General features: G+C 38.8%; 1 protein-coding gene across 4 annotated transcripts; it reads left to right on the plus strand.

Moving 5' to 3' along the window:
• Positions 1–1,001: 1,001 nt before the first annotated feature.
• Positions 1,002–40,561, plus strand: RBBP8 (RB binding protein 8, endonuclease). 4 transcript variants are annotated; one of them, XM_027881775.1, is made up of 19 exons: positions 1,002–1,116; positions 9,329–9,548; positions 14,827–14,869; positions 18,041–18,136; positions 18,910–19,022; positions 20,677–20,752; positions 21,672–21,835; positions 23,237–23,338; positions 24,043–24,140; positions 24,791–24,918; positions 25,866–26,748; positions 26,833–26,959; positions 29,879–29,979; positions 30,748–30,862; positions 31,409–31,561; positions 32,268–32,337; positions 33,295–33,391; positions 37,683–37,824; positions 39,725–40,561. In XM_027881775.1, exons 2-19 carry the CDS (start codon positions 9,437–9,439, stop codon positions 39,820–39,822), a joined length of 2,718 nt encoding a protein of 905 aa, XP_027737576.1. In that variant the 5' UTR covers positions 1,002–1,116; positions 9,329–9,436; the 3' UTR covers positions 39,823–40,561. The 4 variants fall into 4 exon arrangements, with proteins under 4 accessions (XP_027737576.1, XP_027737577.1, XP_027737575.1 ...); XM_027881776.1 differs by lacking the exon at positions 1,002–1,116 and adding an exon at positions 2,841–2,888; XM_027881774.1 differs by lacking the exon at positions 1,002–1,116 and adding an exon at positions 6,825–6,942.
• Positions 40,562–57,417: the final 16,856 nt, after the last annotated feature.

Raw genomic sequence — 57,417 nt, forward strand, 5'->3', positions numbered from 1 at the left:
GGGGGGGGGGGGACGGAAGTAGTAAGTTTACACAGATGCAGGCTTCTGTTGGGGCATATCCTGACCTCTGCCTACAGCCTGAATAACTGTGCAATATGCGGGACTGCTGTGCAAGTATTCTTGCCCCGCAGCCATGAACAAGAAGCGGCGCAGCTGCTGTGGCAGCCCATGCGATATTGTAACAGGGCAGCTGCTGTAGTTCCCCACAGTTATGGAAGCATGTCGCATACGCGACATGTTCTCTGACCTGTTTCACCTTGAAATACGCTATGCAATAATTCAGCGTGGGCTTGCACAGACCTAAGTCTCCACCAAAGTCACAAGGTGGATATTCCACATGCAAGCTCCCAGTGTCCCGTCTCTCATGTGGTAACAAAGTTATGCTGAATCCCGGGCATACAATAGGTATATTTATATAAATAAATCTTGGAACATAATTTCAGGGGGTTTTAGCAAGTCTCACTAAAAATTCGGTGTTATTTGCTTATAATAGGTCTATATGGTTAGTGTTATAGAAAAAAGGGTATTTTCTCTCCTGTTTCTCCTTGCACTTATGTTGGGCAAGACCTCTAGCCCAGTGCATCTGCATATAAAATGAAAGAAAATTTATAACAATAAGACCTTGCTACACTTAACAAGGATGTATCACTCCCCCACCCCTCGGTAAATTATTTCGCTGGAGGCTACATCATTCTCTCTGAGTAGTATGTTGGGAGTTGACAGAGGCGTGAATAATTCACCGCTTATGAAGCCTCCCCAGCCCGAGCTGAGCTGCAGCATGTTGGGCCAGCCTTTGATGCAGACTGGTTGGGCAGGTTCCTGGGCGCCCCGGGAACCGGTCTGATGGGTCTGTTATGCCAACAAATTCTGGTATGATTCCATGCTCTCCAGAATGCAGAAACCTGCCCAGCCAGTTAAATGAAAGGCATATTAGGTTATCCATTGCACATTGTATATATCTTAGGTGCAGCAGATCTCCTCTCGGCATTCTCTACTGTGGTCCACAGTGGCTTCCTCATCTTACTTACACTTGAGGTTTGTAGCTGGAGGGGAAGTCAATAGTAAATATTTATCACCCCGATCAAGAACAGAACTTTTCACAATTCAAACAGAAGGGTGAGTTTTGAAAATCTTTCTTTAAAATTAATTTAAGATAACATTAAGCAAAAAATTTCTCTGATGCTTGAAGTGGTATAATGGCTATCTCCTTAATGTGTCTGAGTACTGCCAGTCTCTATGGTGTCTGTTGATGGGATTTTTGTGATTGCAGCTTTTCGACCCTTCTGTGTGCAGCTCAACATCATCACCTCTACAAGAGTATTTACTGGAGAGACAGTTCAATGAACTTAGCATGGGAGTGAGAGATAGAAACTCCACTGCCAATGACTTAGTATTTTGAGCAAGTCATTTCAGTATTGCCTATTGGTCTTCTCTTTTATACAGTGTTTTTATAATCCCTGTCTCATAACAGCACTGTTGTAACAAGGCATAGTGCCATTACAGTAAGATGTGCCATTACTAATCCTTGCCAGACTTTTTCAATTGTTCAATTTTAGAGAGTAAATTAATTAAGCCTTGACTTACATATTCAGAATTAGCTTCATAGTAAGATAGGAAGTGTACATTGTTCCTGCTTTCTTTCTACATAACTATTAGAAATTTACCTGTTTGGAATGAGTAATGGTGGTGGCAGTGGCAATGGTAATAAAAAGCAGTCCTAATCATAAAGAGTAGGCTGACCTGAAAGTTCTATCTGTATCTGTGACTGAATCCATTCACCAGTTCTGTGTCAAATAAGAAAAATTTAACAGTGTGAAAACAAAAGCTGTGGAATCTGGTAACTGATTAACTACTGGAGCACAGAAGTACTTGCTGAGCTGAATAGAAAGGAATGAAGACAGGTTTTGTCATGCCTGTTAGGACAAAATAACTCTTTAACTTAAGTAAATGTGAATCTTCTCACCATTTGTGTAGCTACATTTTTGAAAACCTTCACATAACTACTTCCGTCTCCCAGGAAATCTTAATTTTGGCTATCTTTACATGAAACAATCACCATTCTCTTTGATGATGTGAAAAAAAGAAAAGTCAGAATCAGTGGATATAAACCACTAGATACAAATAAATCTATACAGGATTATGTAAGACTTTATGATAGGCACACAACAGGAAGCTTTAATTATAAAGGTGTTTACTTGCCAGCTGTTTCCAGGCTGATGCTAAAATGAATATTATTCTTTTGTAGAGTGCCAAGAAAAAGGCCTCCTGAGCACTTAAAAAAAAAAATCAGTTAATTGAAATTACCTTCTCATTAGCAGCATTGTACCTGTGTGTAAAAATTTTTCTTCGAGGTGTGGGTAAACAGAAAAAAAACATAGGGAAAATTCTGTATTCTCACAGAAGGTAATAATATTTTTCAGGATAAAAAGTTTAATTTTCCTATCAGCTCTGTTGATTCTGCTATCAAATATGTAAGGAAAAATTATAAGGAATAAACCATTTTCCAGAGAAAAAAATTATAGCTGGTTGAACTGTATGGTTTGCACAGGAACTCTGTAGAGACTACAAAATGCTACAAGAGAGCTTTGATTTCTAAAGCTTTAGGATTTTTACACAGCATATTTTTAAAATTCAAACTAAATAAACAATTTTTTCCTAATACTGCTTGCCACCCTCTCTCTCTCTCTCTCTCTCTCCCTCCTGTTTATATGTTCTGTTTTATTTGGGTTTTCCTCAGCTGCTTTTTTTTTAGGGGTCTGGAAGAGCAGGGGCCATTGTTTGGGGATTTTTTTTTCTCTCACATGGTAAGTAAAATATTATTTCCTATATGTTGCTTCTTTTTTGCTTGTTTTCTGGCCCTGAATTTATGTTGTTCACTACAGTAAAAGGTAGTGTGCACTATTTTGTGCACTGTGCACGATTTTGTGCACAGATCTGTAAACTTTTACTTCAGCTGAGATAAATATGCATAACTACTCAAACTAGTCGTGCTAACCTGAGAAACATCAGTAGGAGCAAAACATTTCCGCATGCAGCTAAGACAAATAGGTGCTGCTGCTTAGAGCCTGAAGACCAGCAACACTGGTTGCTCCTTTTTTTTTCCCCTCTATCAAGACTCTTTAAGAGACCTGAGAGTTTCAGTTGAATAAGCCCTGACTTTTTCTGACTACTGATCAGGAGCAGTGAAAGCACTTCAAAGAAGAGGGTTCCTTAAAGCGAACAGTGTTACTGGCATCAGGGAATTTGATCTTGGCTTAATTTCAAAAGTGGCTACGCAAGCAGCTTGAGAAGAATCAAATTCAGCTAGTGGGGGTGATGGAGTGGCTCCTCCCTATTTTGCCAGAGAAAGCAACTACCTGTGCCAGACAGCAGTGGTGTTCTCTGTGTGCCCTCCCAGCTGTAAGAAATCATGCCGTTCAGAGGACTGCCAGTTCCTACACTCCCGGTTCAAATCCCATTTAGGCAGCAGCTGAACTGTGCCACATGCAGCTTATATGCTGCATCTGAAGTTGGGCTCCTTTGATATCCTCACTAGCAACTGCAACATGAAGTTCATTAAATGAACACGACTAGAGAGTTAAACATTATGTTTATCCCTCAGTTACAAAACTGCAACCTCCTCTAGGAGGTTGTGAACACACTGGCCATGTATGTGCAATCCATTCAATCTCATGCAAATAAATAAGGACCTCACTATTATGTGTATGTACATATATATATATATATATATATATGTATATACACATACAGGTAAAGCGTGAAATAGTTACCATTGTGCTTACAGCATATAAAATATTTAAACTGGACTTCCCATTTTAATTCAAAGCTGGTTTTAATCTTTACATCTAAATTTAAAGTAATAGAAGCAAAAAAAAAAAAAATGGTAAGCCTTCTGCTAACCTCTTTTAGCCCTGCTCTGTATGCATGTGCAGTGAGCTAGGTCACCTGCTGCTACCTGAATGGTTTGAAACACTGACGCAGCCTCTGCACTATCCTCAAAAAGGGGGGTGCATGTGCGTGAATAAAAGGCAATTTTATTTTATCTATCATATGACATTGCACTACTCTTACAATAGAAATTCAGTCATTAGTTGATTTGCTGGTAAATTGTCCAGTCATCAAGAAGAAAGGCATAACCACTAAACCATAACTGTAACTGAAAATCAACAGCTCCACATATCATTATAAGATTAAACATTTCAGACCAGACAGGTCTAAAATGGGCTAGGATAAAATTAGATTCCCTTTTTATCAGAGCTGCTGGTGGATAAGTATTCTGTCACCTAGTTTAATGTGCCATATTAAGGGTTATTTTGAAATCTGGACATGAGCCATGACAACACAGGAAGTTTTGTATCTGTTCAAGCTCAACAACAGTGAAGCATTTTTCCCACAGTTTTATTGTCTAGGTGTGTGTTTACTCTTATGAGGTGAATGAGATGCAGTTCCAGTCAGACAAGTCAGCTTAAGACATCCAGTATAAATGAATGTGGAATATCAGACTTCAGTAATTTTCTAGTACGTTCAATGAGCCAGGGATCTATTCAGTCACCAAGTATGTGATTATGGAATATATAAAATCAAATAAATCTGGAAGGGAGATAAGAGTAAAGTTCAACCGTTAGTCTTAATCCATTATCACTTACTGTTGAGTAGATAAGAATAACACTGTAGAAGTCAGTGGATTTATGTTGCTGTAAAGTTCAACATGAGAGGATATGAGAACAAACTGCTCACACACTTTATTGGGAAATAAAAGGGATGACATAATTATTTTCCAGAGTGCCTCCTATAAATAGAAAGAAAGGTACAGTTTATGGTAAAATATCTCATCAATCAGTAAGAGGGCTATTTTATTGCTACTTATCAGATCTGTGTGTATATTTAAGACATCCATTTCTCTTTAATCTGAGCAAATGAATACTTGCCTACATCGCAAATTTTTAGATTATAGAAGCTTCAAAAGTAGAATGAAAAGCTGCCAACAAGCATTATTTAGGAAGACTGGAGTGTCTATCACGACCTATTATTTTAGTTCTACCATATGTGTATTGATAGGATAATGGATCAAACTTACAATATAAGCAATCTCCTGTTGAGCTCCTGAATACCGCAATTATTTTATCTTAGTTGAAAACCAAGTGGTTAAACAACTGTGAGGAAGAAGCAGAAAAGTTAACTACATGATTTTTTCAAAATACATCTGAATTCATGGTAAGTACTTGATGGGAAACCAACAGTATTTTCAACAAAGGTTAACAACAGATTTGAAGTCTGTTTAATCACAGGTCATCTTGGACTTCTATCTGACAGTATTTCAAAATACTTCAAAAATGTTGAAATGGTATTTCAGATCCAGTCTTATTTGTGCTGTAGTTCCATATTTATGACACTTTCTGGAGATCTGAGTGATATGAATATGTAACAAGAGTAAGATGGAACAGCTGCTAACAATTATTAAATACCTGAAACCATAACTTTTTAGATACTGCTATTAATGATCTAGAAAGTATGTGTTTGCAGTACTGCCCCTTGCAAACTGATCACCACTGTGTCTTCCAGTCATGCCACTAAGCTGTCTCTGGGTTGTCTCTATACACATCCAGTGGAATCATGTCCAGTGGAATCATGTGAAGGCAGAGCGGTAATAGTTAAAAGGTGTATTCTGTTTCTATTTCACCACTAAGAACTACAAACTTAAAATCAAGTGGTATATTATTTTATTACTGCAGACAGCAGGGTTGGTCCCAAGGAATGAAGGAACATTGATCCACAATTTGGGGGAAAAAAAATTAGTTGCAAGAAGTCTCAAAAGTGACACTAAAGTTCAGCTGCCTTATGCCATAATAATTATATGAGCCTATCTCTTTTCATACTCACATAAAACATCAAAATATGCCCTAGGCTGTTCTGCTGTGCGCTAAAATGACAATCCACAGGAACCATTCCAATCAAGAAGGCAGGGGAAGCACTGCAAATACATCTGTGTGCAAACCCCAGTAATCAGCAGATTAAAAATCCTGGCTTGTCCCCTTGGCTTTCTTCTGGCGGCTCTCTGTGGAGACCCCAAGCACTGGGCCAGAGGAGGAAAGGGCTGGGACAATGCCTGATGACCTTGATGGATGAACATGAGCTAGCAGCGTGCCCAAGGTGGCCAGAAAGGCCAATGGCATCCTGGCTTGTACCAAAAATAGTCTGGCCATCTGGACCACCAGGCACTGGTGAGGCTACGCCTCGAGTACTATGTTCAGTTCTGCACCAGGAAGAATACTGAGGTGCTGGAGCATGTCCAGAGAAGGGCAAGAGAGCTGGTGAAGGGTGTGGAGCACAGGTTTTGTGAAGAGTGGCTGAGGGAGCTGGGGTTGTTTAGCCTGGAGAATAAGGGGGCTCAAGGCTTTATGCCTCTCTACAACCTCCTGAAAGAAGGCTGTAGCCAGGTGGGAGTCCTGCTCTTCTACCAAGTAGCAAGTGACAGAATGAGAAGAAATGGCCTCAGGTTGTGCCAGTGGAAGTTTAGGTTAGGACACCATGAGGAATTTCTTCACAGAAACTGTGTTTAGACATTGGAATGGACTGCCCAGGTCCCTGGAAGCATGTAAGGAAAGACTGAACTAGGCACGTAGTGCCATGGGCTAGTTGACATGGTGGTGCTGGGTCATAGGTTGGACTCGATGATCTCCGAGATCTTTTCCAGCCTAACAGATCCCGTGACTCTCTGTCACCGCTGGCACAAGAACGCCGCTCTCGCCGCCGCCGCGGAGGGCGGGGTTGGTGGGAGGAGGACAAGACCCTCACGGTCCCGCTCTCTCGCGAGAGCAGCGCCCAAGCCTCGCGAGAGCTGCCCGCGCCCCGGCTCCCCCTCCTCCGCGGGCAGGGCAGTCGCTCGCTCCAGCTTTTTCTATTTTCCCGCCGTTCGCGCGCGGAGCTGCCGGAGCCAACCAGGTAACGGCGCGCGCGCCGCTCCCGCTCCGCCCGAGGGACGGGCGCTCCCACAGCCCCGCTGGGCCCGGGATCCCGCCGGGCGCGCTGCCGGCACTGCCCCGCCTGCCCCAGGAAGGGGCGTGCGGGACATGCCCGACCCCTCCCCGGCCGTCCCGGCTGCTGGGCGTGACCCGAGCCTGGCGGGAAGCTCCCGTGGCAGGATTTCCCAGAGCATCCCGGCGTGTTTCTCGAGTGAGTTTTCTGCGCGGTGTTCGTGCAGGAGGGAAAGGAGAATAAAGTTCACCGCCGGGAGGTAGAGGAGAGTTGAGTTTGTAGGAGCACCCCGGTGCTCGGGGTTTCTGGAGGGGGCCGGGGCGCCTTGTGCTCCCTAGAATCCCGGAGAGGCGGCGTGTTCCCGACGGAGAGGTGTAAACACGGATCAGCAGCCTCGGCGCGCTGTGGGTGCTGCGGCGTTGCTGGAGGCGATCACTCGTGAAGCCCTGCAGAACCTTACGGTGCCGGAGGGAGATGCTGTGTGCAAGAAGAGGGAAATGGACGTATTTAAGTGGTTCTGTGAGAGCGTCAGTCGGCAGGATATCCGGGAGAGGGGCTGGAGTGGTGCTTCCAGCCCCCCTCAGGCAGCTTCCAGTCCTGTCCGTGCCTGCAAGTGTCTGTACATCCAGCTCAGGTGGTTTGGTTTTGTTTTTTTTTTTTTTTTTTCCCGAAGGACTGGAAAGCCTTTTCTTATGACTGGAGACTAAGGCATCACTTTTACACCTGTGCATCTGCCCAGGCCTGTCAAAGCCTCGACTTAAACAGTTGTTGGGGGCCCTGTATTTTAAGGCAGGTTGAACACCTGTAGGAAGCAATGTATCATTTTGGAATCTTGAAGCAGGTTAAGCTTGGGAAAATGCGTTGCTCTTTTTTTTCTCTGTTTGTATTTAGTCGATTGTACTAATCATTTGCAGAAATTCTGAGCAAGTTTTGTGCATTTTTTTTTCTCAAAGTCATCTTGGGAAAAAAAAACCAAAACATCAAAACTGAAACAAACACTAGGGACAGCATTTACTGTCTAGAGTCAGATGACCTTTCCTGGGAAATGATTCGTCTGACGCACTCAAATCTAAAACAGTAAGTGAAAGCAGGTTTGTGGGTTTCACTGCCCTAGTGCTTGACAGAGGAAAAAGATTGGTTCTGAAATATCTGTTATTGAAGGTGGAAAAACAAGAGTTTAAAAGACATTCCTGATGTCACTAGGCAATGGGTCCCACAAAGCAGCATTGTGAGATGGCTTAATGTGGCTGCACACAAAGTGGAACCTTTCAGCTGCAAAGATGCAAGCAGATTACTGTTTCTTCCGCTGAAGAATTGTAGTCATTGCTAGTTTGAAAAGGTAATTTTATTTTCTATTAAGGACTTCTCTGAAGATAACATTTGCTAGCTTGAAACCAAATACTGAAATAGGCTCTGAATTTTCTATGGACAGTGCATGTTCAAGCATTACTTTAGCACCAAAGTATCCTACTATAGAAAATGTACAGTTCAAGTGTTTCTGTGTTACTGAGAATAATATTTTGTTCCATTATTTTTATTCCACTTTAAAGAAAGACAGACCGAAAGAAAACTGACTTAAGACTGTGCACAGAGATATGAGAAAGGAGAGTGGAACCAAAGCCTCCAGGCCCTACACTGACCACTGGACTGAACATTTTATCGTGGTGAATCTAGGGGACCAGCTGAGCCAGTAGCTATACCCAGATATTCTAAGTTGCTTGAAGGCTCTCAAGGAAGGAAATGCAGCTTCTTGACTAATTGTAGACCTTGTATCTTTTGAACTACATCTGTAACTTATGCCTCAAAAATATGGGAGCAAATTCCTCCTTTTATTTATCTATATAGACATAGTGGTTTGCTTGCTCAGGCTGCTAATTTAGGAAGAGTACAAAATACTTAAGATTTTTTTTTTCTTATTGTATTTTATACTGCAGAGTCATACCACCTAGTAATGACACATTGCCTGCTCAAAAGTATTTGCTTAAAATTGACTGCATAAAAATGGTGAAAACTTAGAATGGCCAGTTTCACACACAGGGAACTGAAGGACAGAAATTATAGGAATATTTCAGTATTGGACATCCAGTGCAGATAGAATTGAATCTTACCTTGGCTCAGATCCAGATCTGAGTACCATGCTTCCCCTGAAGTTTACCTGAGGGCATCATCTGTGCTAAGAAACCCTTCAAGACAAATAGAATCAGCATCATCCACACCTTCAGGGTGACTGTCAGTATAAAAGTATATAAATACATATGATGTAAGGATAGACAGTAAACTTTGTATTTCATCCATGGCTACAAGTTATACTCTGATACATGCAAACATAAGTGTTGTCATTCTGTTGTTACAGGTATACACCTGTCTTCAGAAACAGCTTCTCAACTATGTAATTTAAAATACAAAGTTTGAGAGTGATCCAGTTCTGCAAATAAGGGAGCTGGGAGCAGAAAAAAGCAAGATGAATGCATCTGGAGGAAGCTGTGGGAGCCCTAATTCTGCAGAACCTTCAGGAGATTTCTTCAAGGAACTGTGGTCCAAACTGAAGGAATGTCATGATAAAGAAATACAAGGTAAATCGCTTAAGTTTGGGCTTGTCTTGTCAGGTTAAAGTTTGGGTTTGTCAGCTGCCACCGGAAGACTTTGAACCTAAATACTCCTCATGGAACTAAATAGATTTTTAGTGTCTTAAGTTATGCAGAAAGTTGATTGGATGATTACAAATGATCCTTAAAGATGGTCCACCTAAGCCTGGTATAACAGGTTTAAACTATCAACAAGTATAAATGATTTGCTAGGTCAGTGAAGAAAAAGTAACACAATGTTGCATGGAATTTGTGCTTGCTTAGAAAATATTTAAATGGTACTTTACCTTCAATGGATTATGATTCAAAGTTTTCAGACCCTGTTATTCGATGAATTTTTTTTCTTCTGTCTTTGGCTTTAGTTACTTCAGATTATTAAAACGATTTGCATTGTTTATTTTCCCTAACTTGTGTGAAATACCACTGTAGATTAATGTTACTGAAGTATTCCTTCGCTTTGTAGTGTTCTAAATTTTCTCAGCAAAATTTATAATACTTTTATAAATGCTTATTCTTACATCATGTTTTGTGGTCTGTGATAACAATTTTACTACAGATTGACTGTTAGTGTCTGTTCGTTCTTCAGTAGTTCAGGAAAGATGAATTATTGCACTTTATTGCTATTGCAATATTGTTTTACAGGTAGCATTCATAATTTTTTTTTTGCTAGAAACTTTTCATAAGAAGTTAACGTTTTGTTCTTATAATATAAAGTCACATGATCCATTCTTTTGGATGGAATTAGAACAGTATTTGACAATATCTTCAAATAAGCATATCCTTATCCATGAAGTAGTATTTATATTAGGCTGGAATAAAAGCAGGTGAGTTTTTGTGAATTGAGAGCTTCAGATCTTTACCCAGAGCATTTCAGTGGCCCTGGTTGTTTCTACCAGCCTCAAAACAGTTTTGGGAGTCTGTCCGTTTAGGTCCAGTTATATCATCACTTCTTTATTTCAAAAACTGGGACACTTTTTTATAATGTATAGATGTTACATACCTCCCTCTGAAAGTCTTAATTCAGTAATTTGCAGCACTGGACTGTGATGCTTTCTGCTATTAGTAATTACAAAAAACTAAAAAACTCCAACATCCAACTGAAAAAAACATTTATTATTTTAGCAACTGAAAAGAAAGTTATACCAGAAAGCAGCATTTTGTTACACCAAAGAAAAGTATATGTTAACCATCTGAAATATAATTTTATGTTGTGTTCCAAAACACACCAAAAATTTACTTTTTTTAATTGTTGATGGTTCTTTTCGGAGTGGGTGTGATGTCAACCACAGATAAAGGCGGAAGTACTGACAGAATGGGATCTGGCAATCCGTGGCATGTCTGAACAACAAAAACTGAACAAACAAAAAGCTCCGATGTAGAGAGCTGTTTAAAGTGACCCTTTCTCTAGTTTCTTGGGATGTGCAGCACGTGATTTTAAAGTTTTAGTTTTCTTTATGCAAGCAAGATACTCTTTAGAATGCATGCTGGGTGTGGCCAGGTAATTTTGCCACCAGGCAGTCTTTTTCATGCCTAGCCCTTTGTCAGTATGTCCCACACCGCACTGTGTTAGGTAAAATTAGGTCTTCCATGATAACATCAAAGACATGCCTGAAGGATAGTTAATTTTTTCAGAAGGTGGGGATCCTCTTATAGAAAATGGTACTGGAAGATATTTTAGAAACATCAAACACAGGCTTGCCTGGACTTTGCTTGTTCCTGAAGTCTATAAATAAGAATTAAAATTGACTCATGGGTTTCCAATCTAAATGTCAGCAAAAAATTATTTTAAAGGTGGTGGAAGGTGGATTAAGGGAAAGTCAGTAGCTGGAGAAAAAATCTTTTGGCTTCTACAGTGCACAGCGTACTGAACACTGAAATGGTGGAATTCTTAATTATTTGTTAACTATCCATGACTAGAATTTATGACACATGAACTTGAAATGGTCAGACATATTATATAAGTTATATCTATAGAATGTAAGACTGGAAAATACTTTAAACTCACGCAGTTTGAAATGAATTTTATTAAATTTCGATATTACTATATTGTAAAGGGTGTGTTTTTCCAGTGTTATCTAAAGAAAAATCCAGCTTCTTACTCTTTTAAACTGATGACTTGCAAAAAATTCCAAATGTTGGCCCTCTTCAGACAAAACAGCTATCATTTAGCTCTAGCTCATTATGAGACAATTGGTAGGACACCTGCAACTCAGTTTCCAAAGATGTTGGACGTGGTGGGTGTCTGTTGATTTTTCATAGAGTTCAGAAGTGCTCAGCAGCTCAGAATAACAGTGATTACAACTATATTTGCTTTTATTTCCTATCTGTAGAATGTGTGGGCTACTTGCACAGTGCTCACAAAATTGAAAGGAATTTAATAATGCTTTTTATGAAGTGACTTATTTCTACAGGTCTTAATTCTTACCTCTGGCTTGAAATAATTATGTAGATATTTGGTGCATATGGCTCTTATCAAGATGGTTTCTGAGGATTAATTCAAGTCTAAAGCTCTGTACTAAAACAATATTTTATATATATATATATATCAACATAGAAGTGTGAGCAGAGTTTCATGTACAAGAAATAACCTGTTTTTTTTTCAATTATTCAATTACCTCTGAAAAGCAGAAGATGTCAATAGAGAAAAAACTGTAGTCAGAGATGCAGAGAAATCTATGAGGAAAGCAGTCTTGTTGTTAGATTGCTGTAGGAAAGAAAATAGCTGGAAGTTCCTCAAAAGTAAATAATTATAGAAAATGGAGCTGGAAAGGATTTTAGAAGGTCATCTAGTCCATCTCTATACCCTTAAGGTAGGATTATGTCTGTGTCATTGCTGACAGAAGCTTGTCCAACCTGTTTCAAGAAAACATTAGTGATAAAGATTCTTCAGTTCTCCCAGGCACTGTCAGTTTTAGGAAAATGCATTTAGTGCATTTGAAAATTCACCAGAACAGAAATTGTCATAGCCATTAATGGAAATGTTACAGGTATGTAGTCTAATCAAGTAGCAAGGTTCATAAATTAGTGTTGTGTGTTGAATTAATCTGCCTAATGACAGTTTAAAGAAGGCCTCCATCACTTTAATGGGGATAATGTGTCTTTTACTAATGCTCATAGGAGCTTTAGGCAATGTAGATTTATATAATCTGCAGCTTGTCTATTCCACAGAAATAGTGTGTAAAAGACACAATTGAACTGGGAAGTTACATAGTGCAATTCCACATAGGTTTATATACTCACTAGGGTGTTAAATAAGGAAACCCGAAAAAACAAAGCTTCTGAAATGAGTGTGCATAAAAACTCGCAATGCCCTGGAAAAGCAAAAGGAAGAGATTATACCAGATGTAGTAATTCAATGCTCTTGGATAAATGTAACAGACTGGTTTCCTGCCTTCTCATTGCAGTCATTGAACTAAGAAAAAATGCAACCTTTAAGTAACTAGTTTGGTTCCTCCTGAATTCAGGTGAGAGGGGAGATAGTGTTACCCGTTGCACAGTAGTGGGCCTTTTGAGCCCTGCCTCTTCAATTGGTGGCTCAGGTTGCCAAAGTTACAATCCTAAATACTTGCTGAACAGACTACCTGTTCATACAGGAGATGCATTGTTGTGCAGCTTCATTCCTTCCGATGGGTGTGGAGCAGCATTAAAGCACGCTTTATAGGGGTTCTAATTGCAGATGCCTAATTGACTTGATGAATAGCAACTACTTAAAAAAATAAACCCTCTTTCTGTGCTGATCTGCATGATAGAACATAACATCTCACAGGTGCTGAACACTTGGAGATAAAAGAAATCTTGCTATATTTCATAACTAATTTTTTAAGTAGTCTTTCTGCATTTTTATCTAAGTGTCTCACTAGCACCTTGCAGGAAGCATGGGGTCATGATGTTGTAAGTGGCCTGAGGAGTGAACCTTCTCGAGCTAATAGTTTTCCCCTTTGTTCCCAGTTAAGCATGGTAGGGGAGAAAAAAAAAAGTCTGTTAGCTGCCTTAGCCTACATTTTCTATAGTAAGATGTAGTATCAGCTCTGTGTTTTACCTTAAATTCAGACTTGTTGGAAGTTTTCTTAAAAGTGTTCTGATTTTATAAGTTTATCCTGTTATCCAAAATGCATAATGCTTTTGCAAGAGAACTTACAAGACACCTAATGTTCGACCTGAAGCTGATAACAGCCTTTCATAATTAGAAGAAAATAATGGTGCTAGGAAAAAATTATGTGATTTTCTGATGTCACACAAAAATTTCTGTTGGATTTGTATTTAAGAAAATGTTCTATCATTGTGGTCTGATTATTTGTGACCATTTTTTTGGAATAGGAATGGCCAGCTTGTGTGTGGGTAATCACATACACTGCATCCAGCTTGTTAAGCTGTGCTGTACTTGGAGCACCTTTATCTTCCTGCCCCTGTGCACATACAAATGCATCCAAAACCTTGTGAGCAGATTGGCTGGACAGTGTTCTGTCCCCTGGGCTGTCAGCTGACCAGTCCCGTTGAGAACATCAGCTGTATTTGCAAACCTGTATACTTCTGTGCAGAATACATGTTTAGGAGTGTGGGAGTCTTAGTGGGAGAAAGGCCACAGATGAAATATCATTCCTCACCTTAAGATCTTCCAAAGAAGCTTTGGCTGAGAGAATCTGGTATCTCATCTCCAATGGAGTCTGTCACCCTTTTGTGCTTTAAAGGTTTGGATCACATATTTTTGATGTTTCTTTTATGCATATACACTGTAATGCTTTGCACAGTTCAGTGGTTGGATGCTTCATTTCCAGTGTAGTATTATGCATTTATGTGCACACAGAACATGATTTATGCTACTTAGGTGGGCATAGTCAATGAAAATATATTGATGGTGCTGGCTATTCATGTGTGGGTTTTTTACAGAAGTGTTTTATACCTGTTTAAGTGGGAATTTGAGTGTTTGCGTAAGAAGTCCCTATTTCCTAGAGATAGTAATAACTGTATTTGTTTCCAAGATCCTGTAGAACATACTCGAAAAGTCCAGAATGAACCATTAACTTGGTTAGAGCATGGTGCTAATAATGCCAAGGTTGTGGGTTTGATCCCCATAAGGGCCATTAGCGTACAAGTTGGACTCGATGATCCTTTTGGGTCCCTTCCAACTCAGAATATTCTGTGATTTCTGTGATCTTCTCCCCAGACTAGTGACATTTTTTTTTGTCTCTTTGCAGATGTTTATTGTTTCCCTCATTTTTTACAATCAGAATTCTGTAACATGTATTTTCTTCTTTCTACTTTTCAGGCTTACAGCTGAAAATATCTAAGTTAAAAAAGGAAAGATGCTTGTAAGTACTCATCCCAATGATTTAATTTATTAAAGGACAGTAAGACTGCCATTAATGAGCTGTAATTTTTGTAAGATCAATTGAGGTTTCATGGAATCTTCCTTCAGATATGTACTAAACTCTGCTCACTTCAGTAACTCAGCTGAAGTCATCTGAAGATGTAGGGTGTGTAGCCTGAACACTGCACTTGCCTTCTTTGAACAAGTGACTCCTACAGTTTTCTTATCTATGGTATTTCTAGGATGACAGTCAAGATGTTGGCATTGCTAATACAAAAGATAATTAGGGAGACATTTCAAAATTGAGGTATTGTGCATTAACTCAGCTTTCAGTCATTCAGCAATGATTCTGCTAATAATCTTGCTAATTTTCACTCAATTTTGTATTTTAAGATCTATACAGCTTCTTTTGCAGCCATTATATGCTACTTATTTTTAGTGCTGTTCATTAGAAGCAATTTGGGAAAAATCTGAATTACAAGATTTACATGTACAGTAGAATTATATATTTACAGCATGAAATTAACATTACTTTTCCTGCTGCTGACTACAGCCATATTTAATTAAATGATAACAGTCATGCTTATGTGATTCTTTATTTGAATTTTCACTTCAGATTTGATTGCATTAATATTATGGTTACTATTACATATGATCTATATTATGAGTTGCGCTTTATAAAGTAGCTGTGTAGGAGGAATAGGAATAAATTACTTGATCTTTTTCCACCGTGGAAAACAATATAATTATATTATATATATTAAAGAAATTCAACTCTTCTGAGAAGTAGCAAAAGTACTCCAGATTTGCATTGCCATCTGCAGTCAAAGACATATAATCTTATATTGAAGTAGCACAAGGAATATATTTATGTTAGCACATGATATTATATTAGGTTATTATACAGCTTTCAATTAGCAAATATTTGGTGCTATGTATTATTCTTAGAGACTACACTTCCGCTTCTGGAAAAAAATCAATTTAACATCTTGTTATTTCTTAAGTATAGTTTATAAATTAAGTAGTTATTCATTTTTAATCTAAAAGAATGAAATTCTCTCTTGCTGTTTTTGTTAGCCTGGTGTATCATAAATTGCTTCCATGTTATGAAATCTCAAATGATCAGTTTTCTAAATGGTGAATATTATCAGTGGTGTGACTGAACACATACCAAATGGTTTAATCATTATTTTTTGGAATCTTTCTACAACTCCCACATTGTAGATACAGTACTGTTACATAGGAGGTCTTGTTCTCCTTGGTACATCTAAATACCTGAGGTTTAGTGTTTCAGACTTGGTAATCAACTGACAATGAGTGCCTTATTTTGTATCCCACTCCAACATTGAAGCTAATGACTTATAAACTCTAGGTCAGAGACCAGCCATAATGCAGAGTGTCTTCATAGCCAAAAATGTCTCTGTCACATTTATCAGCTTGAATTTTAAGGGAAAAAAACCAAAAACCAAAAAACAACCAATAACCTAGTTCCTTCTGTCATGTCAGTACCTTCATGGAATATTTTATAGGGTTTAGGTGGAAGGCATGTAGTATTAGTGTATGTTAGTATTGTCTTCTTTATTTGTTAAAAATAACTTAAGCCCATGGAATGACTTAACTAGAGAAAGGATTTTAAATTTTGCCGCTTTAGGCCTCCTGTAAGTTGCATAAATTGAAAAAAAGGAGATTTTTTTTTTTTTTTAATGCCCTAAATACCGGAAAAACACAGATTGCTTTTCTCAATTCAAATTTTGCCATGGCCTGGCTGTACTTCTTTACTGAACTGATATAGCAGAACTTTAATGCATTGTCCTCCCCAAGTGAAAGTACAAGTCTTAAATGGTCCCTCAGGCTGTTTGCATGTAACTGTTTTATAGGTTGAATATGCAATTGAAAAGGCCTAAATTGGTCTCGATGGTAGTACAGAAAGATAAAGCGTCTGTATTTAGAATTCAGGATTAATAAAACGTGTCTGTGATTATACACTGTAGAAGCTTCCAGCAATCCCATTCACTCTGTGACCCATGATTTCTAATTTCTTGTGCCACTGGAATGCCAGCAATATGAAAATGTGTTTGACTAAACATATGTTCAAGAGGTAGTGCCAATACAAAATATGTTTGTGTAAAAAAACTGTATCAACAAGTTAGTAAACATGTTTTCATTTCCTGTTGTATGTGAGCTTTACAGCTTTTCATGAGCCAATTTCATAGCTTCCTCAAATAATCCATCTCAGGCACACTGAAAACAAACAACCGCTTTCATGGATGTGTGCAAAGGATTCCATGGTAAAAAGAAGAGCTGGAAATGAATTCTCAGAAGTTAGTCGTTGTCGTGTTACATGGATTCAGTTGCTTAGCTTTTACTGAATGTTAATTGCCTTGTAAAAAAAAAAATTGTTCTTCTGGCTCGTACATTGCATCTTGAAGAGATGTGGTGATCGTATAATGAAAGTGAAGGGGAGCTAAAACTGGGAAGTTATTGTTATTGCTTTTCCTTTCCTATTTTAAGGAGGAAATACTCTTTGTTAATTAATTAACTCTGGCTTTTAGGGAACATATTTTTCTCAAGATCTTCTATTTCTGAGGGTTTTGGAAAGAGTTCTTTTTGCTGTATTCATATTACAGGAATATATGCTCTATAGACTCTGCAAATTGTTTCTTGAGAAAATAAACCTCTAATGGACCTAAAGACTTTTCAGAGATTTTTAAACCTAATGTGGTTTGCCACACTGCAACAACATTCACTGCCTGCTAAGAAAAGACCAAAATGACCTGATTGTGAAAGCCCCCATTAGATTCCCAACAGCTTCTCAACACAGTAAAGTATAAGAGAAGTGTTTGTGCTTATGTTCTCTGAAATTTGTTGCTTGAATATTATTAGCTTTTATACTTTGACTGTCAACTCTTTTACCTGAGCAAAAATAAGATTTATCAACAGAAGATCAACTGTAATATGAATTAGAAACTAGCTGCATCTTTCCTAACTCAGTAATTTCTAAATTATCATTCATCACAAACACTTGCTTCATTTATCTTCAACTTAATATTTGTGCTGAAGATAATAAGATTTTCCCAAGAAAATGAAAGAAATATCCCAGAGAGAATTCTCTATTGAAAAATTAATAGCTGTAATTTAAAGCTAGAACTAATTTTTCTCTGTTTGATTTCAGGGATGCAGAGAGGCTTGAAGAGTTCTATACCAAGAACCAACAACTCAGAGAACAGCAAAAAGCACTTCATGACACCATCAAGGTTTTAGAAGACAGGTGAAGTGGTGTTTTCTAGCCTTTGAGTTTGTTGTGTTTTGCTCTAACAGAGTAGCTCTGGAAACTTTGCAAGTTGAATTTACTATGTTTTGATGGTTTTGTTATACTGTTATTTTTGAAGTGCTTAGCTTGCTTAGTTCAGTTAAGATACATAGAACAGAGCAGCTGGGGAGGCAAACAGACATTTTAGGGTACATTCTCTTACATCTATTTTTGTAGAGGTAAATGTACATGTGAATCAAGACGTAATACAAGTACAAAACCTAAAGTCTGTAATATATTTTGAAGCTCATTTAATAACTCACTAGGAAATCTTTCAAATTTGTGGGAGTCTCTTTTCCCCATTGTCTGTTCTACCTAAATTTAATTACAAGTCCTGTCCTTTGCTTTCTTTTGGACTTCGTTGTCCTCATTGCCTTTTGATCCATTCTGCCTCTCCCTTATTTGTTCCTGTTTAAGCTGGTGTAGCGAAACAAAACCAATAGACATGAAATTACAGTGCGTTTTTTCATCTTTAGAAGTTATACCTGTTTTGGTAAATTAACATAATACATGCTTTACAGACTCTGCAAATTGTTTCTTGAGGAAGTAAGCCTCTGCTGGACCTAAAGACTTTTCAGAGATTTCTAAACCTAATATGGTTTGGCGGTCTGCACAGCTGTCAGAAATTTTCTGGTTTTTGTTGTTCAAAAGGTCTGTTAACGTGGATATCCGCTTCATATATGGCAATATTTTCTTAACAGAAGGACATTTTTCTCTCAATTTTATTGTAGATTAAGAGCAGGATTATGTGATCGATGTGCTGTAACTGAAGAACACATGAGAAAGAAGCAGCAAGAGTTTGAAAACATCCGGCAGCAGAATCTCAAACTTATTACTGAGCTTAGTGAGTTTTATCCACAAGTCTGAAAACAAAACATACTATTTTGTAGACTAGTTCTTCATTAATTCCTGTAACTTGGTATAATTTATATGTGGTGTGCTTAGTAAGCCCGAAAAGTTCAGTCGGGGGATACTTTAAATCTACAGTCTGAAAATATGTAGCATACCAATTACTAGTCATTTGACCCACCTTCTTAGATTGAAGTGCTGATACTGAAAGTGAACTGACGTGGAAAATCTTACAGTGTAAAGTAGCTACTTTAGATAAAATGTGACTGCTTCTGTTTATTCCTGCAGCTAGAATGACTGATTGCCAGCTTTCCTAAAGAGACCATGACTTCAAAGGAACTGGTGATCGCAAAGTAACGAGTTCAGACTAAGTGCCCTGGGTCCAGCTTGCGTCCTGTAGTTAATTGAACTTGAACTTTAACTGCAATAAACCCATAACTTTCACATAACCCACTGAAACCAAAAAAGAATCTGCACCAGGCAGCTTGTAGACAGCGCAGTTCATAAAGAGAGTTTGGAAAGATTGGTTATATGAAGTGCTAAATAATAGAGGACAGGATTTTAAAATGTTAATTGTATTTTTACCATTAATTATTTTGTATCATTTAGTTGTCTTGCTTGATCAAGAGCAAGACATTCAATGAGCTTTAAGACATGAGAAATTCAAAATAAAAAAAGTAGCTTTTCAATGCTTAATTAAGTTATGGAAATACTATGTTCCGTGCTAATACAAAATACATCAATTTTTTAATGATTTTTATTATTGGACATTTATGTAAAAATATTCTGAATTCTGCATTTAATGATTGGCTGTACCCTGTTTGTTGTTAATCTTTCAATAAAGCTTTGAACCTTAAAAATCAAGGTCTGACCTATTAGGTGCAAACCTTCCAGAACACTGACTGACAGAACAGTAGGGTTCTGTGGATTTGGGTTGAGATCTATATAACAGCCAGTGAAAGGTCAGTCAAAAGTAACCCAGAGGTAAAATAAACAACAACAACAAAACAAGAACAAGAATACTAAAATTAAAGCAAACAGAAAAGTTGGGAGCTAATCACTCTGTTATTTTGAGAGCATGGAAAAAAGGCTGAAGGGTGATGCCTTAAGCTTGTGTGAAGCAACGACAGAATGAACTGGAAATTAAGGAAAGTAAAATCAAAATGTTCTGACTAGTCTCTCTTAATTTCCAAAATATTTGACTGATTTAAAATAAATTCTTGGTGGAGGTTTCTTTTCATTCTGTTCAACTGGCTGGTTGCTTCAGTGGGTAAAACCAAATTCTAGTTGTATTATACTTCATAGGTTATCCTCAGCCTAAGGAAGCAGTTTTGTCTTTGGATTCAAGTGAGCAATTCATTCATATTTACAGCACAGTCTCACTTGTGTGTATGTGGACAAAAGTAATTAATGATTGCATAGAACAAATATTACGATCCAGTAATTGTGACACCTTTCTCTTTCCTAACACATCATTTGCAACTTTTTTAATGATTAGCTTAAAACTTCGTTTTTGTAAACCATATAGAGAGTTTTATATTTTAAAATTTTACATTGCATAATTAGTTACAATTACAACTAAAGGACCTGACAAGATTATGATATTAACATGTGTGCGTTATTTTTCTCTTTTTTTGCATAAACTCTAGTGAATGAAAAAAACAACTTACAGGATGAAAATAAAAAGATAACTGAACAGTTTCAGCAATTACAGAAGGAGCTGGAGTAAGTTTCACGTTGTTTTAGATATTTCCCCCTTTCCCCTATTCCCCAGTAGAAATGTCTGGGAATATAAACATCATCTTTTAAGTGTTTAAAACTTGTTTCCTTGTTTTGATAGACTGTGAAAAGATAGCATGCTACCACTATAGCAACATAAGCCTAGCCTCTTTGTAATGTGCAGATTTTTTGTTTTCTTTTAAATGGGCGTGTCTTTTTTTAAACCAAGAGAGGTAAATTTATCATTGAAATTTTTGTTGACTTCTGGTCACGGTGTAGAGCAAAGCCTTATGTCTCATACTTTTATTCCTCAGTCGACTCTTTATCAGTTCTTTCCTTCTAGGTTAAAACTTCAGAAAAGTAGTTTCTTAGAAAATCCCAGGGTCTTACAAAACATTTTGTAAAATAAACTTACAATAATTTTACGATGTAAAAGAAAAAAGACCATAGTAAATTTTGAAAGAAAACCATGAAAATGGGGAGCTACAAAGGGACTATGAAGTTGTAATCTGATGTAGCAAGAATGTGCTAATGTTGTGGTTAATATGCAGATATGATGCACTGTAAAGTCAGAGGTAGTATTGCATTCTTGTTATGGTTTGACATCATCTGAAACTTATCTCACTTTTGCCAGGGAAGACCAGGGAAAAGGTCCTCCACAGTGCAGTAGTTACATGTTGACTTCAGGTCTGAAGAACTAGGGTTTTATGCTGTTCCTTGGCTTTATGGAGCAATGGTGAATTTGTTTTTAAATGTATCTCAAAACTGGCTTGTAGTATTCCTTTTTGACACTGTGATGCTATTGAGATGGCTGCATTTCCTAATTGCTGCTTTCTTGGACCATATGATTGTCCTGCTTGCTGAAATGAAAACTCTTCATCTTGCTGACTTGGGGTTTTATTTGACCACCTGATTTGGTCTCCAGGGAGCAAAAGCTGCAAGCAGTGGAATTAGAAGAAGGAGTCATTCCAGATTCTCCAGTTATGACCTCTTCATTTTCTATGGCCAATCGTATGAGGAGAAAAAAAGAGAATAGGCATATCCGATACACAGAACATGCACACTCAGATTTGGAACTTAGCAAAAGTGGTAAGAGTATTGTTTTTGGTTTTTTTAATCAACTTAAAAATTATCTTAAGGGCTACGGAGAAAGATGATGTATAAATTTGATTGCAAAGGGCAAAAACTGAAAAAAAAAAATCTTTACCTTTTATGATTTGCCTTTTTCAATTTTGTGCAATAGTATGTAAGCCAGGGAAAAATGTCTTTGGCAGTAACTGTTACGTCAGCAATATGCTCAGAACTTATCTCAGCCTTGTACTTTTCTTCGTCCTCGTGCAAATGTAACAGTTTTTCAACCTGTATTTCTTCTATAAGTACAAGTTAGCTAAAAAAAAAAATCTGTTCAGGTTTGCCTTGTGCATGCACCAATGTCACCACCTAGTGGAGAGGGAAACAAATGTTTTGCCACATTCTGCAATTCTTCTGCAATTAAAGTAATTTTATTGAAACTGGTAGATACCTACGTGATCTTTATTCTTCTAGTACTGATACACCATTTGTGCTTGTGTTCTGTCTTAAGTCCAGGAGTATTGTCCACATTTTATTTCCCGACCTTGTTCTGTAAGTTCTAATGGATTTTAACTATGAGAAATATTTTTGTCAAATAAGGGTCTTTGTGCTTGTATTTTAATGATACACAGGAAATATGATAATCCAGGTGCTCTTATTGTGTTCATTTATCTTTTGGCATAAAAAAAAGGTATTTAAAGTAATATTTGAATGTATTTAAATAGGAGTCTTGACTAAAAGCCTCTTTCAAAGAATAAAAATAGAACAACAGTGGAGTGAAAAGGGTGTGCTGGTTATTCATGCCCCTTATTTTGCATTTGAAATGTTTAGTGCTGTGAATAATTTCTCTTTTCTAAACACACCTGTACCTCTCCATTTTCTGAATAAAAAAAATGGAGCTACTAAATGAATCCAAAGTATAACATGAATGTTATACTGAAATGGTGTAAATACTTGTCACAGTTAATGGCCATGAAAAGCTATCAGCAGAGTTCGTCATAATTCAGATCTCAGATTCTCACCTTTTTACTTTATTATCTTAGCTGATGCAGAGCATTAGACCCTTGGGTGGTTTACTCTTCAATTGTTTTGTTGCCATATTAACAGGTCAAATAGAGCTTGAACACGTATATTCATATGGTCAGTATGGACAATGGTATAATCCTTTGTTAGTGTTGTTTTAGGGCTGACTGGCTGGGGTCATATTTGTGAGGAAAAGGATTAATATGAAATATTTGTGACTTTATTCTGAGGTATCATTATGACAAATTATCAGGTGGGTTTAGATTACTGGATCTACTGACATATCAACACTCATTTTCAAGTGCTTTTAAGATCAGGATCATTGTCTGTATGTATGCAAAATTATCACAACAGGATACCTAATTTCACGAAGTGAAATGTTTCTACATTTCCTAGAGTATGGAAAAATTCCACTCTTTTCCACGCAAGTGAGCAGCAACCACAGAGAAGAGATACTAGTGGCAGACACCTGTGATCCACAACTGTCCCCTATACAAAGTAAGTAGAGTAATAGATTTAGTTCTAATTACATTCAAAATAAGGCAAAAATATTGTAAAACTGAGGGTTCATCTCTTTAACCTCTCTTTAACAAAGAAATGTGAAAAGGTGCAAACCTTTTTAACTCTTTAATGACTGTGAGAATTAGCATGGAATCATTCATGCAGATCAGGGTTGTGGTGGTTGTAGTTCTTGTGCTTTCTAATCTTATTAACTTGCCCCAGCATAATGAACTGAGTAATGTTAAACCCCTCAAAGAAGCAAAACTCATCTATTTGTTTTTCTAATAAAAACATAGGAAAAATAATGGTGACTGTCACCAAGGAAAAATGCAAGAGAAGCATTTTACTGTAAATACATGTCACCACTGTTCTACGTGCTTTTCTCAGACTATTTCTGCCCTGGACTGGAAGACTGAAAAGCAACTTTTACACTGACTGGTCTTTGTATTTTAATTTTGGGAAACTATATTTAAATTGGAAGCATATTTCTCTGTACTGATATAGCAGTTTGCTCTCATCAGAAATTCTTCTTCTGCCCCCCTTCTCCACTTAGCACTTTCAGATATGATTTTTATCTGACAGAGGTCAAACTGTTTCCATAAATGCCAGTTTTAATTTGTGAACTTTTTAGTTCTGTGTTTCTACCATCTGTGTGAGTGGACTAAGAGACTATAATAACTTACTATGATCTTCTCACAAAGATAAACCAACGGTGGGAGGCTATCCTGTTCCAAAGCCATCTCTTAACTTGGCTGCAGTCGTCCCAGAAACAATTGGACTTGGTGTTCAAGAGGAATCTGTAAGTAGTATTCCCAAATTTCTTTCATAACCAGCTTTTTGGGCCAGTTGTTTTCAAAACCAGTGGTTTTTTCTCTTTTGCATTAAGACTCTGCAAAGGTATTCTGCGTTCCAGTAAGCTCACTTTGGATTGCTTTTGCTTACTCATTACTGAATTGCTCTAGCAAGAAGAGATACAACTCAGCTGTCTGGGGGCTGGGGAGAAGGGCAGGGATATGGTTCCAGCTTTGTATGGAACTTGCAAGTGTTATTAATACAGTGATCTAAACCTTTGGGTCTGCCAAACTCCTTCTGTGCAGTAATCAAGTCTAAGACATTGAAATAGAGTATTAAGTGATGAGACTGTTTGGTGATTCTAGGTCAAATTATTTGATGGTTTTGATCAGTAACTACCATAAAAACTATAATATGCAGAGTATTTCTCCGTGTGTTAGCATTTGAATGATGAATTATTTTCAATTTCCATAAGATTTCTTTACAGTTGCTAGTCAAAAGTTCATCTCCTAGCATTTATTATTTTTTAATGAAGTTTTGAGTGTTTCAATTTGAATGGGTCCTCTGAGTATTTATGTGCAAATCTAGCATATTTCTAATTTTTAATTCCAATATCTTCTCACACTTCCTTTCTTTGTTTTCCTTCACCATCTGTAGGAGTCCCAAAGTGTACTGAATCTTCCCCACACAAATACAGTTATGAGCCAGGCCCCAGAGATCATGCAGACTGAAGACTCAAGAAAGCATCCAGCTCCTGAATCAAGAAGTGATGACACCAATTTAGGGTGTGTTTCCACACAGTTATAATAATACTGTTTTAAGCAGGCTTATATGAAGTTCTAGTTTTAGTAGAATTTAAAACCTTAACAGGATTTTGCTTTGAAGACATGGAAATAAGTGTTGTCATATCATAGATGTTTCTTTCAAGTAAATAACATTGGAAGCAAAGAAACTGATAGAATGCAAAACTGTGGACTTTTACTTCATTCACAAACTTCTGATTTGGGCTTTTTGTGTACACAGTCCCTGCCTTCCTTACTTCTCATTATTGCAAGGCATCTTGTGAGGCTCATAACCCTGGTGGATAACGGGCCTAAAGCTGGAATAGGAAAATGATCATTAAACTTTTCTGCTGATTAGGTGTCATACTGATTTAATGTTGCACTTCCCTTCCCACTCTTCTCATGGTGTTGTGGTCTAAACTGAATTTTTTTGGCCCTATTTGTCATCTCGATCGTATGTTTTATTGATGACAGGTAAAAAAAAGAGTACCTGAAAGAAACGTCCACTTTTTTCCTTCACTTACAGAAGCTTTGAGAAAATGTTGTCTTGGTTTTAAGATCTATAAAAGAACCTAGATTGGCTGCAATATCTTTCTGTCTTTCTTCCTTTTCACTGCACTGAAAGGTAGGGAGTCTTTAGATAGAAGAAATTTCAAGGCAGGCTTAGGTCTCTCCTTGGTTTTCAGTTGAGCGTGGTACAAGATTTTCATGCCATACCAGAACGAAGGGCGAGATCTGTGTTTTGTTTGCCTTTACAGCTCTTTGATTGCAACAGTCCTTACTCCTAGAATAAGTTCCCTTTGGTTTTTCTTTCTGTTTCCAGTTAACACTAGCAACTTGTGCAGCTTTGTAGCAAATCAGTGATAAGAAACTTATAATTTCTGTATATCCCTTTCTCTCCTCCCAACCTGTGTACACCAGAAAAATCTCTCATCTCTCATTGTATTCAGTTTTTCAGATCCATCTGAGAACACTCCACCACATGTTGACTGGGATGCTCAGGTAGCCTCTCCTGTTTTTGGAGCTTCTAGCAGTATGAAGAACAACTCAAGTACAGGTCATGCTCCTTGTATTTTAGATTCAGGATTGAAGCCTAATCTCAAAACCAACCTCTTCAACAATCCATCCGGTTCTAGATCTCATAAAAGTAAATCAAAATCTGAAGATGTTGCTTTTGTGGCACCACTGAACCTTGGAACGGAAATCAACTCAGTTATCAACCAGGTGTCTATCAATAGGCAAATAGTTGTGAAAAAGAATACTAGTGAGGCTGTAATCTGTGTTGGAAACACTTGCACAGCTAAAAATGAGGTGATCAAGAGTGATTTCCTTCTCGTACACCAGAAACAGCTGGAAGGCAGGTGTGCTAAGAGAAAGAAAACTGAAGATGATCATGCAGTTGGCTGTGAAAAAACATCTTTTAACAAAGAGAACTCTGTGCCCTTTCGATCAGATGTCCAGCATATTAATGGGGAACATACAGTTGATAAGCCCTTGGATCTGTCTGATCGCTTCTCTGGAGTTCGTTGTCAAGACAAAAAACAAGGAAGTGAGGAGACATGTAAAAATAGACTGAAACAGGTGACTCTGCATGACGTTTTTTCACAAGTAGGGAAGCCCATTCCTGAAGGTTCATCGTCCATTCAAAATGCCAACGAGAGCTGTTTGCTTGTCAGAGATTTACAAGAGGAATCGTACATACAAGAGGCAATGCTGGGAAAAACATTCCCAGATAAGAAAAAACAGATCCAAATGAAAGAAGAAGTTCCTCCGTTCAAATTTGCACCATTGCCAAGTTCTGCAGAGACAGAGGAACTTTTTGGTGATGTACAGGTACACTTTTCTGACTTCTTTTCTGCTTCTTTGAAATATTATATTTAAGTTTTGGGAAATAGTAAAATTGCAATATGTTGTTAGGTTACCACTGGCCATGTACCAAATAGAAAGAAAACAAGGACAGGACACGGAGAGTCTGAACCAGCATCTGTACTTCAACCAAACCCTTGTAGAGTATCAAAAAGTAAAGCACTGCAAGATGAGCAAGGTAACTTGATGAAAATGTTCCTTTTCTTGCCACCCTACCCCCTCAGCCTGTGCTGTGGTTGAACAGAATGTTTTGTATGTTCCTTTCTTCCACTTTAATCACTTTGTTCTTCTTCTAACTCAGACTCATTCTATTCAGGACTTCTTAAGATCACCCCCCACATTTACATCTTGTATCTTCCTGGCATTCTTTTGCCACTGTTTAATAAATATATTGTTGATATTCAGGTGTACGCACAACAGGCTAGGAATCTCGTTCGTTCTTGTTTATTTAGCATTGTTATTGTTCAGCAGTGTAATAATAAAAATCCTAGCAAGTTTGAGTTTAAACTTTTCTCAAATGCTTGAAAGTGTAAGGATAAGCTATTTGTTTAATATTCTTCATTCTTCCTAACAATCTGTTAAAGAAATTTGTACCTTTAGTGATAATAAACACAGGCTACCATATTCTCTTTCTGTATATATACTCTTCCTTGTATCTTCTTTCCTATTAAGTGTTCTCGGTCTGAAAACTAATTTTTTGAACTAAGACTGTAGAATCAAGGCTTCTGTACTCCTTAGCTGAGCTATTACACTGCATACTTTATTTAGAAATACTTGCATTATGAATTTAAAACATATCTGTCACTAGTTGGTGTGGCTGTGTAGGCTGGAATCTAAATATTATCTTCACAGACAAATCAAGAGGCATCTTTGGAACAATGACTGGACATTCTTTTCTTATACCTGACTCATTGCTCTAATGTCAATAGCAAGCCAATTAGGGAAGGCACCCCCTGGACCTGTTGTTTGTGGACAAGTAGTGGGTGAAATGATGGTTGGGGCCATCTTGAGCAGGACAGTCACAAAATAAGAGAGTTTTCAGTTCTCAGAGAAATAAGGAGTGGGGGGTAGCAGAACTGCCACCTTCAACTTTTCTGGAGGAGACTTTGGCCTGTTTAGGATACTGGTTGAGTCGTCCCTTGGGGGGGAGTCCTGAAGGGCAGAGGAGTCCAGGGAGTCTGGACATTCTTCAAGAGGGAAATCTTTAAGGCCCAGGAGCAGGCTGTCCCCCTGTGCTGAAAGATGAGCTGGTGGGAAGGAAAACCATCCTGACTGAACATTGCCTGGTACTCAAGGATTAAAAAAGAGAGTTTATGACCCTTTGGAAGAAGGGGCAGGCAACTCAGGAGGACACAGGAGGGCTACAAGGATGTTGTGAGGTTACACAGGAAGAAAATTAGAATGGCAAAGCCAACTAGAGTTTAATCTGGCAACTGCTGTAAAAGCCAATAAAAAATGTTTATAGAAATCCATCAGTAGCAAAAGGAGGGCTAAGGAGAATCTCCATCCTTTATTGGATGCAAGGGGAAACATAGTGACAAAGGTTGAAGAAAGGTCTGAAGTACTTAATGCTTTCTTTGCCTCTGTCTTTAAGAGTAAGACGACTTGTTCTCAGGGTATCCAGTCCCCTGCACTGGTTGACAAGGACAGGGAGCAGAGTAATGCCCCCATAATCCAAGGAGAAATGGTCAGCAACCTGCTGCATTACTTAGACACACACAAGTCTATGGGGCTGGATGGGATCCACCCAAGGATCCATACCTGCTTAGTGGGTGAGGGAAAGACTGAGGATGTTTACCTGGACTTCAGCAAAGCCTTTGATATTGTTTCCCACAGCATTCTCCTAGAGAAACTTACTGCTAATGGCTTGGACAGGTGTACTCCTAACTGCGTAAAAACTGTCTGGATGGCCAGGCCCAGAGAGTGGTGGCAAATGGAGTTACATCCAGTTGGTGGCCGGTCACCAGTCGTGTTCCCCTGGGCTCAGTGCTGGGGCCAGTCCTGTTTAATGTCTTTATCAATGGCCTGGATGAGGGAATCAAGTGCAACCTGAGTCTGTTTACAGACAGCTCAGGTTGTGTGTGGAAGTGTTGATCTGCTGGAGGGTAGGAAGGATCTACAGAGATCTGGGTGGATGGGCTGAGGTCAGTGGTATAAGCCACATGGTCTATTCAGCCTGGCGAAGAGGAGGCTGAAGGGAGACCTCATTGCAGTTATAACTTCCTCATGAGGGGCAGAGGAGGGGCAGGCACTGATCTCTTCTCTGTGGTGACCAGTGACAGGACCTGAGAGAATGGCCTGAAGATGTGTCATGGGAGGCTTAGGTTGGATATTAGCCTAGAGGGTGGTTGGGCTCCCCAGGAAGTGGTCACAGCACCAAACCTGACAGAGTTCAAGAAGCATTTGGTTGATACTCTGAGGCACATGGTGTGACTCTTGGGGATGGTCCTGTGCAGGGCCAGGAGGTGGACTTTGATGATCCTTGTGGGTCCCTTCCAACTCAGCATATTCTGTGATTTTGTGAAGACCAAGTGCCGAGTTCTCCACTTGGGTCACAAAGCCCCATGCAACATTGCTACAGGCTGGGGGAAGGGTGGCTGAAAAGCTGCCTGGTGAAAATGGACCTGGGGTGCTGGTCAACAGCCAGCTGAACCATCACCATCTCTGGAAGTGTTCAAAAAACTTGTGGATGTGGTACTTAAGGATTTAGTTTAGTGGTGGACTTAGCAGTCCTGGATTAATGATTGGACTCAATGATCTTCAAGGTCTTTTCCAACTTAAACAATTGCATGAGCTTATGAATGTCTTCTATCCATTATCAATGCTACCTGCCAGAGGATTTTATGTATAATATGCCTCATACAAACCCAAAGGTGTAGTGTGCTTCCTGAATATGACAAAAAAACTTAAAAAGATCTATTTCTAACTCTTCAGACAAAATATGATTTACACCAAATGAGCCTGTTAGAGAAAAATAATCCCTAAACCCACAGATGAATTGATAAAAGGGAAGCTGACATAATTTACATACTATAGGGTGCTACTGGCAGAGTTTGATCCTGACTGTGTTTTTTTTCCTCATATTCTCTGCATCCAGACCTGAAAGATAAAACCTCTTTAGAAAACCTCCAGTGGAGCGTAGACCCAGGAGCTGACCTTTCAGAGTACAAAATGGACATTACTGTGATTGATACAAAGGTGAGCTTTTATAACAAGCCTGCATGTTCTGTGATGTTGAAAAAGCCTGAAAAACTCCTATCATGAACGTTGTTCTGGGCAGACCAAAGCCATTTTCTAACAAAATTTTAAATCCATCTCATTCGATATGTGTTTGCACATCTGAAATGTTTGTTTATGCATAGTACACTACAGTTATCCTAAAACATTCCACTCTCTAGTTGATAAACTCAGCAGACATATACTCAGTATGAAACTGATGCTTTTGAAGGTAGTTTTGAGTTTAAGACAAAAAATATTCTAAATCTTATAATTTTTCCTCTGAAAATGTGCAGTGCGATATCTCTGTGATATCTCTTTATGTTAAGTGATAGAAAATATGCCAGTAATGACTATTATCTTTCTCTGAGTTGGGTGCAGCTTGGTTATTAAGATCTCTGAGAATTTTCATGAAATCTACTTGTTTTATCTCTCTCACTTAAAGACTATCTTAAAATCTGTTAATTTGTCCAGTCTTTAATTTCTGTATGTTTCATTGTTACTTTTTATCTTTGGAGAGTTTAACATGAATTTTTTTTAAGGCATTTGTTGCCCATGAAATAAATGCTTCACACTTGAATTTCAGAATGTGTTATTCTTTACATAGATTTTATATCTTTATCATGCAGGCATTACTGCAGGGGGAAAAAAGAAGCCAGTAATTGCTATGAAAGTGTTTCAGAATACACAGAGGTGACACTGACTACACCAGTTGCATCTGAGGGCAATTGTCATTTTTGCTTTTTTTAGGATGATTCTCAGAGCAGAGTCGGAGGGGAAGTTGTTGATATGGATTATACATATGTTAGTGATAGTGTGCTATTAAAAATGAAAAATCAAGAGCAAAATCAGGAAAGCAGTCCAAGTAAGACTTTTTTTCTTCCCCTTTGGTTTGCTGCTTTTTGTGGTGTGTGAGGGGTTGTTGTTTGGTTTTTTTTTTTTTTTGTTTGGGTTTTGGGTTGGTTTTTGTTGTGTTGTTGTTTGGAGGTTTTTTTGAGAAGGGAAGAGTAAATGGCATTTTTTCCCTGAATGACAAGATAGTAAAAAATGTTTTGCAGTAAAAAACTGCTGATGTGTTTTTATAGGTTGCACAGATCAGTATGGTTGTGGATTTTGAGGGGTTTTTTTAAACTTAGATTAAGAAAATTAGAGGATTTGTTCCAAGAGAGCCAGTAGCTATTCCTTTATAGTGCTCAAAGAGTTAAATACTTAACCATGTAACAGCTCTGATCTCACCTGCAACAATCACTCTTGTAACAAACAGCTTTGAAAGTTTACTATGTAATCATACCAGACTTTGTATGGGAAGATGAAATGTTACTTCTTTTGACACACATTCAGTCAAAATGCACTTTCTTGACTAAAATCTTGGAGAGGCTGATTTGGATGTTCATTGTTCTTTTTATAATAGGAGGAGAAATAACAGAGATGTTTGATCAAACAACCCACGAAGAATATGAATCCTGCCTACCAGAAGATAGTCCTTCTGCATGTGATGAGAAAGAAACTCTTCATGATGAAGAGTGGGATAAGGGAATAACAGTAGCAAGCAAGAAACTAAAGAGTGGGATATGATTCGATGTTGTCTTTATTAGACTAGTTAAACTGCAAAAGTTGATTTGAAATCGGGCTCTGTTCTCTAGGAATGAACATGCCAAGTAAACCATCAGTTCTTTTCTCATAAATTCATGTGAAAATCGATTAATTGCAAGGACATAAAATAAACCAATGTGAACATTATTTTGCTAGTTCAATTATATAGTCACCACACAAATGTGGGATGTGTAATGAAAGTTGGCATAACAGCAGAACAGCAAAGTGACCCTTAGAGCAAACAGAATCACAGAATATGCTGAGTTGGAAGGGGCCCACAAGGATCAAGTCCAACTCTTAGCCCTGTGCAAGATCATCCCCAAGAGTCACACTAGGTTTTGGCTACAGATTACTTACTTCCTTTCTTCTCCCTGTGCTAAGTTCTATCAAAGATTTTACAGTATTTTATATTTTAAGCAACCTTTCCTTTGATATTCTGCTTGTCTTTTTTACTTGTCTTGCTACTGTTTTCCTGCTACTCCAGGAATGCTTTTTGATTGCTGGTTCAATCAATTCTATATTGTTTTTAGTACATACTTGAATCTGTTATCTCAGACTGAATGAACGTGACGGTTTTTTATTGGTTTTAGTTGGTTAATAATTTTAGAGAAGTTTTCCCAGGCAGTCTGTTAACCTTATATGACATCTAACTTTTTGTTTTGCATGTATATGTACAGAGCATGAGGATAAACAAGATAAAACCAAACAGAAAGCTTTTGTGGAGCCATATTTCAAAAGTGATGAAAGGTAATTTAATTTGTTCTGTATAGACATTTTAAGGTTCTTTATATTTTCCCTATAGGGAGCTTGTTCCTCCATAAAGTCAACATGTATGTAATATGTTAGCAGTTGAAGATGCACAGGTAAAAGATCTACTAAATTAGATAAAAGCTAGGGTAGGGGAAAAAAGTTAACCATGTTGAGATGCCTGTCACATTTGCTGAGGAGAAGGGATTGCCTCTTCTGCTTTTTATAATTTATGGAATGCAGTGTTTTATAATCTGGTGTGGTTTCTTACATGCATGTGGTCATGTATGAGTTTAAGAGCCAAGAACCTATAGGTTGCTTGTACAAATAAAAACCTTTCCTCCTCTGATATTTTTGCCCCTTGCTTTACGCAATAAATGAATAATGTTCAACAACTGTGCCTCTTAGTGCCTGCTCTATTTCCTGTCTGTATAATCATCACTGGAAGTCTGTATCTTCATTTCATAATGATACCAAGGCCTTCAGTTAGCTTGTTTGTTTGTTTGTTTGTTTGTTTACTTTGGTATATGTTTTCTTTGTAAAGGAAAACTTGTTTAGTGTTTTGTGAGCAGATAAGTTGAAAAGAATCTTTTCTGGTCGTGAACCCCATCAGATGTTCGTCTCGTGGAAATTGGTGCAATCACAACTCAGACAAAAAAAAATTCAGAAGATTTATATTTGAATAATTTCTATCTAATAATTACTTTCAGACTATGAAAAGCCATAATAATGAGACATATATCTCTGGTTATGTAAAAGATCATATTATATTTAAAACCTTTTGTTTATAAAAATAGTCCTATTCAGCTATGAAATACAATCTGATTTAGGTTTTGCAGGCATTTTCTGGTATTTTTTTTTCCTTGACTCTACATCATTATGTTCTAAAAACCAGAAATTTCCAGTCATGTAGAAGAAATAAAAGGACTATCATGTGAAAATGTTTCTGTTTTTCAGAAAGAATACTGTGTTAGATTTTCCTCATATTGAGGTTATTCGAAAAAAAGAAGAAAGAAGAAAATTACTTGGCCATACTTGTAAGGAATGTGAAATAGTAAGTAGTGCTTTAAAAATTTGATAAGTCTTCCATTCCCCTAACTCTGATGGTATTTAAGTGCTACAGTGCTGTTGAAATCATGAATCTGGTTGCATCAGTATCATTACCTACAGCAGCAGAGGAGTAAATGTTTTACCAAGTTTGCAGTTGGTTTGTTTGTTTTCAGCTGTAGTAACTGCATATAAAGTCTTGGAGGGGGGTGTATGTGTATGATAGAAGCTTTTTACATCAAGGTTCCAGTAAGATCAGTAAGTCAAAGAACTATTATAAGACTTAAATTTCAGCTCAAAAGCTCTACTGAAATTTACAGGATTCAGTAAGTTCTATGTCCTGTTGTTCCTATTTATAAATAGATATATTTATCTCTGTTTTGTCTGGTTGTTTTTTTCCTTGTTTTCTGAGAAAAGTTTTTCAGATAATTGCACCAGCACAGGTGACGATGTGTTTATATGTGCAAATGCATGCAGAAATGTTTACATTAGCAGGTTAAAAAGCATTAAATTTTAGGTTTCATGTTCACATTTTTTTCCTCCCTTTCAGTTTAGTAAACTGCTTTCGGATACTTGGTGTAGAGATAAAATATTGAAGTAGTTACATGTGTAGTAAAGACATATTTCATTTGGCCATTAATAGACTTTCAGGCTGAACTTAATCATTGGTGATGATCTAATAAATTATGACTCACTAGAAATGTGGATTGATGACTTAATAATGATGGATTTTCTGGACTATTTTGATTTAATTTCCACACCTATATAGAACCAACATTTTTCATTGATTCTCCTGCTATTCACTTTGTAAGCAAGTCCCATTTACTTAGCTGAAGAAATTTACAAGAGTATATTTTTACTTAAAATACATTCCTGAAAATGTTTTGATAAAACTCATTAAATACAAATACTTAAATTTTATAATTATAAACATAATTTTCAGAAATATGTTTGAATTAAAGAGTTTGAAAGAAAACAAGATATTGGAAAATAACCAAACCAAAAAAAAACCCCAAACCTTCAGTCTATTTCTTGGTCCAAGAGCCACGTGGTTAGTGTTTTAATTTCCTGTTTCTGTAACCTACAGATCTCTCTGCAAATGCAGTTTTTGTTACTTTCTGTCAAGCTAGAGTGGTAACTGTGGTGTCTGAAAACATTCAGAGCTCAGATTTTGTAATAGTAGGTTTCTATATTAAGTGTCAGGAAAATGTGGTTTTGTTTTTGGTTTTGGTTTTTTTGAGTTGTTTTTTTTTAAAGTCTACACCATTCAAGATGAGTGTCATGGAATGTAGGGAATGCTTGGCTCTATCACTGCACAATAATAAAACTAGCTTTGAATTAAAAGCCTATTGAAGAAGGGAGTATTGGATAAAGCATAAATGGTGCTTTTAAAAAGTTTTGGCTTACTGATTAGCCATGTGGGTTTGAAAAGTCGCCAAAGTCTCAGGAAATATTTAGGGAGTGGGTAGAAATCAGTCAACTGTTTCTGGCTGTGTGCTGCAAGTGATGTGAGTTGGGTGAGTTACCCGTCACTCTGAGAAGACCTGACAGATTTGATTTCTGCACATGCCGCAGCAGACTGATATTACAGTCCTTTATAAGTGCTTATCTTAAAACTGTGGAAGCATCTTATTTGCCTTACAGTGTAGAACTTTTGATAAGAGGTCTTGTTTTGTTTTGTTATGACTTTGTTATGCTATCAGAGAAAGACTGTAGGCAGGAGTTACAGGTAGCTTGTAACATTTGTTAATGTGGTTATAAAGTTCTAGCTACAGTTTAGATGAGTAGGAGACTCAGTCAGATGTTTTTATATGCATTTAGATTACAGAAATTATTCTGTAAGTAATTTAATGCTAAACTAATGGGAGGCATATTTTAAGGGTTTGTTCCCTTTCTGAGACTTGAAACTGTAGAGTTCTGTAAACAGTTATTTTACCAAGAAGACACTGCAGGATGAGATATTGCCTGTCTTCACACATGGAAAAGACTAGCTCGAATGTTTTGTATGGACTGAAAATGCTGTGGATAGTGAGATCAATCTAGAAAACAGCTGAGAGTTCTTATTGTTGTTTAGCTGACATAAATAACTCTCCCATTCTCTGTCAACCCTAATAGATTTCTAAACAAGCCAAAGAAAAAAAGTTACTTTCTAATTTCTATTTAAAACATACTTGTCTTGATTTTTGATTGGTATTTTTATTTTCTGTTCCCACTGAACTGTATTGTATTTCTTACTGTTGGATCTATAAATATTCCTTACCAATCTAAATGTTTTAATTAAAAAAAAAAAAAAAAGACAGCACATTACAAACTTTTAGTAGGTAAATTTCTAGAATTTCAGGCTATTTACAGTACAAAAATATGGAGCACTGCTAATTATCCCTAAATAAGACTCAGTATTATTTGGCTTATACAGATATTGTAGAATTCTTATAATTGATTTTGCTGACTTAACACCATGTTCTTACCTTTTGCAGGGAAAACTGATGTGTACCATATGATAATTACCTGTTCCTTCTCTTTCAGTAGTCTCTAGATCTTTATCTGAGTGACACAAACATCTTTCCAGCTGGGTCTCTGAAGTCTAGCTGGAAAAGTAACCCCAATCTATCTGACTCAATCCCCAAGCTACTGTTGATACCCACTAAAGTTCTGGTCTTGGCATAGGCTGCTTTAAGGGAACATTTTGTAAGACAGTGGCAAATATTGTCAAATGAAGTGTCTCCAGATTCAGTGACTGATCCTGGACTTAGACCCAAAAAGTTTTGAAGAACCTTTTACTAGGGGCTCATAACAATTCCTGGATATTATCTGTGAAATGGGCTGTTTGTTCTGTCCCACATTCCAGGACTTCATAGTAGACAGACCAGTAACCTGAAATTTTGGTTACAACCTGCTAACAACCCAAACCTGTGTTCTTGACTGGGAGATCCACATGTTACTAGATCAGATTCCTGTACTAATAAGGGAGAGAGCAGAGTATGTCACACAGTCTGAATTGATTTAGGGAGGGGAGAAAATGTACCTGTTTTAGGCAGAGTTGCAGTTCCCACAGAGTACAGAACCACAAAATGAAATGTCTGCTTTTCCTAGTTTGTGCAGTGTTGACACCAACGTATTCAGAGCTGTGATTACTCTTTTCTGTACAATCATCACTATTTATATCTCATGATTTTTTGAAGGAGGATTTTTTATGCCTATTTTATACTTTATCTGCACACTTTACAATTCCAGGTAGGTTTTCTGAAATCCTACCAGTAGCTGGGGAAAGGAAGTAATCTCTATTGGCCCCTTTTCCTTTCCCGATTTCCCCAGTCTAGATCACTTTGCAGTTGATCAAACGAGCTTTAAACTTCAGTTTGCCTTTTTTGCATTGTAACACTGTCATTTTGGTAGAATTGTTTTACCATTTCTACAAGGATCAGATTTCTTGTGTGGCTGTGACTGTTGGCTTGCCACTTGAGTCAAATGGTGAATTCACTTTGAAAATATTTTGGCACTCTCTGATATCAAAGTGCCAGATTCGTAGTTTTAGGAGGCACAACTAGGATTACAAATTGAAACAGTAGAAAACTGCCTTGGAAAAAAACCCACACCCTAACTTTCTTAGATGCCACTCGTGGGAACACATAGTGAACAGATTTGAAGTCTTTGCAGCCTCCAGTACAGCTGACAGGAATAAAAGAGTAACCAATTTACTGCAGTGAATGTGCGGTTAGCAGACAGTTTGTGGAGTCCCTGTGGCAGTCATCTGGTTAAACTAGCTCTTTATTTACTCCTAATTAGAGGGTTATTAAGAAGGAAGAATTTTGACTTAATTTACAGCAGCAACAGTAAACTTTAGACAAAAAATAATTTCGCAGTGCAGCTTTTGTGGTGTGTTTCTTCACTTTTTTTTTTTCTATTTTATTTGTAAATGCAAGCTGAAATTTAGTAAATTTTTTTTAAAAAATTCCCATCTACTTCAACACCTGTGCTACTTAGATTTGTAAAATCAGTCAGTAAAATGGTTGACATAAGCAATTATACGCATGCCTAAACCTCATACCTATGGTATGTTAAAAGATAGGAAGCTGACAAATTTGCCACCATAAATAATCTGTAAGTTCAGTAAGCTTTTAGGATAATTGCCAGGTGTTTGTCACTTGGATAACAAATCTCTACCCTTGGCTATCCTCACCATTATTTTTAGATAACTGTGTTAATAAACACAGTGATTGACAATGTCATTGTGTAAAGCAGTTGCTGTATATATATGAATTTGGTAACATGGATTTTTTTCCCCCCCTAACATTTAGTATTATGCAGACATTCCAGAAGAAGAGAGAGAGAAGAAACTAGCTTCCTGTTCAAGACACAGATTTCGCTACATTCCTCCAAGTACTCCTGAAAATTTCTGGGAGGTTGGATTTCCTTCCACCCAAACCTGCATGGAAAGAGGTTTGTGCAAAAAAAGTCTTACAAAGCACTTTTCAAAGCTGATTTTTTTTACCAGAAATGATTGCCTGAAGTTATCTGTAGTTCATATAGTAGCCTTTCTCACTCTGTCCTGCTGAAGTCTTTTTACTTATCAGTAGCCATTATTTTGAATAAATATTGTCCATTTTTCCTGTACTACTAAGAAAAGAATATATGAAAACTTTCTTAGACCTTAGATAGAGAAGGCAGAAATAATTGAGATTTTCCTAGAACTTAATTAAAACCCTACATGTCTTTGAATCAAAGCAGGAATTGGATTTTCAGAGGCAAAGGCTGAGAGACTGTACCTACTGAGGAGAGACAGGCAGCACTACTGATGTCCTTTGTCAGTATTTTTAGAGCTTCATTATACCACATGATAATGAGTATGTTTAAATAGGCGTGATTAAATAGTTTTTAATACATATACCTTGCTTGTTAGTGACAATAAAAAAACGTGCTGTTTGGTTTGGGGTTTTTTTTTGACTTTTCTTTACACAGGGGTTTGTTCTTTCTTAAATAGTTTTTCAAAATCCTAGAGCTTGGTATAAAAATTAGGTTTTATTAATGATATTAAAACGTAGTGAGTTTGTAGTATGCTCTATATAGATTTCTTCAGAAGTGGAAGGAGCCCTATAGGAACTCTCTGAGTTGTTTGTATCTTTACTTGTGCATCTGTTATTAGCTGTGAAGAATTTATCTTGTAACAACAGTCAGGTCAGGCATAGGAAAATGTAGCCAGAGATGTGTTTATGTTCTTGTGTGGTAGTGTTGCCGTATTATCCTTAATCTTTCAGAACAAGGAGCTTTGATTTTTACACAACTTGTTACTACCCTTTTGGAATCTGCTTACAGCCTCTTTAAAAATTCTTGGCTCTCTCCTTGTTCTGCTAGAGTAAGAGCTGTTCAGTTGTTAGTGGTCCTCAAAAGCATATCAGAGGCAGACTTTAGGTCAACCCTCCCTCAGAAAAAAAAAAAAAAAGTAACACTGCAGCAAAAACTCTAAAACACCAGAGAGGGTTCCTATAATGAGCAAATGCAGCTGTCTCTCCAAAATATTGGGGTACAACAGATGTATTTTTACTTCTTACTGGTATCTTGAACCAATTGTGGTTTGTGTGTGTTTGTTTTGGTTTTTTTAAATAACTGAGTTACATAGACAGCATTTTCCATCTATGAAGGAGGAAGCTACTACTCTCACTTCAGTGGATGTTGTTCCTCATAAAAAGTAAGGGTTTGACAAAAGCCAGGTGCTGTAATTGACCTTGCATAAAATGTCTGCTCACTGTCAGTGTTAGCTAAGTTGAGTTTGTTCTCGAAATTTTCTGTACACTTTTCTTGTCAGAAAGCTTTCAACGTGTGTTTGATCTGTAGGTTGATGTTTGGCTTTTTCCAGGTGGATGAGTCTTCAATAAATAAGGGTACCCTTAAAACAGAGGGATGCATTGTTTAGATCCATGTGCCTGAAGTTTCATTCCTCTGCATGACTAGGATTTACATTTTTAAAAGTGATTTTTATTAGTCAACTGAATTAGCAGTACATGCACACTTTGTTACTCTTACATAAAATCTTCTGTAGACAAGAAAATGAAAAGTGCGGCTTTGTTTTTTAACAGTTGAACAATTCATAGTTACCATTCTCCAGTGCTGACTGTCTGTATTGCATTACTATGCACTCATCTGCTAGAAAGCAAAGGAGTGTTTTAATGAATGATATTACACCCTGGGATCTCACAACTTTTTGTGAAGTGAGAACCAGTTGCCACAGAAGGAGGTAAAAATCACAAGTTATTTTTTTTGCGGGTAAACACAAATTTAAGCTAAAGTTATGCCTAGTTTTATATTATATTTCTTACTTCAGATTTATTCTTATTCTTTTCAGGATACATTAAAGAGGATCTTGCTCCCTGTCAACGTCCAAAAAGACGGCAGCCTTATGCTGTGATGTTTTCTCCAAAAGGCAAAGAGCAAAAGACATAAAGGATGGGGAAGTAAAGCCTGCCAACTTGAAGCGTATCTTTCCTGCCCGTAGATATTTATAGTTAATATAAACTTGAAATAAAGGACTGTGTTTTCCACAATGATAGATAAATTGTTTAATTGAATATGTAAATTTTATAAAATTCATTTGAAAGTCTGATTTACGGGGAAGCAAAAACTATTTAATGTATGTTTGTTTTATATTGTGTTAATACATTTTGTATTAATTTTTGCACCCGTCAGACAATGAGTCTCCCGCTTTTTTTTTTTTTTCCTTTGAAGTCAACAGCTAAAATTCCAGCAAATCCTGTCTAAACTTTGTGTCAGCGAGTAACTGCTCTGAAGTCACTGAAATCAGTTATTCTTGCAATGGTAAATGTCTGTAAATGGGAACAGAAATGTGGATTTTCTAGGGTGCTTTTATTTTGCACTGGATTTTCTTATATAGCCTTTCTTTTATGTCAGTAATGGTTATATTTGCTTGTAATAAAGTTGTATTAAATATGGAATGTATCTACTGTTAGTAGTTTGGAGGTAGGAAAACCATGAAGTCTAAGTGTCTTTCCTAAATTTTGGTTTTAAGTATATAGCACCATGTTTTCCTAAGTATTTAAATTAGAATGTCCAATATTTCTTCTCTTTTTTTTTTCTTAATTTGGACCTGTTTGCATATCTGTGTCTCACTTGTTGATAGAGATAAGCATTGTTATTTCTAAATTTGAGTGACAGCTCTGCCCAGAGTTCTCCTAGTGGACAGCAATGCTTATCACCTAGATTACAAAGGAGTCTCCAGCAGAGGTATTTTAAATTAATTTTTTGTAGCAGGGGATATGGTTCCATACTTACGTTTGGAAAGAAAGAGCATACAGTATCAACAGAAGCAGGGTAATACCTACCTAGTGATCTTTGGCCTGCCTACCTGTAAGATACTTAGGAATAAAGAAGCTACAATCAGAGTTAGGTTCAACCAGTCAGAACCCTTTTTTAAAAAGAGATCATAAGGCAAGCAACTATTTAAATGCCTTAAGTCAAAGTAAAATAATAGGAAGGACAGATACTCCAACGATTTATATATATTTAAAAATTTTTATATATAAAAATGTATCTGTAATTTCTATCCTTGTATTTGATATGTGTGTGTGTGTTTATAAAAATATGTATTTAAAAACTAGGTGGTTAGGGCCATTTGATTGCCGGTGTAGTTATATAGATATGTTGGCAAGTTCTGCTGGTGGAGAGGTCAGGGCGTAGGCCTAAGGAGAAAACCAAAACAAAAAAGTGATCAATTTAACTGTAACACTGAGTAACACAAAATCCTCCTAGGTTGAAATCACAGGCCTTGCAGAAAAATAAGAAAAGGTATAACAGTAGGCATTGTCCTCATTCTACCTGCTTAGTTCATATATTTACGATAGCCTTTCACAGGGGTATATCCTAAGGCATAGCAAAGGCATGAAGCCAAATAACAATTAAAATCTTTGGTCATATTATAACACATTTATTGACAATGTTTACACACTGTAAAAGTTCATTTCTTGGAGCAGACAGTCAAAGAATCCATGCCAAGGTAAGTCCAGTTTCCTGAAAATGAAAAAAAAACTTTGAAGAAAATTAATGGGTACTGCTAAAAATTGGAATTTTTGCAGATATCTTGAAAATTGTTTTAAAACAGCTGTTACATGCTCTGAATAAATATTTATCCATAAAAAAGAAGTTTTTAACACTAAAAGAAGGGTAGGAGACTGCTTTCAACTAGGGAGAATCTTTACAAACTAGAAGTTATGTCTACAATAAGAAAAGTTAGAGGCACACTATAACTCATCAAATGTAAAATGTGCAATGAAATAGGCTGTTTGAGAACATTTCTGAATTAATTATAAATCCTATTTTAAAGAACTATCAGAATGAACAAACTTCACAATAAGTTTGTAAATTAAAAGATCAAGCAATAATGGGAACATTTAAAGGTAAGAAGATGAGAAAAATCAGGATTTTTACAGCGATGTTCATTATGGAAGTGCCTAAGAACCTGCCTTTATAGGGTGGGTCAGCAGAACCTGTTATAAACTGAAATGGCAGAGAAAGTCAATGGCAGCCAGGACTGGCGCCCACTCCCATGGATTGAAAAGTGAGTGAAGAAACTGCTAAATCCCTCCACTGCAGCGTAGAACCTGGCATTCAGAGCAGCTTTGGTGGTCAAGGAGAACAAAGTGACAATGCTACCATCAGGCTTTAAAGAAGACTTCAAGGAGGTCAGTGGTACCGCAGCCTGATGAGTTTTACAGAGTACTGGAAAATGGGCTAATTGGTAAGAGCTTAACAAACAAGATTTTCAGATGAAAAAGATGACACTTTTTAAAGGTGCCATTCTGATGGTCTTTTAGACTCTGAAGGTGTCAAAGCATGATTCATCTGACAGCTCACAGGAGAACCAAGTCATGGCACAAAATGAAAAGTTCTTTCCTAGATTATGGCTGTTTAAAGGTACATAAATCATCAGAGCAGGAGGAAATTGCGGTGAGGTACTGCTAGATCCCATTTCATTCAGCCTTTTTGTGTTTTGAGAAAGGGTGGAGGGCAAAGTAGGAAGTCAGTTAAATTATTCACTGTGCAAGTCGAACTGGGATATAGAAGAGAGGAGAATTTGCAGAGCAGAACCCCTTCACACACAAGAAGGAGTGTGATAGGTGCCAATAAAGTCATGAAGTGTGGAAGCAGTAAATAGGAAGGGTTGCTCACCCAGGGGCAGCAGGTTTAGTTACAAGCAGAAAGGAACAGATAGTGTTTGTGAGGATATTACTACTCCACTAGAGGGCAGTAAGGAACTGCTTTTGTGCTTCAAACATTGCAAGAACTACCCTTTCCCTTTTTGTTAGCCAATTTTTTAAAGACTTCGATTGTTCTTAAAATTGTAGATTTTAAAACTGTAGGTCTCTTGCCTAGCTCTTCTAGTGACAGAAGAAGTGTTTCATCTTCACAAGTAAGAGATCATTTTAAAAAAAGTCTAGAAACAAGAATAGAAGCAGACTGATTTCCTTCCAAAAAAAGAAGAGAAATTCCTAAGGAAACATCAGTAGTCTGAGGAACCTTTGTGTACCAAAAAGTTGAGTGAAATTTGTAAATTTTAAAAGTTCAGTTAAAGATTACTATATGCAGTCATTTCTAATTGCAATTTCCAACTATGCTTTAGCTGGGTTTTTTTTGCTAACTCTTGCAATAATGTAAGAGGAACTGAAGGAAAAAGGGAGCCAGTCAAGAAAGTCTGCTAAAAAAAAAAAACTTTAAATATTGTTACATTTATAATTAACATGGGCTATCTCTATCCTCTTCATGGCATGGCAGCACATTGTGATTGCAGTCAGCTGTGCTCTCAGAGCAGTGGACTGTGGTTTTGAGCTGTTTTTTTCCACATCTGTAAGCACTGAAAAAGAAAGGAAAAATGGGATAAAAACCATAGCCTTGAAGTAGGCCTGTGTCTTTAGAGGAGATTGGGACAATTGCCTGCTTTCTTACATGAAGCCAATACTCAGAATTTGGGAGAGTGGGTTAAATTTCTTCAGGTGTATTCAGGTGGGAGCATGCAAAGGAGAATCTCCGAGTAGCAGCACCTGTTGGGTCATGCATCCACCATCTGGTAGAACAGCCAGGATAGTCACAGATGTCTTCTAGTTTCCTCGTCTTGTCTGTGTCTTAGGATTCATGCTGCCTTTTCTCATTTTATGAGATAGGGGAAAAATTAGCATAATTGATGCTGGGATTTGTGCCTCTTGTAGATATGTAGATAAATAATGACATGACACTAGCCATGACTGGAAGAGCTTGAAGACTTGACATTCATGTAGTAAGAACTCTCAAAGAAACAATAATACCTAAGAACACATCCATTTGACATCAAAAACAGTCCTCACTGGAAGGGCTGAAGTGGGTTCTGAAAGTCAGTTTTTCCTAATTCAAATCAAAGAAACACTCAGGGGTTCCAGCAGAGTTCCTTCTGGACTGCTGGAGTACAGTGCATCCATTGCCCTGGATTCCTGGTGATTCTTAGCATATCTTAAAGCCTCTGATGTTCAAACACTGGTATGGGCCCAACAATTGTACAACCTTCAAGTCAGTGGCATAGTGTCATTCCCAAATACATAAAGATGACAAGGTGATGGCTTTAGCACTTCCGGAGTGTTATCTGTCATGTCTGCAAAGGGATCTCAGCCTGAGAAGCAAATCTTTGTTTAAAAGCCATTTTGGGAGCTGCTTGGAGCAGAGAAGTCACACAGATCGTTAGTAAAATGTCCCCAGGCAAACTGCATTTCCTGCAGTGCCTTCGAGGCCAACTTGATCATTAGTTGCTTTTAATTAGTTGTTCTTTTGAATTTTGCCCCTCTCATGCAGAAAGGATGAATGCCTTGTTCCTAATGAAGCAGAAGGAAAACAATGTCTGTTTGCTGATAATTAGAAACTCCTGTCAAAAGAAAAAAGAAAAACAATAGAAGAGGACAAAATCATAGGCAGGGGAAGAACGGAGGAAGGAGCAGAAGGGAGTGATGAGGTGCTTGTTGATGGTATCATCATGGTATGGGGTGTCAGTGAACTCTTGTTTTTAGAAATAATAAACATCATCCCCAGCCCTCAGAAAAACGGATTTGCTGTATTCAAATCAATCAGTTGTGGCAAATTTGGAAGAAGGAGCTGATGATTCCTGTCTTAACGCAGAAAGGCTGCTTGGTCTGAACAGAGTCAGTCTTTGCTTTGTTTGTGCACAGAGTGAGCATAAAATGTCCAGGAGTATTCTCTGTGTGAAAGCATGAACACCTAACTACCAAGGCAGGGAGTGAGACCCTGCACAAATAAGCCCAAAGTTTACCTCAATGGAAGGTGGCCCTTGCTTGCTTTAGGCCCATGTAGTTTCTTTGGATATAAACTGAAATGGAAGGTGTTTTCCTCAGAATTCCTCTTGCTTCTTTAGTCTGTGCTTTGCAGTTTATGTTCCTGTATGCCAGCACATGGAAAAATTATGTGCTGTAGATGATATAAACAGTGTTAACTTCTGTGAATTGTTTTACAGGTTACAAAGTGATGGTAAACAGGTTGGGTTGCTGTGTCTTAGGACAAGGATGTGTTATAGGAATACCCAATGCATTTTGATCATCAAGTTTGAATTTATGAGTCCAGTAAATATCAATAAATCTCTCCTCGATGGTCACATTGATGGATTTTTTTTTTCTGGGTTACAATTGTTTTCCATCTCCCCCTCTTTTGAAATCTGCTTCTCCTCTTCAGAATACTTTTTAGGATACGTGCGTGGCTAGACACATGCGTGGCATCCTGGGCAGTGCTTGTGGTGCAAGCATCATCACAGCAGAGCCACAGGGACATCCAGGTGGCTGGGAGGAATTACTGTATCATCTTCATTGTGAAGAGAGGCACTAGGAGCCTCCAGTGAAAGGCAGGAACGCCTGTCTCCCACACTTGGCAATGGTGGGAGATAACCCTGCCCATCAGGAACTTTGAGAAGGACATTTGAAGACCACTTGTCCTTGGGTGGCTTTTGTCTGCATTCCAGCTGCAGCCATGAGCAAGGCTTATCAGTCTCATTTATAGCCAAGGCTACTTTTTAGCAACTTGTTAGAAAAATTAATTGGAACTTAAGGTCAACATGGGAGAAAGGTTTTTCATCTCAAAGGGGAAAGCTGATTTAAGCTCAAAGCATGTATTTGTTAGGAAGGTATCTTCAAACCAAATCAGAACAGCAACATTTGGTATGTACTTTCTATGCTGATAACTGACTACACTTGGAATCAGCCAATGCACCAACAAAGTTTTTAATACAATCTGGTGACATACATGATGTATTCAGACAAGAAAAGTGATGAAAATATCCCCAGAAATAATGGTAGGAAAACTTCCACATCTACCTCTATTCCACCAATATCTTCTACAAAGATTACTACTTCCATGTGGTGATGATACATATTAACATGTTTCAGCTACTGTACAAAAATAAATATAATATTGACCATAATTTGGAAATACGGAAGATCTCCCTTTTTCTCCCTTCTTATTTCTAAGTGGTTTACATTCTTACCTAGGATTTTAAACTTCAAAGTAGAGATCAGTTAGGTGTTTGGGTTTTAGTGGTTTTTTTTTCATTTTTGATAGTCACCAACTTTAAAAACTGTTTTGAATTAATTCATTTTCACTTACTTAATACCTTACCTGTCATGGTTTCTACTTAGACTACAGTTTTGTGTGGAGAAGGCTTTAAGAAAAAAGGATAGTGATAGAAAGGACAAAACCTTTACACGTCTGTACTCCAAAGCCAGTAGGAATAGACAGGAGACTGTGCTGTGGATCAGACACACATGAAACAAGAAGCAGAGGAGAAAAAATTCAGATCCAGTTGTCAGCTCAAATCCTTGTGGTGCTAAAAGCTGCTCAATTCCCTCACAGTCAAAATTACCAACTCGATGAGTCTTTTTAGAGCAGTTTTAAATAAAGTGAGAATAAAATAAGGCTAGATGAGAAAGAAATAACGATTCGGGGGCCTTTAGGAATATGTTTCATGTGCTTTACTCGTGCCCTTGGGTAAATCAGTTGTGGGAAAAGATAAAGAGATTAAATACAGTCTTTGAAATTACATTCCTAATGACTCACCATTTCAGAGAGCTTGGGAATTTAAGCTGCAATTGAAAAGAAGCATAAAATGAGAAAAAAAGCTAACATTATCTTGGATAATGTGTATCAGATAATGAGTTGATACTCTTTTAATGTTGAACAGATGTCCTAGAAGAGGCAATTATTTTAATTCAAATTTTCTTTTACTTAAGCTGGTTTGCAAAAATATAGGTAGTCTCTCACACAAATATAAGGATTAATATAATGAGAACCAAGACACTAATAGTTGCAGATCAGAAAAGCTAATTTCTTATTTCTATTACATGGAAATATCCAGCATCTTAAATCACAGTAGTGTTCCACTTTGGAACAAAAAGGCAAAATTTTCCATGAAATTAAATCTAAAATAATTGGATTTGAAATATTAGACTTCTTGAAGTATTTCACTCTGTCCTAATGCAATTCAGTTTATATTATTACTGTCAAATTAATAGAAGCAGGCAAGAAACTCAAATTCATCATGACAACCCTCTCTGAAATCACTGTGCTCTTTATACGCATTTCTAAAATGTTTTGCTTGCTGGGTATCAACTGAATACTTTACAGTTTGCTCGCCTGCCAAGCACACTATTAATTGCTAATAAATCGTTAAATGCTTGGAAAATCATTCAGAGACACCAGTGGGACTTTAGAAGTTTAATCCTAGTACTTTGATGCTTAAGCAAGGAAAAAAGGAAATGTAAAAAGTTAAAAAAATATTTTTTTAGCCATACTTCCCTTTACTTCTCCTTTGGTCTATAATAGAGAAGCACATGAAATCATTGGAAATATGATTCTCTTTTTCTCAAGCCTATGTTGAAAGAGTTAACTGGTGGTGACGTCTGTCAGAAAACCCTTTTTATTGCTCAACCTCTGAGTATTGAGTATTTTCTTAGTGACTACTCTTGAAAAGTATGATGCATTGCTGAGACAGGAATTGCATTTATGTCTCATCTGCTCCATCTTCTCCTTTACTTAAAGGACAGCACTGATCCAGGGGAGTCAAGTTAGTGGTGCTTGCTGGTAGGGCCCTCTACAGCTGCACTCATCAAGACTTTGTTAAAATTTTATCCACCCTAAAGATAAACAAAAGGAGGCTTTTCTGAAATTTTTTCAAGACATCAGCTGACCAAACTCTTTTACCATAACATTATGGAAATATATGGAAATATATGACTTATTTCATAAGTCATTAAATGTGATCAACACTTTTTTTAAAAAGACAAGTATGTGCTCTGGAGACTGGTGGTCTCCCAGCTATGCCAGCTGTTTCAAGTTACTGCATACATGATCTCACAGAATAGGGTTCATTTGTACAGCCATTTATGTTAAAACAAATGTGAACTGCCACTGAAACAATTGTTTTAAAAGTGTGTTTCCCTTTGTGATGTAAAAAAATTCCAATTCAGTATAACTAAAAATAGATCTCATGGGATTTCTCAGAAGAAAACTTCTGCAGAATCTGTTTATCTCAGGACTGAACTGGGAAGGACATGAGAACAGGAACAGTAAGACTTAAGGCATTTATAAATTACCCAAAGAGACTACAAATGATAATTCCAAATGGGTCTGTAAACTCAACTTGATCTACTCTAGAGGCTCTTACCCGTGTCCCCATAACCCGTGGCAGTTCTTTACACCCAGCAAAGACACCTACTAGCTGTAGTAAGCACTGAGTCATTCTCCTAGAGGGAACTGCCTTCCACATGGAGTTATGAGACTCATAAGAGTCTCCCAAAAACAAACATTTTTTCCTTCTGCCGCTCTAATTTGCTACCTAGAGGCAGCACCTCTCTTTAATCTGCTCAACTCTTCCAAGTCCTAGATGTGCCCAGGAACAAAACTGATGCTTGCCTGCCAAGGGCCATCACCTGCATTCCTGGTGGTAAAATATTTGCTGCAGCAATTTCCCATCTCTCTTACAATTCTGGATTCAGGCTTTTGGTTCAGACTAACTTGAAATGTTTTCAAAAGTGGATCTTGTTTCAAAGGGCAAGAGACTCAAGACTCTGTAAAAGGTGATGGAGTTCAGCAATTAGAAAGCTGTAATTCTCATCCCAGTGCAGAAAGCTCAGATGTAGATTGGGGCACTGGCAGAGGCAAACCATGTATGGGAAATTTTGTGTGAAAATACTCGATTTCCCCAGAGAAGCATGTTAAGGATGGCCCAAGACTGTCTTGTCAGATCCTGGCCTATTCTACATCCACTTTCAAAACAAGTATCTGTATTAACCTACTCTGGTGGCTTTCCTTGTGCCATCATACAACCAATGGCTGTTGAATCAGATATTTGAAATTGGCTTAGTGTATTTTAAATCTTTGTTGCCTTTTTTTTCTGTATTTTTTTTTACCACTCAGGCAAATGGAGCTGCATCTTTTTAATAGATTTGAGCTACATAGTAGCCAAGAATAAATCATGCAAGTGGGAGAATATCAGGAACGGAGCGCAGAAAAATAAAATAATGTGATTATGTGTGCGGCTGCTGTCTCTGCAGTTCTCAAACAGAATATCTGCTGCTATGCCCATATCATTTTTTTGAAGGTAAAAAAAAGCTACTACATAGAAGCTCTGATACTCCTTGGCCACAGTTGATGCCGAAGGGAAGAATTTTTCAGGGAGGATTTCCGAGCTGCCCACTCACTAACCTATTCAGCTTTTTTAAGGCTTTGGGATATTAAAGACTCATTTATTGCTCAAAAGTGGCCTGCATGTAACTTTATATCAAGGACGTTTGATGAATTTTCAACATGCAAAATTCCAGGATTTTCCTGGCCTACTGACAGCCCTTTTGCACTCTTCCTCTTTCACTATTTATGTGTGTGCATTTAGGTATTTTGTTGTGTTTTCAGACCATTCCACATTGCACTCCTTTTGAGGTCATGGCGAAGCCCACAGTTGTCATATCAACAAAGCTGCAGCCCCTAAAACCAAAAGACTATAAATTTATGCTTTTATTTAAGCAAAACTTTCAAAGTAACCTTAGAGGGCAAAAAGTTTTCCATATGTCAGACCTCATGTTATGTGACAAAAGGTTCACTACCCCCTAAGAGGAGCACAGAGGGAGGACAGCAAGTGGGGAGACCCTATAACCTGACTGGGAACGTGAGTCCCTCCCTGCCCTTTGCAGAGCTGTCCTGGGGGAGCCTCAGCTCCATGGGCCAAAGGTGACATCCATCAGGGTGTTACCTCGAGAGAGGCTCTCCTGAAGGGTTTGGCACATGGTGAGATGCAGGGAACAGCATCTTGGGATGGAACATACTTACAGGATGTTATGGGGATGAATCAAAAGTGGCAAAAGGGAGGGCTCAAGGTGATTTGGGGAATAACAAGTCGGGGAGAATTAAGGGATATAAGAGGCCAGTGCATGCTAACTGTTGCTGGTCAGTACACTTGTCAGGCTCGCCCTGCACCTCATTGCTGCCGTCTGTCCTGTCTGCTCATGAAACTCTGTTTCCAACTATTTCCCTGGGTAGAGGGTTCCTGTTGTTGCTGGCAGGCAAGTGACATAGGTGGCTTGGGAGCCAGGTATCAAAGCAGAGATAGCCTGGGCCAGATGTTTGTCTGTCCCTGCCTGTGAGGCAGCTGGAGGAATTGGCTACTGGCAGGGATGTGGGGTCGAGACCAAATGTGGGGGAGAATGTGGGGTCTGGGGTTCACTGCGAGGAGGTGTGCACAAAGGGAGATGAGAGCATCCAGGGCCAGCCAGGTAGGCTGTGTGTCTGTGACTGGTTGCTGGAGGGGTCCATAGCTCTGTGTGTGTGTGTGTACACAAAGGAAGTTTGTGTACCTGCAGCTGAGTGGGGCTGGAGCCCTCAAGGAGGGTCCTGTGCCCCCCCCAGGTGCCCACAGCTACCAGATAGATTAGATTTGTGAGGACAGTTCCTGCCTGCATGGTGTGTGTGTACATATTTCCCACACATGGACCTTCAGGCTGATCAGACACAGAGGGGGACAGGACTAAAACTGTGCTGCTTGTGCAAGTGCTGTGTTTTCTGGGTGTGCTGGTTTTCACTGGGGTAGAGTTGATTTTTTCAGTGTAGCTGGTATGGGGCTGTGTTTTGGATTTATGTTGAGAACAGTGTAGATAACACAGGGATGTTTTTGTTATTCCTGAACAGTGCTTACAGAGTCAAGGCCTTTTGTGCTTCTCATTGCACCCTGCCAGCGAGGAGGCTGGGATTGCACAAGGAGCTGGGAGGGATCAGCTGACCACAACTGACCAAGGGTATATTTCGTACCATATGGCATCATGCTCAGCATATAGAGCTGGAGGAAGAAGAAGGAAGGTGGGGACATTCAGAATGATTCCATCTGCCCTCCCGAGTCACTATTAGGCATGATGGAGCATAGTTTTCCTGGAGGTGACTGAAACACCTGCCTGCCAGTGGGAAGTGGTGAATGAATTCCTTGTGGTGTTTTGGTCGTGTGAGTGGCCTTTGATTTTCCTATTAAACTCTCTTTATCTCAACCCATTAGTTTTCTCACTTTTAGCCTTCTAATTCTCTCCCCCATCCCATCAGATAGGAGCGACTGAGCAGCTTAACTGGCAGCTGGGGGTAAACCACAACACTGGCTTGTGTTGTTTAGCAACATGTGTACAGGTTTTGTGTGTGTGCGCCAATTTGGAATTCATGCTAAACCTGACTAAAGACTATTTTTACCTGCTGCTGAGGCCAGTAATCCCCAACCCCACATGTCAGGGCTCTGCCCTGCTGAATGCAGTAGGAATGAATAAGTGACCTAAAGTCTGATATCAGATGAGTTTTAGACTATTGAGGTTTCTAAATGAAGGATTTTCTCTTATAAGGGGAAGGCTTACAAGCGCACAATGTCCAGCCAGCTGCACTGGCACCTCCAACTCAGCCCCTATGCAAAAATAAGAGAAATAAACTATGGAGGGAGAAACTTTGAACTGCCACTAGTGCACAGGCTGCAGTTTCCCCCATCAGATTTAACTAGTGCAAGGCCATTCCTCCTGGATGGTCGTGCTTGTGGGTTTCATTCTCTCATGCTGTGAGGGATTGCACAGCTTCCAGCACACGCTCATAAGCTACATGACCTGGGGCTACAGTTCCCTCCCACTATCCAGTTACTAGGAATTTTCCAGTAAGACACCATAAGGAGGTGTCAGTGATAAAAGCCAACCTGAGAAGAACCCTCTCAGTGTCAGCAGTGAGCACACTAATAAATCATTTAGCCCAGCACCTTCCAAATACCAGCCCCAAAGCAGCAATATTTACATAAGTTTCTCCAGCTCATGCACAGATGATCTCTCACCACTTACTCTCTGAGAGGCATCTCAACACGAGCAAGAAGTGCTCTGGATGGGGGACTGGCTCGGGCTATTCACAGGGACAATTTGCATGCTTAGCTTTGAGTACTAAACAGTGCAAAATAAAGCAGAGAGTATTGCCTGTGAGTCTGGGAATTCTGACCTGTTTCTAAACCAGCACCTGTTTGCTCCAAGCATCAGAACCATAAGTGAGTACAGTAAAAACCTTCTTGTGAAAGCAGAGTGATGGAAAGCTTTCAAATCCTTTAAAATTCCTGAGAACCTTTAAAATTCCTGAGAACCTTTAAAATTCCCGAGAACCTTTAAAATTCCCAAGAACTTTTAAAATTCCCTTTTAAATTCCTGAGTCATGATATCAAGTGGAAACATCACCTCAGCACTTGCTAAGATGACTGGCTGTGGTGCTGCTTGGAACCACTGACCCACTGCCCGACAGAGACAGCAAACTGCACAGATGCCTTGTGTTCTCCCACCAGGAAAACAAAAGACACAGTGGAAGCAGGTCATCCTTATCCCCTTGGCTGCCTTTTGGTCCCAAATGAGGCAGTTTCACTTTGCAAGCATTGCTAAGTGTGAGTAGTTGGTCCACACTCTCACTTAACAAAAGTAGGTTTTCTAAGAACCCTTCTTTAAGCCATGCATTGATACAAGGCATTCCTATTGCAGGAGATGCACGCACATCTGGGGCTGTGACATGGTCCTGTGCTGGAGGCTTCAGCTGCAGCCCTAGGTTGAAAAAAAGGGGTAAAAAAAGTAAAGAAAGGAGGCAAGAAACATGTCAGTTCCAGAGGGCTGTTTTGGAGGTGTCCTTGGGGACAAGCTTGGGTTTACCTGGTGATGTTTGCAAGCTGGGCATACAACATCATTTGGACTCCTCTTTTTCTCTGTGTTGGCATCTTCTGTTTGCTTCTGTCCAAGCTGTGCTCCTGCAGGTGCTTTGAAAGGCAGAAAGTTCACTCAGTCAGAGTCCTATCTGTGACAGGCACCTGTCCCTGCCTGCATCACACTGTACTGACATCCACCACCCATGGGCTACAACAAAGCAGGAATATCCTCTGCCTACAACAGCTGTACCATCAGAAGTGTGGAGCATGTCTCAACATGATGGTCCCTCAGCAGAGACCACTTCTTAGCCCTCACTGACATTTTCAGCTCCCAGATGGATGCGAGTTAGGATTTAATTTCACCCCAAAAGCCTCATCATAAGAAAAAGATTAAAGCTTGGAGGGGCATACTGGTTTAAAAGTCATAACACAGGAAAGGTGGATAATGCACCAGCTCCATGGAGTAAGTGCCCAAAAGAATTAGATCAGTGGGAAAATCAAAGTTAAAAATGCAGCCATCCCAGCCCTAAAACACTGATTCTTTATTCCAAAGTTGAACAGCACTGAAAACCTAACAGCATGTAGCAACAAGCATCCCCTACTCTCACAATAAAAGTCCTTAAAGAAAAGACAAGACACAGAGGAACAGCTATTTTTAGTAGTGGTGCAAAAAGTGCACATTTTGGTAATGGTGAGTGGGCTCAGAGAGGCACAGTTGGCTTAACCCTCAGTCTAAAGGAGGCTGAAATGGGATTTCAAATTGAGATCTCCAGGAGAAGGAGGATTGATTCATCATCTCACCAGTTCCATGCTATGCAGGAAAGAAACTCTAAAGGGACTAAAGCAGCGGGGTGTCATCTGTGTCTGGGTGTCATCTCTGCTTGAGCTGAAAACTCTCTGTATTGGGTTTGCATGGCAAGGTTTTGGTAGTGAGGGGTCTTCAGGGGTGGCTTCTGTGAGAAACTGCCAGAAGTTTCCCTTATGTCCAAGAGAGCCAATGCCAGCCCGCTCCAAGATGGACCTGCCACTGGCCAATGCTGAGCCCAACAGTGACCATGGTAGTACCTTGGGGATAACATAGTTAAGAACGTAGGGAAAGTTACTGTGCAGGAGTAATTGTAGCCAGAGAAGAGTGAGAACAGGAGAGAACAACTCTGCAAACACCAAGTTCAGTGAAGAAGGAGGGGGAGGAGTTGCTTCAGGCGCCAGAGCACAAATTACCCTGCGGCTCATGGTGCAGACCATAGCAAAGCAAGCTGTGCCCCTGCAGCCATGGAGGCCCATGGTGCAGCAGAGATCCACCTGCAGCCCATGGAGGAACCCACACTGGAGCAGAGGGGTGTTCAAAAGAGTTTGTGGCCCCCTACAGACCCTGAGAGTAACTCAGTTGGTTAGAGCATGGTGCTAATAACACCAAGGGTGTGGGTTGGATCCCTGTGTGGAGTATTCATACAGGGATCCTTGTGGGTCCCTTCCAACTCAGAATATTCTGTGATGCTGTGGGAAGCCCACAGTGGAGCAGGTTCCTGGCAGGACCTCTAGCCCTGTGGAGAGAAGAACCCATCTGCTGGAGCTGTTTTGCTGGCACGATTTGTGACACCATGGGGGACCCGCGCTAGAGCAATCTGTTCCTGAAGGACTGCACCCCCCTGGGAGGGACCCATGCTGGATCAGAAGAGTGTGAGGAGTCCTCCTCCAGAGGAGGAAGCAGCAGCACAGACAATGTGTAATGAACTGATTGCAGCCTCCCTTCTCCATCCCTCTGTGCCATTTGGGGGAAACAGGGAGATAAACTGGGAGTGAAATTAGCCCAGAAAGAAGGGAGGAATGGGACAAAGGTGGTTTAAGATTTGGATTTTATTTCTCACTACCCTACTCTGAATTGATTGGTAATAAATTAAGTCAATTTCCTGAAATCAAGTTCATTTTGCCTGTTACAGTAGTTGGTGAGTGATTTCTCCCTGTCCTTATCCCAACCCACGAGCTTTTCAATATATTTTGTTATATTTTCTCACCCCTGTCCAGCTGAGGAAGGGACTGATAGAGCACCTTTGATGGGCACCAGGTGTCGAGCCAGGGTCAACCCCCCACAGCCTCTGCCCATGCTTGTCATAGGAAAAGGATCAAGGACCTCTCTAGCCTCCACATAATATTCAGTCTGCTTCCTCAGCAGGTAGACATTTCTGGAGTAGGGATTTCTAAAGCATGTACCAGGGAAATGAACAGTGAAACAGGTCAAAGTAAGCAATCAATACAGTGACCCAAATGCAAAATGGGCTGGCACGGCCTGTTCCACGTCAGTGCACTGAGCATCCGTGCAGGCTGCACGGACAGTTCTCCTCACTGAGAGCCAGGTCCTGACCAATCTCCCCTTTCAGCCGTATTGCAATTCTAAAACTGAAAGGTAACTTCAGAGTTTGGCCCGTATGTTTAAAGATAGCTGTAGGAAGAGTAGCTCATCTAGTAGGAGCAGAAGTCCTCCAAACCACTGCTGTGACTTAAAGGAGTCTAGAAAAGACATGGGTAAAGTATAGCAAGATTCCTGCAGCACAGCATTCCTGCAGTTCAGAGATTTCCTGCACCAGAGGTTATGTGTGGACCATCATCTGAATATACAGCTTATTCTCACCCTCCATGGAGGAGGGAGGCTTGTTTTCATGTGAAATAAGCAGGCATCCCAGTGGAAGTACTAACTAACAAAACATCTCCATGGGACTGCACCATCTTAAATGCTCTGACATCAAGATTCAGCAGCATCCTGCCACCCTGACAAATGGTCCAGCCTGGAGCCAGCTAAAGCTACAAGTCAATAACAGCATCCCTGTGCTGGGAGTTAAAGGAAATATTTTTGTATTTTCTCTTCAGATTGTGTTGGGACTGCCTCTATCCTGGAGGGCTGCTTTAGCAATACTTGGTTATGGCAGGAAAAATCCAAGTCTCAGGTGACGTGAAGTCCCTCCTAGGTATTGCTTTAGATCCTGTCTTCCTCGAGGAGAGGGGATGAGCTGTAGGTTCAGCAGCAACTTGAAGCCAGGGAGAAGGAGAAGGCCAGCCAGCAGAAGCTCAGTGTCACAATGACTTGTGATCCACCTGGAGGTCCCAGGAGCATCTCCAGAGGCACCATATTCAGCCGAGAGGTGCTTTTCTCCCTGCCGACTACAATGCCTGCTTGTGGTGCTGCTGCTTTCCACCGGCTGAGCTAATGTTAAAAGCATAGACTGCTTCCTTGAAAAATCCTCAGGGAAAGCAATCTCCTGCCATTATGCTGAGGAGGAGGAGGAGGATGCAATCCCCAGGGAAGCCTTGCTGGCAGCTGAAGTCTGTGCACCAGATTTTACCAAACAGATTAGGCCAGGTAGGGTAGGAAATGGGCTTCCTACAGCCCTTCATCTCCTTGGTTTGGCACATGCATGGCTTCAGACACAGGCTTGGATGTAGAAAAGCTAAGATTTGGCTTCAATCATGTCTTTAAGAGACTATTACAAAAAGATGTGAACATATTTGTTGAGGTATGAATACCTAATGGAGCAGGTACCAACCAACTGTAATCAACTACTGTGTAACAGAGATTTCAGTTCATCATCAGGATACTTTTAAAGTAGGGAGTTATCTGCATGTAAATCATGAGTATTTTTTAGAAAGGGAGTAAACCTGAAAGAACTTGATTTGCTCGAGGAACACATTCTGGAAGTCAAATTTCTGTTTATTTATAGACAACCAAAATGAAAATATTATGTCTATTTTCATGAGGCAGGCTTAGAAAACAAAAAATAGTCACAGAAAAAGCATTTGTAATGGAAATTTTCTGTCCTCTCACTGGGACTGCTCAAACTGTGAGAAGAAAAGGGGAGGGAAAGGATATATATACATCTATGCGTATATATATATATATATATATATATATATGTATAAATTTATTGATCTATTTTTAATGTGTGTTTATATATGTATATTTATATAGACAAGTAAACATCATAATATCAGGAGAAACCAATGTGAATATTTTAGTCAACATGAAAATAAATAAAACTGTTCCTTTGGCTAGAAGGGAGCAACGTGTGCTCCACAAATGTGTATGTTCTTGGCAGGAGCTGGAGGCTTATGCACTAAAGGTTTCGGTGATGGCATGAATGAAACGCAACTAAATCCAGACCCCAGCTCCCATCACCATAGCTCCTAGCACATGTCCTGAAGACACGGAGAGCAGCTGGGCATGGAGGACCATGAGCAGAGGCCCCAGTGCTTCCCCCAGTTTCCCATGAGAAGTCTTCAGATGAGCTATATGCTCTATAAAAACCTCATACGCTGCACTCTGTGTATGTAAAAAGTGATTATAAGGCCAGTTACAGTATTTGTCTCCTTTCCCTGTGATAAAGAGCATACTCCTTCATTCTGCTGCACCCTGTATTTCCCCAGCTTTGGCTGATCTGGTCCCAACACACACCAGCCCTGACCCCCTCTTCCCTTTCCATCTGCCCCAGCGTCTCAGCACCTCTGTAAGTAAAGCCACTGTTGCCTTGCATCTCAAAAAGTCATCATGTCAAAACATCAGCTGGTGCTTTTTTGGTGGATTTTTGGTGCCCATGTGTGTGCACGTACCCCGTGCCACCTGCCCGGGCAGACTGGCAGTGGGTAGCGAGGCAAACTTCACGTGCAGTGATGCTGTCTGACTTGTGGAGAACAAAACCCTCCACCAGGCTCTTCCAGAAAAGAAAACAAAAGCCTTGAACAAACCATCCCCGGGCCATTTCAGCCAGCAACAAAGCTAACAAGCAAATCAAACAGAGAAATATCCCAGCAGACCTCAACTGGCTGAACAAACAAACGGA

The sequence above is a fragment of the Empidonax traillii genome, unplaced genomic scaffold (assembly GCF_003031625.1).
Source record: "Empidonax traillii isolate 1590-97213 ecotype Southwest subspecies unplaced genomic scaffold, ASM303162v1 scaffold94:size1391941, whole genome shotgun sequence".
In the NCBI taxonomy this organism is placed as follows: Eukaryota; Metazoa; Chordata; class Aves; order Passeriformes; family Tyrannidae; genus Empidonax; species Empidonax traillii.

Bases quoted from the DNA above. Each gene is read 5' to 3' on its own strand.
- RBBP8 (XM_027881775.1), top strand. From the start codon at position 9,437: ATGAATGCATCTGGAGGAAGCTGTGGGAGCCCTAATTCTGCAGAACCT. The intron at 31,562-32,267 runs GTGGGATATGAT...GTATATGTACAG, and splicing joins AGCAAGCAAGAAACTAAAGA to AGCATGAGGATAAACAAGAT. The intron at 33,392-37,682 runs GTAAGTAGTGCT...CCTAACATTTAG, and splicing joins CTTGTAAGGAATGTGAAATA to TATTATGCAGACATTCCAGA.